Below are 70,116 nucleotides of genomic sequence, written 5' to 3' on the forward strand. Positions count from 1 at the left end.
TGCTGGAGCTGTGCGTGGGCACATGCAGAAACCAGGCCGGGTGCCAGGACTTTCAGCTCCTGACAATGCCCTGCCTCTCCTACTGTGGCTGGAGGAGGCTCCCTGGCACAAACCATCCCCCCAGCACACCCCCTCCCATCGGCTCGCACCCCCCACCCCCGGCGCATTGCCTCTTTCCAGAGCTCCCAGCGCTGAGGCAGACACCAGATGCATGAGTGGCTGTGACACTATGCAGCAGAGGGCAGCTCCAGCACTTCCATGCCCACAGCTAGCCCGTCAGCGGCAGAGCGCCCCGGCATGCTAACCTGCCGGCGTGCAGCGATTCAGGTCCCGCAGGTTGTACAGCTTGTCTGCCAGCTTGACCAGCTTGGCTCCCTGGCTGCCGTGGGGCGCACGCTCTATCTGCAGGCGCTTCCGCTCCATCTTGGGCAACATCTTGTCGTCTGTCACCTCCTCCACGATCCGCCTCACCTCCTCCCCAAACTGCTCCTCCATCTCCGAGAAGGTGGTGTCTGTGTCCTCCACTGTGTCGTGGAGCAGAGCAGCCTGCGGGAGAGGGGACAGGCTGAGCGGCACTCAGGGGTCCATGAAAACGAGGGGCAGGCTGGTTCTCTAAGCCGGAGCCCAGCAGCGTCCCCGGGGCGAGGGGCTTGTTACAGCCCCTCCTCCTGCCTCGAGTGCGGGATTTACCTGCAGCACCGCAATGTCCATTACTCCAGCCTCCTGAGACAGGATCCTGGCCACACCTAGACATGGGGTGGGGGTGTCAGCAGGCAGCCAGGCCCCAGACAGGCCATCAGAGGGGGGGACCCGGCGCTTCCCGCTGGCAAAGCCCGGTGAGGACTGCAGCCCAGTTCCAGGAAGGGCTGGAACGAGCCCAGCTCCCGTGCACCTCGTGGATAGCACCGCTCTGGGGTAGGACACGGGGCCCCAGGCATCTCCCTAGGGCAGCTGCTCTGCATGGGGGGAGCCCGTGCTGTCGCTCGCCCAGCCGGGATACAAGCCCCCCCCGGCGCACACACACACCCCCATCGGCTCACCCCCCGCCCAGCACATCCCCTCCCATCGGCCATCCCCCCCGGCACACACTCCTCGATCGGCTTGCCCCCCAGCATCCCCACAAAAGGCTCACCCCCAGCCCAACCCCCCCATCGGATAGCCCCCCTGGCACACACCAACCCCGATTGCCCCCCCAAACACCCCCGGATTGGCTCACCCCCACCGGGAAAACCCCACCATTGGCTCGCCCCCTGGCACATCCCCTCATTGGCCAGCCCCCTGGGCATACCCCACCCCCGATCGGCTCATCCCCCGGCACAACCCCCCCATCAGATAGCCCCCTGGCACACACCGACCCCGATTATCCCCCCATCGGTTCAGCCCCCCCGGCACAACCCCCCCATCCACCAGCCCCCCCGGCACACACCGCTCCTCTGATTACCCCATCAGCTTGCCCCCCCCGATCGGCTCACCCCCCTGGCACAACCCCCCCATCAGATAGCCCCCCCAGCACACACTGACCCCCTGATTACCCCCCCCATCTGTTCAGCCCCCCTGGCACAACCCCCCCATCCACCAGCCCCCCAGCACACACCGCTCCTCTGATTACCCCCCCATCAGCTTGCCCCTCCTGATCGGCTCACCCCACCGGCACACACTGCCCCCCGGAACACCCCCCGGCACACACACCCGTCAGCTCCCCCCCCGAACACCCTGTAGCTCACCCCCTGGCACACTCCCCCCGATCGGCACACCCCCCCGGCACACACCGCCCCCCCGGCACACACCCACATTGGCTAGCCTCCCCCGGCACACACACCCCAGTCAGCTTGCCCTCCCGAACACCCCCCGGTAAGCCCTGCCCCCCCGGCACACACCCCCCGATCGGCTCATCCTACCCCTGGTACACACCGCCCCCCCCCGGCACTTATCCCCGTCGGCTTGCCTCCCCAAACACCCCCCGGCACACCCCGCCCCCCGGGGCGAACCCCCCCCGGCACACCCCGCCCCCCGGGGCGAACCCCCCCCCGATCGGCTCACCCCCCCCGCACACCCCGCCCCCCGGGGCGAACCCCCCCCGATCGGCTCACCCCCCCGCCCCCCGGGGCGAACCCCCCCCGCACACCCCGCCCCCCGGGGCGAACCCCCCCCCGATCGGCTCACCCCCCCCCGCACACCCCGCCCCCCCACCGATGGGGTGGTTGATGTACGGGGTCCCCTCGGGGTCCCGCCGCCGCTGCCGCTTGTGCTTCCGGGCTGCGAAGTCGGCGGCCTGGAGCAGCCGGGCGGCCTCGGAGCCCATGGCCCGGCCGCAGAGCATGCCGGCAAGGGCGGCAGGCAGCCCCGCCCCCGGGGGCAGCGCCAGCGCTGCAGTGACTGGGCAGGGCCAGGGGGGAGCTGTGCCCTGTGCACCCCCCTGCTGAACACAGCCTCCCCCACCCCAGCCTGAAGCACCTGCTCCCAAGGGTGCAGGGCTCTCGCGCCTGAAACCACCTGCCCCCCGGCCAGCGCCCGGGGTAACGCCCGCTGCACAGCCAGCATGGCTGGCCTTGGCGGGGCACATGCTGGGCAGGAGCATGCTGCAGGACTCCGCAGCAAAGGGACACAAGCAGCACACACAGCTGTGACCAGGTGCAGGCCAGGGTCAGGCGAGGCAGCAGGGACTTGGTAACATTTTATTTTTCCCTGGGTGGAAAGGACAGCAACATGGGCCAAGCCCATGCCCTGGGCAGGCCAACAGTAACAGAGGCCAACCCACACCCTACCCACTCTTTTCACCACCCGACTGGGGAAAGGGGCTGCATCTTGTCCCCCTCCCCAGGGGCTAGTCTAGCAGGGATCCGATACAAGAAATTCCCATTGCCGTCAAAATATTCCTGTCCTCTCTGCACCACTCTGGGGCGGGTGTCCCAGCCTTCTGCGAATAGCTCCTCCAGCTCTTCCTCACTCAGGACCTCGCCATCCCACTCTTCAGTGTCTCCTTCTGCCAAAGAGCTTCTCATGAGGGTGGCTTCCATCCCAGCCACAGGCTTGGCTCCATCCTCCTGAAGAGGTTCCAGTTGGACATTCCTTCTGTTTTGCCTCTCCCCAGCTCTCCAAAATTGCCGATTTCTCTGGGGCTTTGAGCTGCTGGACTGGCCCCCAGGCATGATAAGGGCTCCAGACTGGGGTATGTCCTTGGGCCTGGCAGGCAGCAGCTGCTGAGCTGCTTCTCCTGCAGAGATGGCCACCAGCTCAGCTCTCCGGTCTGGGCCAGCCTGCTGCTCCCAGCTCCCCTGTTTACCCAACACCTTTGCATCCTGCTTCATCCTTCGCTCCAGTGGGGGAGAGAACTTTCTCCTCAGCACCCTCTGGATGATATCCGTGCTGACACAGAAACCTTGGGCCAGACGGGCCACGGGCCACTCCTCGGGGAAGGCCTGCCTTAGATACCTGCCAGGAGAGGGCACAACGGAGACAGTCACTGCCAGCCCAGAGCTTGGCAAGCCCAGCGATGCCTCAGTCCCAGCCACACCGGGCTCAGGGGGACACCTGCTGCAACAGCAGCCCACACCAGGGTCAGTGGCCAGGACCTGCCCTGCCCACTCTCCAGGGCCGGGCTGCCAGCCGCACCCCCTCCCGCCCTGCTCACCGGATCTGCTCCATGGCCTGCCAGCTCAGGCTGCGCTGGGGGGGGCCCGCAGGCTCCAGCTCCTTCCGCAGCCTCCGCAGCCTCATCGCCTTCCTCTGCTGCTGAAGCGCCCTGGGGAGGGAAGGAAAAGAAAGTGGGGGGCTGAGTGCACTCTGCCCAACCACCATCCTGCCCCACCCCCAGCCCAGCCACTCTGCCCCCCCATCCTGCCCCCGCCCCCAGCCCGGCCACTCTGCCCCCCCATCCTGCCCCCGCCCCCAGCCCGGCCTCTCTGCCCCTCCATCCTGCCCTCGCCCCCAGCCCGGCCTCTCTGCCCCCGCCCCCAGCCCGGCCACTCTGCCCCCCCATCCTGCCCCCGCCCCCAGCCCGGCCACTCTGCCCCCCCATCCTGCCCCCGCCCCCAGCCCGGCCACTCTGCCCAACCACCATCCTGCCCCCCGTCACCTGTCCACCTCCAGCGGCGCCGGCTCCGCCGCCCCCCGGGCCAGCAGGCGGCTCAGCCCAGCAGCCCACGGCAGCAGCGGCCCCGCCATGGCCGGCGCAGACACCGCGAGACACCGGGGCCGGGGCGGGGCGGGGTCTGGGGAGCTAGGGCCGCCCCTGAGGCTGAGAGCGAGGGATCGGGGGGGGGGGCAGGCGCTGCAGGGGAGATCTGGGGGTGCTGGGCCAGGGTGCTGCAGGAGAGATCTCGGGGTGCTGAGGCAGAGCGCTGCAGGGGAGATGTGGGGGCACTGGAGCAGGGTGCTGCAGGGAAGATCTGGGCGAGGTGGGGCAGGGCATTGCAGGGGAGATCTGAGATTGCTGGGGCAGGGTGCTGCAGGGGAGATCTGGGGGTGCTGGGGCAGGGCGTTGCAGGGGAAATCTGGGGGCACTGGGGCAGGTGGAGTAGGGCATTGCAGGGGAGATCTGGGGGCACTGGGGAGGGTGCTGCAGGGGAGATCTGGGGGTGCTGGGGCAGGTGAAGTAGGGCATTGCAGGGGAGATGTGACGGAGGTGTGGCAGGGCGCTGCAGGGGAGATCTGGGGGCACTGGGGCAAGGCATGCAGGGGAGATCTCAGGATGCTGGGGCAGGGCGCTGCAGGGGAGATGTGGGGGTGCTGGGGGAGGTGGGGCAGGGCATTGCAGGGGAGATGTGGGGGTGCTGGGGGTGTGTGGCAGGGCATTGCAGGGGAGATCGGGGGCACTGGGGCAGGGCGCTGCAGGGGAGATGTGGAGGTGCTGGGGGAGGTGGGGCAGGGCATTGCAGGGGAGATCTGGGGGCATTGGGGCAAGGCGTTGCATGGGAGTTCTGGGGGCACTGGGGCAGGGCCCTGCTGGGGAGATGTGGGAGTGCTGGGGGCCAGGGTGCTGCAGGGGAGATCTCAGGGTGCTGGGGCAGAGCGCTGCAGGGGAGATGTGGGGGCACTGGAGCAGGGTGCTGCAGGGGAGATCTGGGCGAGGTGGGGCAGGGCATTGCAGGGGAGATCTGAGATTGCTGGGGCAGGGTGCTGCAGGGGAGATCTGGAGGTGCTGGGGCAGAGCGCTGCAGGGGAGATCTGGGGCTGCTAGGGGAGGTGGGGCAGGGCGTTGCAGGGGAGATCTGGGGGTGCTGGGGCAGAGCACTGCAGGAGAGATCTGGGGATGCTGGGGCAGGGCGCTGCAGGGGAGATCTCGGGGTGCTGGGGGAGGTGGGGCAGGATGCTGCAGGGGAGATCTGGGGGCACTGAGGCATGGTGCGGCAGGAGAGATCTGGGGGTACTGAGGAATGGCGCTGCAGGGGAGATCTAGGGGTGCTGGGGCAGGGTGCTGCAGGGGAGAACTGGGGGCACTGGGGAGGGTGCTGCAAGTGAGCTCTAGGGGTGCTGGGGCAGGGTACTGCAGGAGAGATCTGGGGGTGCTGGGGCAGGGCGTTGCAGGGAAAGTCTGGGGGCACTGGGGCAGGTGGAATAGGGCATTGCAGGGGAGATCTGGGGGCACTGGGGAGGGTGCTGCAGGGGAGATCTGGGAGTGCTGGGGCAGGGTGTTGCAGGGGAGCTCTAGAGGTGCTGGAGCAGGATGCTGCAGGAGAGATCTGGGGGCACTGGGGCAGGGCATTGCAGGGGGATCTGGGGGCACAGACACGGTGCTGCAGGAGAGATCTGGGGGAGGTGGGGCAGGGCGTTGCAGGGGACATCTAGGGGCACTGGGGCAGGTGGGGCAGGGCATTGCAGGGGAGATCTGGGGACACTGGGTCAGGGTGCTGCAGGGGAGATCTCAGGGTGCTGGGGGAGGTTGGGCAGGGCGTTGCAGGGGAGATCTGGGGTCACTGGGGCAGGGCGCTGCAGGAGAGATGGGGTGCTGGGGGAGGTGGGGCAGGGCGTTGCAGGGGAGATCTGGGGGCACTGGGGCAGGGTGCTGCAGGGGAGATCTCAGGGTGCTGGGGGAGGTGGGGCAGGGCATTGCAGGGGAGATCTGGGGGCACTGGGGAGGGCGCTGCAGGGGAGATCTCAGGGTGCTGGGGCAGGGCACTGCAGGGGAGAAGTGGAGGTGCTGGGGGAAATGGAGCAGGACATTGCAGGGGAGATGTGGGGAAGGTGGGGCAGGATCCTGCAGGGGAGATCTGGGGTGCTGGGGCAGGGCACTGCAGGGGAGATGTGGGGGTGCTGGGGGAGGTGGGGCAGGGCGTTGCAGGGGAGATCTGGGGGCACTGGGGCAGGGCACTGCAGGAGAGATGGGGTGCTGGGGGGGTGGGACAGGGCGTTGCAGGGGAGATCTGGGGGACTGGGGCAGGGCGCTGCAGGGGAGATCTCAGGGTGCTGGGGCAGGGTGCTGCAGGGGAGATGTGGGGAGGTGGGGCAGGGCATTGCAGAGGAGATCTGGGGGTGCTGGGGCAGGGTGCTGCAGGGAAGATGTGGGAGTGCTGGGGGAGGTGGGGCAGGGCATTGCAGGGGAGATCTGGGGGCACTGGGGCAGGGCATTGTAGGGGAGATCTCAGAGTGCTGGGGCAGGGCGCTGCAGGGGAGATCTGGGGGCATTGGGGCAGGGCGTTGCAGGGGAGATATCAGGGTGCTGGGGCAGGGCACTGCAGGGGAGATCTGGGGGCACTGGGGCAAAGCGTTGCAGGGGAGATCTCAGGGTGCTGGGGCAGGGCACTGCAGGGGAGATGTGGAGGTGCTGAGGGAGGTGGGGCAGGGCATTGCAGGGGAGATGTGACGGAGGTGGGGCAGGGCGCTGCAGGGGAGATGGGAGGCTGGGGGAGGTGGGGCAGGGTGTTGCAGGGGAGATCTCAGGGTGCTGTGGCAGGGCGCTGCAGGGGAGATCTGGGGGCACTGGGGCAGGGTGCTGCAGGGGAGATGTGGAGATGCTGGGGGAGGTGGGGCAGGGCATTGCAGGGGAGATGTGGGGGAGATGGGACAGGGCGCTGCAGGGGAGATGTAGGGGTGCTGGGGGAGGTGTGGCAGGGCGTTGCAGGGGAGATCTGGGGGCACTGGGGCAAGGCGTTGCAGGGGAGATCTCAGGATGCTGGGGCAGGGCGCTGCAGGGGAGATGTGGAGGTGCTGGGGGAGGTGGGGCAGGGCATTGCAGGGGAGATGGGGAGGTGGGGCAGGGCGTTGCAGGGGAGATGTGGGGGTGCTGGGGGAGGTGTGGCTGGGCGTTGCAGGGGAGATTGGGGGCACTGGGGCAGGGCGCTGCAAGGGAGATGTGGAGGTGCTGGGGGAGGTGGGGCAGGGCATTGCAGGGGAGATGTGGGGGAGGTGGGGCAGGGCGCTGCAGGGGAGATGTAGGGGTTCTGGGGGAGGTGGGGCAGGGCATTGCAGGAGAGATGTGGGGGAGGTGGGGCAGGGTGCTGCAGGGGAGATGTGGGGGTGCTGGGGGAGGTGTGGCAGGGCGTTGCAGGGGAGATCTGGGGGCACTGGGGCAAGGCGTTGCAGGGGAGATGTGGGAGTGCTGGGGGAGGTGGGGCAGGGCATTGCAGGGGAGATGTGGGTGAGGTGGGGCAGGGCGCTGCAGGGGAGATGTGGGAGTGCTGGGGGAGGTGGGGCAGGGCATTGCAGGGGAGATGTGGGGGAGGTGGGGCAGGGCGCTGCAGGGGAGATGTAGGGGTGCTGGGGGAGGTGGGGCAGGGCGTTGCAGGGGAGATCTGGGGGCATTGGGGCAAGGCGTTGCAGGGGAGATGTGGGGGAGGTGGGTCAGGGCGCTGCAGGGGAGATGTAGGGTTGCTGGGGGAGGTGGGGCAGGGCATTGCAGGGGAGATGTGGGGGAGGTGGGGCAGGGTGCTGCAGGGGAGATGTGGGGGTGCTGGGGGAGGTGTGGCATGGCGTTGCAGGGGAGATGTGGGGGAGGTGGGGCAGGGCATTGCAGGGGAGATGTGGGGGAGGTGGGGCAGGGTGCTGCAGGGGAGATGTAGGGATGCTGGGGGAGGTGGGGCAGGGCATTGCAGGAGAGATGTGGGGGAGGTGGGGCAGGGCGCTGCAGGGGAGATGTGGGAGTGCTGGGGGAGGTGGGGCAGGGCATTGCAGGGGAGATGTGGGGGAGGTGGGGCAGGGCGCTGTAGGGGAGATGTAGGGGTGCTGGGGGAGGTGGGGCAGGGTGTTGCAGGGGAGATCTGGGGGCATTGGGGCAAGGCGTTGCAGGGGAGATGTGGGGGAGGTGGGGCAGGGCGCTGCAGGGGAGATGTAGGGTTGCTGGGGGAGGTGGGGCAGGGCATTGTAAGGGAGATGTGGGGGAGGTGGGGCAGGGTGCTGCAGGGGAGATGTGGGGGTGCTGGGGGAGGTGTGGCAGGGCGTTGCAGGGGAGATCTGGGGGCACTGGGGCAAGGCGTTGCAGGGGAGATGTGGGAGTGCTGGGGGAGGTGGGGCAGGGCATTGCAGGGGAGATGTGGGTGAGGTGGGGCAGGGCGCTGCAGGGGAGATGTGGGAGTGCTGGGGGAGGTGGGGCAGGGCATTGCAGGGGAGATGTGGGGGAGGTGGGGCAGGGCGCTGCAGGGGAGATGTAGGGTTGCTGGGGGAGGTGGGGCAGGGCATTGCAGGGGAGATGTGGGGGAGGTGGGGCAGGGTGCTGCAGGGGAGATGTGGGGGTGCTGGGGGAGGTGTGGCATGGCGTTGCAGGGGAGATGTGGGGGAGGTGGGGCAGGGCATTGCAGGGGAGATGTGGGGGAGGTGGGGCAGGGTGCTGCAGGGGAGATGTAGGGATGCTGGGGGAGGTGGGGCAGGGCATTGCAGGAGAGATGTGGGTGAGGTGGGGCAGGGCGCTGCAGGGGAGATGTGGGAGTGCTGGGGGAGGTGGGGCAGGGCATTGCAGGGGAGATGTGGGGGAGGTGGGGCAGGGCGCTGTAGGGGAGATGTAGGGGTGCTGGGGGAGGTGGGGCAGGGTGTTGCAGGGGAGATCTGGGGGCATTGGGGCAAGGCGTTGCAGGGGAGATGTGGGGGAGGTGGGGCAGGGCGCTGCAGGGGAGATGTAGGGATGCTGGGGGAGGTGGGGCAGGGCATTGCAGGGGAGATGTGGGGGAGGTGGGGCAGGGTGCTGCAGGGGAGATGTGGGGGTGCTGGGGGAGGTGTGGCAGGGCGTTGCAGGGGAGATCTGGGGGCACTGGGGCAAGGCGTTGCAGGGGAGATGTGGGAGTGCTGGGGGAGGTGGGGCAGGGCATTGCAGGGGAGATGTGGGTGAGGTGGGGCAGGGCGCTGCAGGGGAGATGTGGGAGTGCTGGGGGAGGTGGGGCAGGGCGTTGCAGGGGAGATGTGGGGGAGGTGGGGCAGGGCGCTGCAGGGGAGATGTAGGAGTGCTGGGGGAGGTGGGGCAGGGCATTGCAGGGGAGATGTGGGTGAGGTGGGGCAGGGCGTTGCAGGGGAGATGTGGGAGTGCTGGGGGAGGTGGGGCAGGGCATTGCAGGGGAGATGTGGGGGAGGTGGGGCAGGGCGCTGCAGGGGAGTTGTAGGAGTGCTGGGGGAGGTGGGGCAGGGCGTTGCAGGGGAGATCTGGGGGCATTGGGGCAAGGCGTTGCAGGGGAGATGTGGGGGAGGTGGGGCAGGGCGCTGCAGGGGAGATGTAGGGATGCTGGGGGAGGTGGGGCAGGGCATTGCAGGGGAGATGTGGGGGAGGTGGGGCAGGGTGCTGCAGGGGAGATGTGGGGGTGCTGGGGGAGGTGTGGCACGGCGTTGCAGGGGAGATCAGGGGGCACTGGGGCAGGGGGCTGCAGGGGAGATGTGGAGGTGCTGGGGGAGGTGGGCAGGGCATTGTGGGGGAGGTGGGGCAGGGGAGATCTGGGGGTGCTGGGGCAGGTGTGGCAGGGTGCTACAGGGGAGATCTGGGGGTGCTGAGGCAGAGCCCTGCAGCGGAGATGTGGGGGTGCTGGGGCAGAGCGCTGCAGGAGAGATGGAGGGCGCTATGAGAGGGGGCAAGGTGTTGCGAGCGAGGGGAAACACCATGAAGGTGGCCTATAGGGAAGGGGACCGAAGCATCAGTGTGCACAGCTAGGCTCGGTGTGCAGGCGCAGGCAAAGAGCATACGAAATATTAGGTGCCATTGTACAAATGAACAAGGTAGCCTCACTTGGATCTTGTGCCAGCAGGGGTCACCCCACCCCTGTCAGCAGGGAGCTGGCAGGACGAGAGAGGCTCCCAAAAGTGTCACAGGAACAGTTAGGGGCCTGGAGAAACTCTCCTGTGAAGACAGATTCTTGCCCCAGAGAGGAAGCCCATAAAAGGGGACGTGATAAAGGTCTATAAAGTAGGTACTGGTTTAGGGCAGGGAGATCGACAGCATCTGGTCACAAAATGGGGACACGATGACATTGCAGGGTGGGCAGTTCAAAGCCAATCAAAGGAAACACTTTTCACACAACCGCTGATCAGAATATCCTATTATCATTAACAACTATTTTGGCAGGGAAATTAAACCTTGTGCTTCATAGTTTAAAACAACCTTTCATGACCAGGGATTGGACTAAAACTTAGATGGGACAGATTACCCTACATCTGCCTCCTGAGGGGTTCTTCACCTTCTCAAGCATCTGGTACTAGTCACTCTTGGAAACAGGATCCTGGACTAGCTGGATTGTGGGTCTGAGCCAGTCTGATATTTGTCAGTTCCTGTGAACTCACTGAGTGCCTGTTGCTACGTGCTCACTCGGCCCCTCGCCCCAGGAGGGAATGAAAGGATTTAGTAGAACAAGCAACTGCTTTGTTTTGATCCTCATATGCTGCTTCCTGCAGCTAGGCACTGTGAGAGCCCTGAACAACATATAGGCCAGCAGGTTCCTTTGCTAAGGTCTGTGGGCTCTAGGCCCATGAGGGAGGAATCAGACAGCACCTCCCAGAGCCAGGGCTTGCTAGGGAAAACCAGTCTCCATCTGCTGCAATGCTGCAGGGGTCACAGGCAGAAGGACAGACTGACAGGGAATTGTAAAACCATATAAACCTTTACTAAGACAGATACAAAAGAACAAACTCTTGCAGCCCTGAAGGAAACAAGCCCTGCCCTCCTGTTGCAGTTGATCAGTAGGTGTGGGGGAGAGGCTGCAGTTACAGGCTGGGGATCCCAGCTACAGGACAAAGTTGGCTGGAGAGGATGCTGCCAAATACTATTAACAAAATCCTTTGCGCAGCATTGTTGGAAAACAGCTCTGTCCAGTGGAGATGTGACTCTAGAGCGCTCACTAAATAGTGTCTGAAGTGTTCAGCCCTCACTGAGAAGGCTCCTTATCTGCAGCAGACACTGGTGTCCTCATCGCTAGCCGCCAGGTCACCACAGCAGGCCTGGGGTCACTGTCTCCCTTGTCTCCCCCTCTGCCTGGCCCCTTGGAGGTTTTTCTCCCTTCCACGCACAAGAAAGCAAGTCTTTTGGCACAGCCATCACCTGTGGCTGCAGGATTCCCAAGGCCATTGTCCCTTTCTTCCCCAGAGACTGTTTGGCCAAGGTTCAGGTCCATTTCCTGTGGGAGAAGCAAGCAATCACTGATGAGAGAAGGTCTGGGTTTGCTTAGGGGACACAAACAAAGCAGATTGGAGAAGCCAGAGAGCTGGGGAGCAAAGGATCAATATGCTTCTCCCCCATCCACAGCTCAGGTGAACCGGGCTGGGGAGAGAGGAAACTACAGAGCAAAAACAGGTTCCAGCACCTAAGCCTATGGGCCTCTGCAAGCTTATTGGTGCAACCCAGTGGACATTGCAGGCAGAGGGGATGCTGGGATACTGTTCATACCTGAGTGCAGACAAATTGTGGTGGAGAATGCTCCTGTGTGGCTTGTAGTGGGAGCAAAGGGCAGGGTACCCACCAGTTACCCAAACCTGGTGCACTCTCACAAAATCTATTTGCTCAGCCCTAGTTTCTGAACATTTGCCAGACCCTTTGGCAAATACTTCCCACTTCACAGGAAACCCCAAGAGATGGAAACCTTCTTCTTTCAAATGGCAAATAAGGGTTAAACGGAGACATTCTGGGTGAGGACAGAATTCTATCCCAGCTCCTGAGGGCAGGGCCCATGGGCAACGGTGAGTGGCGATTCACCTCTCGTTTCATATCGATTTAATGGTATCCTCACTCCCGCAGGTTGCATGGTGACCCCAGGTTAGCTTCCTTTGTACACTCAGATATGAACAAGCAAAATTGGGTTTAGACATGTGGCTTGACCTCCCACTCATCAAGCCAATCAATTCCCCTGGGCAGTCCCTTCCAATGCAAGCTGCCCCGAGATGGCAGCTCTGGCAGCTGTAGGACAGCAGCATCACGGGAGCGTGGATTACCATTATTTACCAGCCCCTAGAGGCCAGCCCCCTGTGGTGCTGGGCACCGCGCACACACACAGTGACAGCCCCCACCCCAAAGAGTTTACAATCTAGGAAGGCCAAGTTATAGCCCATTTGGGAGGAGCTCGGTAAAGGAGTCTGTGGAGTTGCTCCTGCATGGCAGCAGGGATGTTCCAAGGTGACAGAGGGGTAAGGAGCTTTTCTCTGCTGAATCAGGAATAGGAAGAGCTCTCAGCAGATTTACAGCATTGCTCACTGCAGGTAATGCAACCCATGGAGAACAAAGTAAGGGCCTGGAAAGGTGGCTCCAGTGGGCGAAAATACCAGCTGATCATTTAGATTTCATTCCCGATGGTCTCCAGCCATTTGACAGTGTTTATACAGGGCTGGCCTAAACTGCCGTGGCTCTGAAATGCAGCCATCCCTGGGGTGGGACAAAGCTGCTGTTAACAGAACACGCTGCTCCACAAGAGGAGTTTGTCAGTAAGGGTGGGGAGGTGAAGAATAATGTACGCTAGCTGGAATAGGCCAGGAAAGCAGGGCAAACCTCCTCCTCTGGGGACACCAGCTCCTGAGTGAGCCCCAGTGATCAGGAGCTCACCGGAAGCCAGCTGCAGGCAGGGCCCTTACCTGTGGTGGTTGAAGTGGAGAATGGACATGGCATTGGCACGGTGTGAGGTGTCTGAGCGCTGGACGATGGGAGCAGAGGCAGAGTTGATGGCTAGCTCATGGGCTGCAGCACGGCTGAGGGAGTCTGTCACTGAGGGGAACGTGTGATTTGGAGCCTTGCCAGCATGAGCCAGGTAGCTCAGAGAGTCGGCGTAACCACTGGCCACGTGGAGGGGCTGCCTGGGGGCATGGGCATCTGAAACGAGAGCACAGGAGGGACACAATGCAGGGCTGGAGCACCCCAGGAGGAACCCCAAAGGTGCCCCTTGGTGACTGGCTGGAAGCTGAGGCAGTGCTCCAAAGACTGAGGGGATAAATACTCTGCCCCTCAACTCCTCTCTTCTGCCAGAAGCCCTGACCGCAGCAGGGCGCAGGAAGGGCCGTGTGGCTCTGGGAAGGGGACAGTGACAGAACTAGAGTTACTGCAGGTGACAGTGTGTGTGTGCAACCCCCTCCAATGGCGCAGGACCCCCGGTAGTGGCACTCCTTCGGGAGGCTGGTTGGGAATACGCAGGATTATTGACTGACACCCTGGAGCCATGTCACTCACTGGGACCCCCTAAGATACTCTTGGGCCGTAGATCTCGAAAGGGACATTATGGCACCCCCAGTCCACTCCCATTTCTAAAACATCTGCTCTCCTCAGACATTACTGTGGCCACTGCCTGCTGTGCCCCACCTCCCAAGCACTATTGAACTTACACCCTGCTCACTTTGCCTGAGCTCCAGCACGCCCAATGCAGCAGCCGGTCCCATGTGCAGGTGCAGGGGAAGAGAACACATCTCCCCAGTGACAGAGCTCTTCGCTGGCTTCCAGCCCTTAGAGTCCAGCACAGACTCACCCTCTACGGGTCTCTGAGGGTCTTCACTGATTCTCAGCTTGATTTCCCTGCCTACTCCCTGAATATGAGACTAGAGACTAATGGCGTCCCAGGGCTCTGAGAGTCTCCGGGCTGGAAATTAGACTAATTGAATAAGATGGAACACTTCTACCATGTCACCAGCTGTGCCAGAGGAGAATGCCCTGGGAATCCAGTCAGGCGAGGGAAGGTCGCCTGCTAACCAAACTATACTATTGTGGGGAACAGAAGAGCCACAGAGGCCTGGAAGGCAACTCAGAGTTGAGTTATGTCTCCCAACTGACATCAGCAGTATGCCAGGCCCCAACTCTGTACTCACGGCTTTCGACCTTGTTTCTGGCGCTGGAGAATCTCCGGCCTTCCACCTTCAGTATTTTTGGCAGAGCACAGGGCTTGCTGACCATCGGTGTCCCCAGAGCGTGGTTTCCTAACCAGCTCATGTTCTTCTGCGGCTGCAGGCCATGATGTGGCTTATATTGTGCAGGGTAGGGGATGCTCTGGCCCATGCCTGACAGGGTACCCAGGAGGGTGGGAATGAAGCCCTGGTTGCCCAGCATCCGGGCCCTGGCCGCAGGCTGCTGCGTGATCTGCTGTCCTAACTCCCGGACTGTGCCTCCCAGGAGCGAGAGGGGGACGAGGGTCATTAAACTCTGTGTCTCCCGTTCCCCAAACACGTCCTGAAGGAATCGCGGCTGGAAAAAAAGAAGAGCAGCGACTTATGTTTTAATTCCTGTGGGGCATGGTTAGGGAGCAGAGAAGGGCTGTCCTCCTCATAGACTTTAAGGTCAGAACAGAAGGGATCATCCTGCCGCCTTCACATCACAGGCCACAGAACCTCCCCCACCCACTCCTGTAACAGACCCTGAACCTCTGGCAGAGTCACTGAATTCCTCAAGTCATGAGTTCAAGTCACAGAGAATCCACCACTTCTACTAGTTTAAACCTGCAAGTGATCCATGCCCCATGCTGCAGAGGAAGGTGAAAAAGCTCCAAAGACTCTGCCAATCTGACCAGGAGGGAATTCCTTCCCAACCCCCCTATTTAACCTGTTACTGTTACACCCCTGAGAATCCTCCCTGCGTTTTCACCCTGTCATAAACAGATGGTTAAGGGTTAATGCCTCTTTTACTTGTAAAGGGTTAAGAAGCTCAGTAAACCTGGCTGACACCTGACCAGAGGACCAATAGGGGACAAGATACTTTCAAATCTTAGTGGGGGGAAGTCTTTTGTTTGTGCTCTTTGTTTTGGGGGTTGTTCGCTCTTGGGACTAAGAGGGACCAGACATCAATCCAGGCTCCCCAAATCTTTCTGAACCAGTCTCTCATTTTTCAAACTTGTAAGTAAAAGCCAGGCAAGCCGGGTTAGTCTTATTTTTGTTTTCTCAACTTGTCAATGTTCCTTTTTTTGCTGAGAGGATTTTACCTTTGCTTGCTGTAACTTTGAACCTAAAGCTAGAGGGGGTTCCTCTGGGCTATATAAATCTGATTACCCTTTAAAGTATTTTCCATCCTGATTTTACAGAGATGATTTTTTTTACTGTTCTTTCTTTAATTAAAAGCTTTCTTTTTAAGAACCTGATTGATTTTTACTTGTTTTAAGATCCAAAGTGATTGGATCTGAACTCACCAGGGACTGGTGGGGGGAAAGGAGGGGGATGGTTAATTTCTCCTTGTTTAAGATCCAAGGGGTTTGGATCTGTGTTCACCAGGGAATTGGTGAAGCCTCTCAAGGCTGCCCAGGGAGGGGAAGGTTTTGGGGGGGACAAGAAGTGATCCAGACACTGAAATTTCTGGATGGTGGCAGAGTTACCAGATCTAAGCTAGTAATTAAGCTTAGAAGTGTCCATGCAGGTCCCCACATTTGTACCCTAAAGTTCAGAGTGGGGAAGGAACCTTAACACACTCCATTTACCTCTCACACTTGCAGTAAGAGATTCTGAGGCCAGAAGGGACCAATGTGATTCTCTAGTCTGACCTCCTGTACAACACAGACCAGAGAATTGTACCCAGCAATTGTTGCCTGCAGCCCATCACTTCTGGCTCAGCTAGAGTGGCTGTGTTACACAGTCACACCCATCCTGGATTTCAAGACATCAAAAGATGGAGAATCCACCATGTCCCTTGGTAATTTGCTCCAATGGTTAATCAGCCTGACTATCAAAAAAAAATCTTATTTCTAACCTGAATTTGCCTCACTTCAGCTTCCAGCCACTACAACTTGTTAGGCATTAGTCTGCAATATTACAAGGCTCTTTACTCAGAAATCTTTGTTCCACGTAGGTACTTCAAGATAGTGATCACCTTTCAATTGGTTGCGCTAAATGGATTGCGCTTCTTTGGTCTCTCACCATAAAGCAGGTTTTCCAGATCTCAAACCATTATTGCTACTCTTTTCTGAACCCTTTCTAATGTATCACCCTCCTTTTTGACATGTGTCCAGCAAAGGACTGGACAGGATGCGCCTGTCAATGCCAGAGAGGTGATGCTGAGCCCCGAGAAATTTCTCATTCATCACTGGCACAAGAACAGATGTTAGGTCTCCAGCATGGCAGGTAACAGCCAAGCCTTACAGCCCTTTACAGCCATCATGGCTAACAGAGACAGTGACTAGTGGACTACTGGCTTCACTCCCTCCTGGATTTTGGACCAAGCATCTCTGCAGCTGCATAGCATGTTGCATGTTTTGGAAGCCACCAGCCGACCCAAGAAAACCCAACAAGCCTCTGTCATAAACAGATAGCTAAGGGTTAACGTCTCTTTCACCTGGAAAGAAGTATCTGAAGCACCTGACCAGAGGACCAATCAGGAAACAGGATTTTTTCAACGCTGGGTGGAGGAAGTTTGTGTGTGAGTCCTTTGTTCTTGCTTCTTCTACCTGTATGCTCTCTCGGCTATGAGGAGTGATTTCTATTTCCTGCTTTCTAATCTTCTGTTTCAAAGTTGTGAGTACAAAGATCAGATAGTGATTTATATATTTTCTTTTGTATTTACATGTCTATAGTTGCTGGAGTGCTTTGAATTGTATTCTTTTTTAATAAGGCTGTTTATTCAATAGTCTTTTAAGCAAATGACCCTGTATGTTTCACCTTAATACAGAGAGACCATTTTTATGTATTTTTCTTTCTTTTTATATAAAGCTTTCTTTTTAAGACCTGTTGGAGTTTTTCTTTAGTGGGGAATTCCAGGGAATTGAGTCTGTACTCACCAGGGAATTGGTGGGAGGAAGAAGTCAGGGGGAAATCTGTGTGTGTGAGATTTACTAGCCTGACTTTGCATTCCCTCTGGGTGAGGGGGGAAGAGAGATTAACTCTCGGTACTTCTGTTTTCCAAGGCTGGGAACGGGGAGGGTGGAGTCCCTCTGTTTAGATTCACGGAGTTTGCTTCTGTGTATCTCTCCAGGAACACCTGGAGGGGGGAAGGAAAAAGGTTTATTTCCCTTTGTTGTGAGACTCAAGGGATTTGGGTCTTGGGGTCCCCAGGGAAGGTTTTTGGGGGGACCAGAGTGCCCCAAAACACTCTAATTTTTTGGGTGGCAGCTTTACCAGGTCCAAGCTGGTAACTAAGCTTGGAGGTTTTCATGCTAACCCCCATATTTTGGATGCTAAGGTCCAAATCTGGGACTAGGTTATTGACAGCCTCTCATCTCACTCGGATGTTTCCCAGTTCCGGATTCCATTGGAGCAGCCATTTGAAGTGTCCGTTGTTCTGTTGCAGCACTGTCTGCTGACACACGGGAGTCCAGGGAGTGCACTGGATATGGCAGCAGAATCTGTACTGCAGCAACGCTCTGGGCTTGATACTGGGACACCCATCCAGAGTGGGCCAGTAGCTTTGCAGGCAGAAGCCCACACAACAAAAACACTAACCCAGGAATCTATCTATGCCACAAAGCCTGTTGCCAATTCTGTCCACATATCTATTCAAAGGACACCATCATAGGACCTAATCACATCAGCCACACCATCTGGGGCTCGTTCACCTGCACATCTACCAATGTGATATATGCCATCATGTGCCAGCAATGCTCCTCTGCCATGTACATTGGCCAAACCGGACAGTCTCTACGCAAAAGAATTAGTGGACACAAATCAGACGTCAAGAATTATAACATTTAAAAACCAGTTGAAGAACACTTCAACCTCCCTGGTCACCCAATTACAGACCTAAAAGTCACAATTCTTCAACAAAATAAACTTCAAAAACAGACTCCAGCGAGAAACTGCAGAACTAGAATTAATTTGCAAACTGGACACCATCAGATTAGGCTTGAATAAAGACTGGGAGTGGACGGGTCATTACATAAATTAAAAACTATTTCCCCGTGCTATTTTTCCCCTACTGTTACTCACACCTTCTTGTCAACTGTTGGAAATAGGCCATCTTGATTATCACTACAAAAAGTTTTTTTCTCCTACTGATAACAGCCCACCTTAATAGATTTGTCTCATTAGAGTTGGTATGGCATCCCTCATCTTTTCATGTTCTCTGTGTATATATATCTTCCTACTGTATTTTCCACTCCATGCATCTGATGAAGTGGGTTTTAGCCCATGAAAGCTTATGCCCAAATAAATGTGTTAGTCTCTAAGGTGCCATAAGTACTCCTCATTCTTTCAGCCTCCTGAGTGACCTGCTTTATGCTGAGAACAGGGCATTACTAATTATCCTTAGCACAGTGCACGTTTCTAAAGCACTCAAGCTATGTGACATGCACTGTGTGTGCAGTTAGTAAACGTGCTGCAGACTGCTGTCACTTTCCCTGGGAGGGACCAGCCCCACAGAATGCCAAGAGATCAGGGATGGGCATTTGCCAGGGTGCAATTTTTAGACAAATCTTTGTTGCTCCTTTCAGCCCCACTTTGTCAAAGGGCTCCCTTTACATAGGTCTCCCAGCTCCTAGACAGCTACTCCAGAGTTCACTTTCTTCAGCCAGTAAAACTATTACTGAAATGGAGAAATAGCCCCCGTATCTAAAGGTGATCTGATCTTTATGGGATGTCTAATGGCCCAGCATTGTAGGTCCCCATTCTCTTGCTGCTGCTCATTGGTATATGAAGATTGGCACTAGGACAGGGAGTGCAGCAGAACATCACACTCATGGCCATATGTTTTCCCTGACAAAGGCTTGGTGTCTGACAGAGACTCTGGCTTCCCCAAACTTGTTGTTTTCCCTACAGATGACAGTAATTTTTTTCACTGCAGGAGGAAGGGGCATTCAAGGCATTTCCAGTGCCTACAGGAGCTCACGTGGGCAGTAATACCAGCCATCCTGTGGCATGTGACTGGAACCCTCTCCCCACATCCTGCACTTGATCACTGGAAATATACCACAAGTGCAGTTCAAGTCTGACAAGTGACTATATGGGCTAGTCTACACGACACAGGCTCTGCCCATGCAGCCATGCCCGCAGAGCATATGTCAACAGGAGGAATTTTTTGGCCCCTGTAGAAAGGCCACCTCCCCAAATGACGCTAGCTAAGCCAGCAGAGAGCTCGTCTGTGGGCACAGCTGTGTCTACACCGGGGTTCTGCCAGCAGAGCCTGTGGGTTGTGTGTGTCTTCACATCCCTCACCAACACAGCTGTGCTGACAAAACTGTAGTGTAGAGCTGGCCGAGAACAACAGCCCCTTCTTCTCCAGCAGAGCAGCTCCTCTTTTTCACAAGGCTTTTACTCCTGTTTGCTACCTCAGGTGAGGAACACACCTGTGTTCCCTAGTGAAGACAAGGGCACTGAGACCAGATATTCCAGTATGCACAGCTCAGCCTCGAGCCAGGACAGCAGGCTGTACTGCACATTGGGACTTGTGGGGTCCAGAGGCAGCACTTCCACATTCAGAGAGCAGGCTCCTCTGTTCTGTTCCATGGGATGCTGATAAGATGAGACCCCTCATGTCAGGAGCCTGGACCCTCCTCTGAGCTCTTGAGGTGTCCCTAAGGAATCACTTTTTGACCCTTTTGAACACAGGAAAAATTACCATAAAAACAGGCCAACCCAAGGACCCAGCCCCAGCCCTCATTTCTCACTTACCCCAGCGAGAGGAACTTCTCCAGGCCAGCGGTGCCCCGTGTCCTCAGCTCCTCCTGCTCCTGTGTGTGCAGGATCACCAAGAACACTAACTACTGCACTAGCCCTGGGAGATGCCTCTAAGCAGCCCACCTTTACCTGGCTCTCGGAGATATTGATGTGGGGCCTGTGGACATCCACAGGCCTGGGCTCAGTTGTGTGAAGCAGCCGAGAGAGCTGATCCACGATGCCCAGACCCCGTATGAGGTTTTCGCGCTGCAGAAGAGCCTTGATCCTCTCTACTTCCTCATCTTCCACTATCTCCTGGGGCCGCATGGAGTCAAACACCATCTGCTGCACCTTAGGACAGAAATACACCTCGAATTACAGCATGGTCTGGGGGGCTGGGCCACAGATTAACAGAGGGAGGAGAGCGACTGCGGCCACAAACTATGCTGGGGTCAGGAACAGGGCCTGGGCCACAAGTTCCAGTGTGGAGCAGGAAGAAGACTCTGGCCACAGACTCCAGGCAGGGGTAAGGGGGTGGGGGGGCCATAGACTTCCATGGGCTGGCTGTTCCCAGCACAGGTCAGCAGCAGTACAAACTCCATGAAGACGAGCTCTGTCCTTGGCTGGGGTGGGAGACGTCAGTGCCCCCAGCTCTCCTTCTGGTGCCAGGTGGCTCCATCTGACCCGCCCCATGGAGCTGCATGCTGGTTGGAGCAGTGGTACCTTCCTGTCGCAGGTCCTGGCTCTGTTGTAGGTGAGGCGAGTGGGAGGAGCCTTGGCCTTGCTGCGGATGCGGGATTTCTCCCCAGCGGACTTTCCCTGCAGGTTCTCCTTTCGCTCCTTTTTCTTCTTCCCAGTAGTAACCTCTCGTTGCTCTTGCTTCAAGCGAATTTCCTCCAGCTGCTGCCTGGCACGAACCAACAATCTTGGTCACTGATGCTCAGTGTGAGATCTTGTGCCAAGCTGTGCTGACCCCAATGGAGGGGACATACAGCACAGCCAAAGGTTGCTATCAGGAGCAGGATCCGGGATGACAAATGTGCTGGGAAATGGCCCCGGGCTTTCAAAAGCTGTTACCATCCCCATAAGGAAATGCCCTTTGCACCAGGTTGTGCCACCTAGATAGGGTGGAGACGGGGCCTACTCAGATGCAGCAGGACGCATGCTATAAACCACTTCCAGAATCCATAAACAATGGACTCTGGCATGTCTCCCTCTCAGATCCAGAGGCAGGGCAGAGAGGTTATGTGGAGGACACAGTGCCTTCCCCATCCCCTGGCAATGGAGCCAGGGCTCCTCTCCTAGGCACTCCCCCACCCATAGCCCATGCTTTAGGCAGCAGCAGGTGTTCCCAGCAGAGAGACCAGCGGTGAACACTCTCTGCCCCATGGCATCCAATGAGGAGGGCTTTTCCACAGGAGCAATGTACCTGGCACACTTCTCTCTTGCCTTGGAAGCCACCGTCTCCTGGAAGAGGGAGCCACTGTGCTTGAAGAATGGCTCATACTTGTCTGTCTCGTGCGTGGGGTAAATGCGCCGGTACCCTCCCAGGTGCGTGTTCTCATACTTCTCCGCTTGGGCCAGCCAGGCCGCCTGGCTGCTCTCTAACTTCTCACGTCTGCCATCAGAAAATAAAGATGAAAGCAGGAGGAGCCATGGAGACACATCCCTGGAGACTGTTGTACAGGCAGCAGGCTGAGACAAGTTCCAGACGCTGCCCTGTCCAAGAGTCTAGCTGGCTTTTCTCCCCTTCCCTTCCCCTCCCGATCTGGGAACCCCGGCGTGCATTCACTGCACCAAGCCAATGCATCTCCCACTCGGGGTCGGTATCTCCTCCAGCTGGGCAGTACAGGCAAAGCAGGGAGGCTCAGAGCTCCTCTCACTGTCCCCACCCTTCTCAGCCAAGAGTACCAGTTCACAAGAGCTCAGGTGTCTCAGCTGGGCCTGCCACCTTTCATCCAGCTCTGAGCACTCCAGCCTGGGAGAGGGGGCAGCCCAGCCCCATGCAATGGGGTTGGAGCAGTTTTTATAGTGGAGGGGCTGAAAGCCCTTGAACATAACTGTAACCCCTGGATATGATGGAAAACACTTCAATCCAGGGGTGCAGCAGCTCCCCCAGCACCCTAGTTTGAGCACCTCTGGACCCAGGGGCAGCAGAGCACACCACAGGTCCAAGCTTTAGTTACCTAATGTAATTAATTGAAACTGGTGTGTGGGAGGGAGCTCCTGCCCACCCTGCCTCAATAGGCGGCCAATCCAAACTGGCCTCAACAGTTGTGCATTGGCTTTAGACGTGAGTAGACACGTCTGCACGAGTGGGCAAGGAGGCAATGCTGCTTTGTGGAGAAGTAGGATTGTCAACCCTCCAGGATTGGCTGGGAGTCTCCCGGAATCGGCATCAATCTCGCAGAGACTATTGAAAGCAATCTGGGAGATTTTAATAGGATATTTTAAGAAAATGACATTACATCATGTTGGGGTGGGGAGGAATATCTCCCTAAATAGCTTCAGTCAGAGTTGGCAACCCTATGGAGAAGTTGGAGTCTCAAAGCATTTGTGGGAAAAAGGCCACGTGTCACCAGGTAGGGTGCTCCAGGATGGCCAGGGAGGGCCTTGTGACCAAAGCAGATGCAACTGAATGGGAGAGGTAGGACTCAGCCCCGTCCCAGGCTGCTTACAGAGTCCCAGGAATCAGACACGTCCCAGAGGCTGGGAGCCTCAATCATGGATCTCCCGTAGAATGATGAAAGTCTGGGCCCACTCCCCTTGTTACAGGTGACAATGTTCTCGACAGTGCCACAACCTCAGAGGGATTTCAAATGGCCACAAAGCAGCCTTTGGCCTCTCATGCTTGTTCCTCTGTTCTCTTCTCCCCAAAGGCCTGCAGCACTCCTCCTTGGGGGAAGCAGTACCTGGCTTCACGAGGTGGCTGGTGGGCCTGGAAGAGTCGCTCCTTCACCCGTCGCTTGTCCTCTTCCAGCACCTTCCTCTTGTCACAGGCTCGCAGGTTTATCAGCTTGATGGTGTCACAGAGCAAAGCGTCCTTCACCTCTCGGTCCAAGCGCGAGTCCGTGGTGAAACTGGGCGAGTGATTCACCTGCCAAGACAAGTGGCACATGTGCAGCTCTACAAATCTGCTGCAGGCAGCCAGATTGCAGCCTCAGACCCTTCTTTCCTCTCAGGCAGCCCCTTGTCCTACAGTTGCACTCTTTCCTACCATGGGAACAGCAGTAAGCATTGTGCTGCTGCGTGGGGTTGCTGCTGGCTGTTGCTGCTTTCCTGGCACAAACTGCCATCTAAAGATCAGCCACTGGCCTCTCACTGACCACCAAGGACACTGAGGAGGGCACATGCAGGTCTGACTGGTGCTGCGAGAGCCACGCAGCCCTGTGACTCAGGGAAGTCCCCGTTATTACCCCAGGAACTTGGGCAACATTTCCTTGTGCACTGGAGATTACTTGGCTATTTGCCTCCAGAGCTCCTCATTGAACGGAGAGCTGCAGAGATTGCAGGTGGCAGCATCAATCAAACTAAAACTGTCTGCAACTTGCCCCAGGTGTTAGTTCTACTTCTCTCCTTGGGCGACAAAAGCCCCCAACCATCTGCTGTGCAGAGGGGGAGAGTTCCAGGCCACCGGAGGGGTTTTCACTCACCTCCAGCAGCCAGGGTTTCAGCTTTCTGTCTAGCAGGATGTCAAAGCCCAGAATCTCAAAGCAGGCACAGCCAGTGATGTGGTTGGGGAAGCAGGTGCGGTAGTTGTGCTTCAGAACAGGGTGGGCTGAGATAAGGGTCTTTATAATGATGTCCTCAATGTCTTCCCAGAGTTCTGTTGTGTTGCAGCTGTTGTCCATCATCCAGGCATTCAAGGTAGACAGTTTCCTGTTTGGGGAACAAGGTGGTGATCAGACCTGTCCAAGTCAAAGTGCTTCTGCAGCAGTAGCAAGCAATGTCACCACACTGGCTCCATGGGTCAGAAAGGCATGGGGAACTCAGGGGACTGAGCCCTGGTGCTGTTTCTTACAAAGCCAGACAGCCCCAGAGGCACTCCAGATACAGGAGCCCCTGAGGGGGCAGTTCTGTGCTCAGAATTAACAAGCAAAGAGACAGTTGGCCTAGGAGCCCAAGACACTGACGCAGGTGACCTCCACCTGTGACCTTAAAAGAGAACGTTGACACGGGGTGAGCCTCTACAGCACGCAGCCCCAGTGAAGGAAGCATGCCAGCCCCATCAATAGGGCCTCCCAGCAGGAGGTGAATGAGGGGATCTGGTGGCATAGGCAGGATGGTACCTCTTACTGCCCATCATGTCGTCTCGGATGAAGTTTTCATTATGTTTGTTGATAGCATAGTTGGTTAGGTGCATGCAGATATCATCCTGAGAGAGGGACAGCAAGAGACCTTCACACTCAATCTCCAAGTGCCAGTGAGAGACAAAAGGCCCCAGATGCCCAGCAATGCTTAGCCTTCTATCCAGCAACTGCTGTTCACCTCTACCCCAGCACCACCACCTCCTCCCCTCCCCAAGGCCATTCCTTCACCCCAGGCCTAAATTCTTCGCCCCTTCACTCTGAGATGCCTGATTTCAGGTCAGCATCAAAACCACACAAACCTATGAACAGGTGGTATGGGCCCGCTGTGGCTGAAATCTGCTCGGTGCAGCAGCAGCCAGCTGGTCCTGGACGCATCTCTCAGATTGTCCACCCCAGCACAAATTAGAGCTGCATGGAGACTGGTGTCATCTAAGCCGCTGGCAATGGCTTCTGAGGAACCATCTGCCAAAATCAGTACTTGGTCCTGCTAGTGAAGGCCGGGGGCTGGAATCAATGACCCTTCAGGGTCCCTTCCAGTTCTAGGAGACAGGTATATCTCCATTTATTATTTCTCCCTTTCCCTTCCCATCTCCCCATTCTCCATTTGGCCTCCTGCCATCTCTGGATGCTGCCAGGGGAATAATCACCCTGCTCCCTGTTCTGCCCCTGAAGCCTGGGCAAAGCAGGGAGCAGAGCAGACCGGAGGGAATGGGGGCTGTGCACCGGGGGGATCCTGGAGCTCCTGAAATAACCATCCTGACATGGAGCAAAAGGAATGGGGGAAAGGCAGAACAGAGCAGGAAGCAGAGGAGAGAGAAGAAGAGAACGAGGCCCTGACTTCCCAGTGTCTGCGTGCCCTTAGGACAAGTGTGTGTTAATCCTATTGACGCTACGCCAGTTGCTTGGAAACGTCCCTTCCTTACCAGGTTGCTGCTGCTGGGCTCGATGTACCTCATGGTGGCAAACCGGGCCAGCCCTTCCTCATAGACAAAAATCTTCAGGGGGTCACAGGATGTGACCAGGACGTAGATTCGCAGGTCAAATTTGAAGCCATCAATAAGGAAGGGCTGTGAGAGAAAAGGGAGGAGTGCCCGTGAGATACAATAGCATTGCTAACTGCATGGCTCAGGCTCTGCATTCCCAGCTGGGAAGAAGTGCTGAGGGCAGACTGAGGATGGCCCTGCTGGGAGGTGGCAACCTCAATGCTGCTGGCTGAGCTTTCACAGTGGCAGGCTGGCAGGAGTGGGGCACAGGACACCGGAAGGACATGGGAGGCCAGCTCACACCTTTTTTCCAGGACAGTGGGAGCCCTGTTACCTTGGATATGTACTGCTGGCAGATCAGGTGCTCCCCGTGTTTAATCTCCTTTGGGTTGCGGGTTATGAAGATGCCCCTCCCCTGGCAGCCACTGTCTGGCTTGCAGATGTACGTCCTGTTTTTCCTCATGCGCCCGTAGGCCTGGAAATCTCCATAGCTATGTAATGAAGAAGCAGTGACTGTTAGAGCTGCAGGACTCATGGCTGTTTGGAGCACTGCATGCTGGGCCATGCAGGGCTCAGCACTGGTGGGGCAGCCAGAAGAGCAGTCCTGCACCACACTGGGCTACTCCTGAAGAACATTATTTATCACTGTCTCATCACAGCCTGGGGGAGAAAGCCTTTACGGCTCTCAGCACCGCCTCCGCCACAGAGAAAGGGTAACAGAACAGCAGCTGCTGCCTAGTCAGGACCCAGCAAGGTTTTAGCTCTACTACTGTGGAGGGAGCAGGGGGAAAGTAACCAACCCTGGCCACAAAGGAGAATGAAACAATAAACTACAACTGCAGCTTTCCTGCGGGCTCTCCTGAAAACACATTTGCCAAACTGGACAGAGATGGATGTGACAGGAGGCCGGAGGCCCAGGCCAGGGTGTTCTGACCTGGGGCATAGCCAGGACAGGGATGGACGAGAGAGGAGGCCGGAGGCCCAGGCCAGGGTGCTTTGACCTGGGGCATAGCCAGGACAGGGATGGACATGAGAGGAGGCCGGAGGCCCAGGCCAGGGTGCTCTGACCTGGGGCATAGCCAGGACAGGGATGGACGAGAGAGGAGGCTGGAGGCCCAGGCCAGGGTGCTTTGACCTGGGGCATAGCCAGGACAGGGATGGACATGAGAGGAGGCCGGAGGCCCAGGCCAGGGTGCTCTGACCTGGGGCATAGCCAGGACAGGGATGGACATGAGAGGAGGCCAGAGATGGCCTAATCTCCAACAGTGCTGCACACTGATTGGTTCCAATGCCAGCTGCTGGGCACTTCAATTTTGAAAGTCAGGCCACTTATTTAGATGCCTAAATATGAAGCTAGGAGTGTGCTTCAGGCCCCAGTTTGAACGCCCTGTCCACAGGTTATTGATCCCTCTGCCTGTGAACTGATGCCTCACCACATACTGCTGTGATCCCTTCTAGCCCTCTTCTGGATTGTGTGCTGAAAGCCTCCCGCCCCTGCAAAGGACAAAGCCAAGGGTGCTTGTGTGCTGGGAGGCAGCCAGCTGAGACCATGGCACCACGGCAGACACATGGCTAGCAATGAGCCTTGCGCTCCACCCAGGAGCGGCCAGGTCCTGCACACCACCCTGAAGGATCCCTCCAGCTGACCAAGGAGGGGTGCTCATGGACTGTCAGGGGAAATCCCACAGAATCACAGAAGTCAGAAACAAAAACGACCTTTTAGGATCATCCCTCTGCACACTGAGGGCCAGGGCAGGATTCCTTTGCAGTCTATTTCCTGAGGCTTAGTCCAATTCAGATTTAAATCCCTCTAGGGATGGGGCTCCTACCCCTTCCGTGAGGAGAACGATTCCACAACCTAATACAGTGTGATTACAATCCGAGATCTGGGACTCTTTAAATATAGAGCCCCATCGTCTTACATTCCAAGGAAGGCTACTGAGGCCCAGAGTCAGCAGCGGATCCTCCAGAAAGCACCTTCCCCACGGAAGCTAAGTCCAGTGGTTCCCACTACTCTGACCTCCCTTCCCTGCAGACAGCATCCATCTGTCCTGCTGCTGCTGGCTGGCAGTGCTGGTCACTCACTCAGCAGGCAGGCACCAGGTGCGGGGGAAGATGCTGTACTCTTTGGGGAAGAGTTTGAGCATGCGGTTGAGGTTGCGGGCCAGCAGGTCCTTCCGGCAGATCTCTGTCATCCCCGGGAAATGGTTGATTTTCTGAAACAATGTGTAGCAGAAAGGAGAAGTCGGCAAAAGGAGCAGAAGTGATAACCCTCCAGAGCCAATGTGAGTCAGTTCAGGGAAGAACAGGACAGGAAGACAGCTGCTCTGCTAGGTGTGCTTGCTCTGAGCCCCATCAGTGGGAGGTGAGTTCACTCTTCTCTCAAACCTGTGGCTTCCCCTCTCCAAGAACAGCATGATTCACGGAGAGGAGCAGCTGATGAACAAGAACCATGTGCTGAACAAGGACTCAGCAACAGAGAGGATGGCAGCTCTCCAGCTGTCCTTCAACCTGTGGCTGATGGCTCCACCTCAGGGGTACTAATGGGGTAAAGGCTCAGAGTGCTGCAGGGATCCTGCTCTCCCTGGTACAGACATTGACAGGCTGTGGGGATTGTCCCATAGGTAACAGAAGAGTAGCACCGATGCTGACCTTGGATACTCTACTTCACGGCACCGCATGACATCCAACCAACTCCTCCCTTCCTCGTCCTTGCCTGAGCAACTCCCACTCGCGGCCTGTCCATGGAGGGGTCTTTACCTGAAACCTCTTCATTTCCATGACGCGCTCCAGAGAGACCGAGCAGTCAGTCCAGTACACCGTCCACTCCTCATCCTCCCCCACTTCTTTTAGACCACAGTGTCGGGCAGCACGCCTCACTGTAGCAAAGCAAGCACATGGCAAGAGGCATCTCCAAGTGGGATCGGGAGATGGGCCCCAAGCGTTCACACATCTCTCAGCTGAAGTAGATGGGAAGAGACAGGCAAAGGAAAGAACACCCCAGGACTTCCACCTACACCTCCAAAGGGGAGAAAGACCCGGTGGGATCCTGGGGAAAGCAGCAGGAACATACACCTCCCTTAGCTGAACTGTCCACTGGATCTCACTCCTGGACTAATGAAATACGTCAACCCTGGAAGCGCATTTGTCTGGCGGTCCCAGGAAAGGGGCAGGGGCCTGACCCCAGCTCTTTGGAGATACCCAGTTCACCTCAGCTTCTTAGAAGGTGCCCATCATCATAGTATCTGGCAGCTCCCGGGGGGAGGTATCCAGTGTCCATCATTCCATCTAGAAACTCTGTGGTCTCTCCACAGCAGATGAGACTGTAACTTTCAGTATAGCAATTGTGCTCCATAATATGGAACTTGTGTATAATTGGCATTAACCAATACCTGCCAATAGCCACCTGGACAGAGATGCTGTCATATGTATTCTAATATCGCTCCCTCCCACAGAGAGGAGTAAGGTGAGAATCCTAAACCACCTGCCCAAAGTTCATTCCTGGAGGCATTGGCAGGAGGGGAGGGGTCTCCTGCACAGATCCAGCCCAGGCAAGTAATATATGCAAATCACTGCCATCCCAGGCTGCTCAGTGTCCTACTGTAAGTGAAAGGAGTGCATAGTTTTCAGTGCACGAGTGTCAACACTGCAAACACCTGCCTCACAACTGGCAGTACCTGAGCCCCTGTTGCCAATCTTGATAGAGAATGTGCTATGGAGACTAAACTCCCTTCTCATCCCTAGAGGGGTGAGGCTCTCCAGACCAGGGGTGAGTGAGACGCACTGGCAGGGGCAGTGTGGGTGGGAAGCTCCCAGTGCTGTGACCAGAGCTGCACCCACTAAGTGCAGAGAGAGCTTCAGCCCAAAGTCTGGGCAAGCTGGCCCAGGGCAAAAGTCACCTCCAAAACAGCAATCAATCCATTAAAGCCATTGCACAGCCCAAACCCAGTGCTAACAGCCTTCTCCAGCCAGGTGTGGGGGCTCCACAGCACTTGCCACAGTGAGATATGGTCTGAACAGGAGTCCTGGCTTGCCTTCAACTCACCGCTCTCATACTTGCAGTTGGTCAGGTTGATAGACAGCAGCCTGGAATGGAGAGAGAGGAGAAAGCAGTGGCTCAGCGCAGACATGCCCTGGTTACCAGAGTGGGCAGGCTGCAGGGAGCTATTCCTAGCCAGCTTTACTGAAGGGCCCTGTCATAAACAGATAAGAAAAGTTAATAGAACAGAAGTGCTTCATATCTCTTTGCCTGGAAAGGGTTAACAAGAACAGTGAGCCTGGCTGTCACCTGACCGGAGGGCCAATCAGAGGACAGGATACTTTCAAATCTTGAGGGAGGGAAGTTTTTGCGTGTGCTGTTAGTGTTTGGTTGTTGTTCACTCTGGGGGCTCAGAGGGACCAGACATGCAACCAGGTTTCTCTTCAATCTCTCCAATACAGGCTCTTATAAGGTCAGACTAGTGAGTACTAGGTAGATAAGGCGAGTTAGGCTTATGGTTGTTTTCTTTATTTGCAAATGTGTATTTGGCTGGAAGAAGTTCAAATTTGTATTTTGCTGAAAGGATTTTAATTTGTACTTGTATACTTAGGCTGGGAGGGTGTTCCCAGCGTCTATAGCTGAAAGACCCAGTACATATTCCATCTTCAATTTACAAGATCATTTTTACTGTTTTTCTTTCTTTAATTAAAAGCTTTTCTTGTTTAAGAACCTAATTGTTTTTTTTAATTCTGGTGAGATCCCAGGGGACTGGGTCTGGATTCACCAGGGAATTGGTGGGGAGAAAGGAGGGAAGAGGGAGAGAGAGGCTGATTTCTCTCTGTGCCAGGATTACTTTCTCTCAGGAAGAATCTGGGAGGGGAAGAGAGAAGGAGGGGGGAAGGCGCATTTTCCTCTCTGTTTCAGGATTCAAGGGGTTTGAATCACAGTGATCTTCCAGGGTAACCCAGGGAGGGGAAGCCTGGGAGGGGCAACAGTGAGGGAAAGGGTTTACTTTCCTTGTGTTGAGATCCAGAGGATCTGGGTCTTGGAGGTCCCCAGGCAAGGTTTTTTGGGGGACCAGAGTGTACCGGGCACTGGATTTCCTGGTTGGTGGCAACGCTACAGGTTCTAAGCTGGTAACTGAGCTTAGAGGAATTCATGCTGGTACTCCATCTTTTGGACGCTAAGGTTCAGAGTGGGGAATTGTACCATGACAGGCCCCATCCCTTGTCCTCCTAGGCTGGGCAGCCCCTGTGCTGCCATTAGATGGCAGCTCCCAGGCCAGCTAGGATGATAGAACTAAAGAAACATTTTGCAGATTTTGTTTTGTGAATTCTAGATCCCAGAGACATGATGTCATCACAGCCCAAACTTCCCTACTATGTGCATTTGGTTTCCCATACACAGCGACTTGTGCAACCATGGTGACTGAACAATGTCTATCTGCACAGGAGCACTCAACAAACCTGCTCTGGTCCCAGCACAGGGCGGACAGGCCTGGAGCAAGGAATGGAAGGTGGATTCCCATTTGGAATTTCTCATTAGGGGAATCTGAGTGACTCGAGATTCCTTCTCTGATTTTGAACATCCTCCAAATACCCTAATAAGTTCCAGGCCCCAAAATTCAGAGCTGCCCATTATTCATTCTACTTTTGTCTGACCTTTTTTGAAGGGTGTTTGATGGTAAGTGGCTGAGACCTGGCACACATGTTCTCCCTGGCCACTACTCACCAAATGCTTGTTTTTCATATGAATAAACAAGCTAACTGAACATTTCTGACAAGGGATAATATCTGTTTCTCCCTTTGCATTTGAGGACAGAAGTTCTAGAATAAATTAGGTAAAAATTGTTCCCTGATGCCCCAGTGGTAATGCCCAAACTTTGCCCACTTCAGACTCAGATTTTCAGAACTGCTTGTGCAAAAACACATCGGCATAATTCATGCGTACCAATTGTCAGTCAAGCAGGTAACTGGTTAGTTGTTCATACACTTCTGTGTGCACCATTTTTGCAATCTGGCCTTTGATGTGCATAAAATAGAGCAGATTGCAACTGCCCTCATCTTCAGCATAGAGGTGGCAGCCAGAGCCTTGACAGGTCACAACATGCATGCAATGGTCCATCCAGAGCTGACTGGATGCAGATCCATCACACAGGCTTCCCAAAGAAGGAAACAACAATTCCCATCAACCCCCTCCCACTGCACTTCCCTTTCCCCTAGGCAGGTCCTGAACCAGGATGTTGCCAGGTTCTGTTTTGGGAATGGGAGCTGCACAGCAGCAGGAGAGAAGCCCCAGACTCTGTGGACAGAGACGTGTGTGGAACAGTCAGACTGCCAGATGATACACCTGTGTGCAGGTCTGTATGGTACTCATGGAGGAACAGCAGCTGGGCAGGAACCCAGGGCACTGGAGCCCCAGTAAGAGCCACTAACTGAGCTTGACTTGGAACCCTGCAAACACCTATTTGACTGGAACAGAGACTGGACTCTAGGGGGCACCCCACAGGCATTAAGTTGGAGTCATGAATCAGCATTCATGATGCACTCCCCGTCAGTACCCAGCCCAAGCCAGGGAAGCTAATGATCCAATCAGTGGCCCAAACTGATGATGAGTGCTGGTCATGGGCCACCTGAGACATGTTGTGCATATGCTAAGAAGAAGATAGAAATGTGGGGTTGGAGCCAACCTCAAACAGTCATCTAGTCCAACCCCTTGTGCTGAGGCAGGACCAAGTAAACTTAGACCAGCCCTGACAGGTGTTTGTCCAACCTGCTCTTCAAAGCCTCCAGTGATGGAGATTCTACAACCTCCCTTGGAAGCCTGATCTGGAGCTTAACTACCCTTATAGTTAGAAAGTTTTTCCTAATATCTACCATAAATCTCCCTGGCTGCAGATTAAGCCCATTATTTCTTGTCCTATCTCCAGTGAACATGGAGAACAATTGATCATCATCCTCTTTATAACAGCTCTTAACATAATTGAAGCCTGTGATCAGATCCCCCCCCACACACACACACACACTCTCTCTCTCTCCTTTTCTCAGGACTAAACATACATTGTTTAACCTTTCCCCATAGGTCAGTTTTTCTAAACCTTTTATCACTTTTGTTGCTCTCCTGTGGAGTCATTCCAACTTGTCCACTTCTTTCTTAATGTTTGGGGCCCAGAACTGGACACAGTGCTCCAGCTGAGGCCTCAACAGTGCTGAGCAGAGAAAGTGAACTAACATAAACTAACTGCTGCACACAATTACCTCGTGTGTCTTACTGTCATACTGATGAGTCTTGACGCCTGACTGGACAGCCCCAGGGCCCAAACAAGACCCGCTACCAGACACTTTGCATTCTAATGGCCCAAGTCTCTATAGATAGCGTATCTGCAAACTTTCCTGCCAGCCCTAGAAACATACCCTTTCACATTAGCCATGTCGGACCACCAGGGCTAGTGCCTACAAGGCCCAGATGCTGAAGTATCTACAGTGTTTGCCTCTGAGCTGTGGTACATCTGGCACCCGACTGGAAGCCTAGGGGTGTGGGGCACTGGGCAGCCACAGTAATGACACCTGAAAAGGTAACATTCTCAGCATGTCACATTCCAGCCTGAGATAAGGGGCCTTTGAGTGCCCCTGAAACAGTCAATCAAAACGCAATGGGCAGCTGGCCACACAGCCTCTGATGGCTCCTCTTTGGGTTCAGTGGGACAGTGAGGTCTGGTAGGCCTAGACGACAGCCTGAGGAACACAAGAAAGTAGAAGGCAGAGGAGGTCGATCAGGAAACTCACCTGTGTTTTCTCTTTTTCTTTCTTGGAGTGGTCTCTGCTTCATAGTCTTCTGCCATTTGTTCTTCCAGATCGATCAGTGAGACCGTCGCCAGATCACTTTTCCCACCTGAACTGTGTTTACTCTTGTGCCCTAGGCATGTGTCCTCTGTCTCAAAAGCTCCCTCCTGAAGTGTGCCATCCTGCCGCATATCTTTACTTCCTCCACCCAGTCTCTTAATGTGTTCATTTGCAAACTCTTCTTCCTCCTCCTCCTCTTCCTCAGTATCATTCTCTGATTCGCTGCTGTCATTGGAGTTCATCTTCATTCTGTTAGCTGCTCTTACAAGTTGCATATGAAGGAACTAGTCAGTATGTCATGTGCAAGACAACCTGAACTACAGCTTGTACCAGCGCCAGCTAACATCAGAGTGTCCCAACCCCAGCCAAGGCCCAGGCATAGGCAAGTCCTTTCTCTTTTACCTGTCTGCCCTTTTCTCCTGGCCTACCCTGGCAATGACCCAGGGAGTCAGCCTTGTCTCTCTCTGCCCTGGTTCCCCAGCAAGCCTTCCACCCACAGCAGCTGTTCTTTTTCCCTTTCCTTTTGCTCTATGCCAGGTATCAGAGGTCACACTGAAGATCAGATTAGACTCTTTCAGGAGCTCTACCTGGGGCTATTTCTAGGGAAGACTCACCTGTGTGATTAATCTAACAAGCAGCCCCAGGAGACCTTTCTAGCTCCACAACAGAGCTCCTGTACCTCCAAAATACCTAAGAGGCTTGACGCTTGACTGTGTTGTCCCTCTCTTTAGAAACTACTGCATGTAGGCAGCGTATAGGGCAAAGGGTGACCCTTTATACCAGGGTTTCTCAAACAGGGGTCGCCACTTCTGTAGGGAAAGCCCCTGGTGGGCCAGGCCAGTGAGTTTACCTGCCCCATCTGCAGGTCCGGCCGATCACGGCTCCCACTGGCCATGGATCACTGCTCCAGGCCAATGGGAGCTGCAGGAAGCAGCATGGGCTGAGGGATGTACAGGCTGCTGCTTCCAGCAGCTCCCATTGGCCCGGAGTAGCGAACTGCGGCCAGTGGGAGCTGCAATTGGCCGGAGCCACGGACGGGGCAGGTAAACATGCCGGCCGGGCCCACCAGGGGCTTTCTCTACACAAGCGGTGACCCATTTGAGAAACCCTGCTTAATACCGTGTCACTAATTATTTTTATACACCGTTAAATTGCCACACACAAACTGACAGGCTTAGAGTCATGTCGTCTAACGTTTGGCCCCCATTGCCCTCCCAGTTAACAGTTTTTGGCACAATAGCTTTCCAGTGCAAACATCTGCGCCAGTCACCGTCCATTCTTCTACAGCTTCCATGGCTCCACACTCGCACTCACTCCCTTGGATGAGGGATGTGTCTACCCACAGCCACCTGATCTTTACTTTCCCCTTTTTCAGGAAGTTTCCTAAGATCCCAAGAATACCGCTGAATGCTTAGCCAGATGCACTGTCGGATGGGAATGTGTTATGGTCAGTGAGCTGCTGCTTGGACAAGCCACACATGCAAGTCCCAGCCCCACCCTCCATTCAAGTCCAAGGTAATTGGAATGATTTATGTGGAAATAAACGACCTTTATAATGACCAGCAATGCCTATGAGGCCAGTCTGGCATGGTGTGATATGGGGCTCTGAGTTCAGGTTATGCTTACACATAAGCATCTTTAACATATCTGGGAGTGTAGTGGTGCACACAAGCCAGCTTACTGCACTGTTCACTGGCAGAAGGTCAGTGGGGATTTAGGACAAGGCTGACTGCTTGCAGCTCCTTATACTTAGAATGCCACCATGTGCTGGCTGACAGGCAGCAATGTCAGTCACGGGCAAGGAAAATCTGCCATTACATTAGCCTGGGCATGCACAAAGGAAATAGTGTAACAGAGGGTTATGAGGCCTATGCTGTCACTTGAACACGGTTCGTAGGTACGACAGCAATGGGCACCCTGGAAATATAACAGAAAGACAGACTGGCTTCCCTCTGCAGCACCCTGGGACTATGCAGGTACTTTCTCTGTGATGGGCCAGCAGCCAGTCCTAATGCACCCCAGGCCTCGCTTGTCATACGGAAGGTAACTGCACAGCCCAGTGTGCTTCCTAGAACTATATGACGGAGCCACTGGAGGGCGCCCCAGCCTCCCAGGTGAGGCAGAAGGGTGTGCCAGGTGTATGGGTAAGGCCTAACATCAGTGACCAGCAGCACCACAGGAGACTGACTGCTAGGACAGCCCAGGAGTGTGGCTCCAGCTGGGCAGTGGGCCACGGAAGCAGGGCCAGGTCCCCTCATCAAGGCCCATCACCACTCCTACTCCTCCCTGAGATGATCCACCGCACCCAGAAGGGAGATCTAACTCCTGCAATGCCCTGCCCCCCATCCCCTGCTCCCCCAGGATGGGCTCCTCCCCCCAGGGGGCCCTGCCCCTTCCCCTGCTCCCCCAAGGATAGAGTCATCCCACCCCAGGGAGGGGCCCTGCCCCACCCCCTGCTCCACCAGGATGGGATCCTGCCCCCCCCCGGGCAGCCCTGCCCCACCCTCTGCTCCCCCAGGATGCGATCCTGCCCCCCAGGGGGCCCTGCCCCACCCTCTGCTCTCCGAGGATGCGATCCTGCCCCCCCAGGGGGGCCCTGCCCCACCCTCTGCTCCCCCAGGATGGGACCCTGCCCCCCAGGGGGGCCCTGCCCCACCCTCTGCTCCACCAGGATGGGATCCTGCCCCCCCAGGGGGCCCTGCCCCACCCTCTGCTCCCCCAGGATGGGATCCTGCCCCCCCAGGGGGGCCCTGCCCCACCAGGATGGGAACCTGCCCCCCCAGGGGGGCCCTGCCCCACCCTCTGCTCCCCCAGGATGGGACCCTGCCCCCCCAGGGGGGCCCTGCCCCACCCTCTGCTCTCCCAGGATGGGATCCTGCTCCCCAGGGGGCCCTGCCCCACCCTCTGCTCCCCCAGGATGCGATCCTGCCCCCAATAACATTCTTCAGCATTCTTCTACATGAGGGTACAGAAATGGACCCAGTTTCCAGCAGCGGTTACACCAGTGCCAAATACAGAGGTAAAATAACCTAACCAAGATTCCCCTGTTTATACATCCCATGATTGTGTTAGCTCTTTTGCCTGCAGCATTGCGCTGGGAGTTCATGATCAGCTGGTTATCCGCGACAATCCCTAACTCTTTTTTAGAGTAATAGCTTCCCAGGATAGAATCCCCCATTGTTTGAGTATGGCCGACATTCTTTATTCTGCATCCCCACAGAATGCCAGATGGGTGTAAATCACACTGATCTACTGGACTTCTTTCCTGCTTACATCCAATGGCTACCTGCCCACTGCTCTGAATTTCATTGTGGGAGTCAGTGCAGTGGAGAAAATAGCAGGGAGAAATGTTTTGTATGGGTAGAGGGAGGAGATCTGCGTTGGGGCGGGTCAGTGCTTCTCTGTAGCGATTTGCTTGTATCTTTCCCAACCTCATCCCCTTTGTCTGTCTTTTAGATTGTGATTTCTCCAAGGCTGGGACTGTCTCTTACCTGCATTTGTACATCACCTAGCGCAATCAGACCCTGATCATAGCTGAGGCTTTTCGGTGCTACTAGCATGTATATTAGTAGTAACCATTTACATTTATGTCAAAACTGTAACACTGAACTATCCTCGGCCCCAGCCAATGAGCCTCTCTTCTACACTCTACCCAACCACCCAAGAAACTCTGTTCTTTCTCCCTGAAAGACTCACCTCTTAACTCATTGGGCTGTACTTGCTTATAGCCAGTAAGATGGATGTTCAAGTCTAAATGGGAGCAGCATTTGGCGGTGGTGGTTGTCTGGGCCACAGGACATCTGTATTCAAAGTTCCTTCTTATAAATGAGAGGCAGTGAGGGTGGATTGTGTGGGAGAAGAGGATTGGCAGCCATGGGAAGGTAATTGGGCTCTTCTCTTGGGGAAGAGCAGGATCTAACAGTAAAGAGAAAGTGTCAGTCCTTTAATGAAATGATTGAATAGTAATTTGCATTGTTTTTTGAGCTTGGTTCAAATGGATGGCTTGTTCCTCAGCAGCTCACACTCCCCAAACTGAAATGGAGATAGAAATGCTGAGACCCACAAAACTGGAAAGAAACAACAAAACTCATTCAGGATCCTAAATCAGTAACAGAACACCACTTCTCCATCCTCCTGTCAGTGCATTGTATGTTCAACTAAAGCAGCTTAACAGCTCTCTGGTGGGAGAGGTACATCTCTAATGTTTCCTTGAGATTTCTTGCAAAAAACTGGGGAGGTAGCAGTGATGGTCCTGTGGGAGAACCCAAAAGCTGCCCTCTGGGGCAGAGTAGGTGCCAGCACTTTCCCAAAGAAAAAAAAAATAGATAGAGTGAGTTAAATCCCTTGAAAACACAACTGTACACTTGGAAATACAACAGGAGAGGAGCTACCAACTCTAGAATTGAATGGTGGAGTAAGTGGAGAATTACCCTAAAGGCGCAGGTAGAGAGAACAAGACTGCTACACACATGGGAACAGAACATGCAAACTGCCAGTGTCAGTTGAGGAAGCAGCAACTTCTATAGCAAATCCCCTAGATCTCTCACCTGAGACGGAATAAGATGAATAGCAAACCCAAAGAGGTAGCTGTAGTCTGCACTAATCATTCCAGGACCCGGTACAGTGAGCAGCTGGCACCAAATTGACTGATCTCACTGAACACTTACATGCAGTGCTTGAAGCTTACTAGTCAGAGGGAGACAGACTCAGTGAGGGTGAGGTCCTCATAATTTATGTCTAGGGGCAGCATGCTGGGGAGACCTGACCAACACCTAGAACTCAAACAGAGTGAGACCTTGTCATAAACAGATAGTTAAGGGTTAATGTCTCTTTTACCTGTAAAGGGTTAACAAGCTCAGTGAACCTGGCTGACACCTGACCAAAGGACCAATTGGGGGAGAAGATACTTTCACATCTTGGTGGAAGGAAGTCTTTGTTTTGTGCTGTTTGTTTTGTTCTTTGTTCTCTCTTGGGACTAAGAGGGACCAGACGTGCAACCAGATCTGTCTCCATTCTTTCAAACAGTCTCTCATGTTCAGAATACTAAGTACTGGCTAGAAAAGGCGACTTAGTTTTATGTTTGTTTTCTTAATTTGCAAATGTGTATTTTGCTGGAAGGATATTTTACCTCTGTTTGCTGTAACTTGTAACTTAGGCTAGGGGGCATGGAGTACCTCTAGTCTATGTATAAGCTAAGACCCTGTAAACATTTTCCATCTTGATTTTACAGAGATAATTTTTACTTTTTTCTTTCTTTAATTAAAAGCTTTTTTTTTCAGAACCTGATTGATTTTTTTCTTGTGTAAAACTCAAGGGGATTGGGTCTGAACTCACCAGGGAGTGGTGGGGGGAGAGAAGAGGGGGGAAGGTTAATTCCTCTCTGTTTTAGGATCCAAGGAGTTTGGATCAGTGTATCTCTCAGGGAAAGTCTGGGAGTGGGGAAAGGAGAGGGAATGGTTTATTTCCCTTTGTTTTAATACCCAAGGGGTTTGGGTCTTGGGTCCTCCAGGGAAGATTTTGGGGAAACAGGGAGTGTCCCAGACACTGGAATTTCTGATTGGTGGCAGCGCTATCAGATCTAAGCTAGGAATTAAGTTTAGAGGGGTACATACAGGTCCCCACTTTCTGGATGCTAAAGTTCAAAGTGGGAATAATACCTTGACAGACCTGATCTGTTCTGTACATTTGAAAAAAAAGTTTCAAGAACTTTGTTTAACTTGCATGCCAGCCTGCAGCTCTTGGAAGAAAGAGAACCAAGGTCCTGTGGGAAAGAGGCTGCTTTTGGTATTTCTAGGCTGGCTAAGTACCTGATTATGGATAGAATAAATTTACATGATCATCTAGCAGGCTGCTGAACATCTACATTTTGCTACATAAAGCTGGTAAATCAATTCTCAAGCGAAATGCCTGGCCCATTCTTTCATATTTGGAACAGCTGCATATCTTGGAGGATTCTGGAGATGACTCTCAATGAGCTTAACCCTCGTGTCTTAGACTTCATAGAAACTTCATAGAATCATAGAAGATTAGGGTTGGAAGAAACCTCAGGAGGTCATCTAGTCCAACCCCCTGCTCAAAGCAGGACCAACCCCAACTAAATCATCCCAGCCAGGGCTTTGTCGAGCTGGGTCTTAAAAACCTCTAAGGATGGAGATTCCACCACCTCCCTAGGTAATTCCACCACCTTCTGTGGTGGTGGTGGATTTACCTTCAAATTTTTTCATAGCGAGGGATTCTCTGGTGATAGTCTTTTCCTTTCCCAGCGTAATCTTTCTGATTGGTTCAACCATCTTTTAGCAGTGTTGTGCTCCAGCAAAGAGACAGTGGACTGTTGTGGAGGTTTTATATGTTGTGACAAGCTTCTCTATTGTTATGCTATAAGGTGCTGCCTTTTTTCTCTCCCTTCCTCCTCAAGCTTATCATTTCACTTGTGTACCTTGCAGCCCTGTGGAGAGAAATGGAATTTGATCATTAGCACATTTCTTTTCAGCCAGGATCGCACAGTTTTGTCACTGATTGCACCTAAGTGCTGATCTTACTTCCATGAGTTGAATTACAGTGGCGTTACTTGAGATTGCACCTGTGTGACTCAGTATTTGTGAAGAGGGCAAAAACACAGCCTGACTGAGCAATAGATCTTTTTTTTTAATTGATGATTTCTAGTCCTTACAGTATGAACCAGGAAAGTGAAGCACTGCTGGTTTGCGTGCAGTCCCTTGAGCCCAAGATTGAAAATGCAGAGAGATTACAGTTCAATTTAAATTGGGCATTCTATTTTTAAGGACTTACTTTGAGGCATTTATAACTTTTGCAAGTGTCCCTGAAGCTAACATTTTTTCATGCTGGATCTGAGATCAAACATGAATTATTCTTGAAAGTCTGAATAAAATCCATGCAGCTGTTTTTGAGATCTGGGTGGAAGACTGCAAATGAGAGGAAAGGGGTAAAGATGGGGAAGGACCGAAGAATCAGGAAGAAGTGGGCAGGACTGGTGCCTAGGACTGTTGCCAGCTGTTCCGTTTGGCAAGGATTGTCTTAGGCTTTAGAAATGCGTCCAAGGATCTTCCCATCCCAGCCAGTATGCAGGGCTCCCAAGCCAGGGCAGATCAGTGAAGACAGGAGGCCAGAAATTGCTGAGCAGCTGAGAGCTGCTTCATGCCCATAGCTGGTCATTGCCCTGTTGTGACTGGCCAACACACATCTGTTGGCATCACCACCTAGGAAATGTGTGTCTCAACTGTGTGGCACTTGCCTGCGAGAGACACCTGCTTCCAGCTGAGTTCTCCTGTCCCCAGAGGAGGTTTCCAGCACTGCTTTGCTTTTGGCAGCCTGCCGTTGTCACTGAACTCGGGGTCCTGATCTCACTCTTTCAGCTGGCATCGAATCAGGAGATGATCAGAGGACACTGTCCATCCACCAGCATTTCTGACATTCAGATCGGTCTTCCACTGAGGTCGTAGGGGACCTATTAGCTCTCTTTCCACTCCTGACTCCCCAGCAAGATACTCCAGCCCCCAAGCTCATAGCCTGAATCAGAACGATTTTCTGGCTGGCCAGGTCTCAAATGGCTACTCCCAGAGCCAACATAACTGCAATGCTCTCCCCTCCCAACTCTCCAGCCAGGGGAGTCTGGTAAGAAAGTAGCCAGCTCTAGAGAGCAAGCCATATCCCAGCTAGTGGAGAGGGGAAGCTGGCTTTTCTGATTTTGCAGCTTGATTTTTCCGGGTGTTTTGCTGCAAAGGAACTGCGCTGCCTTTGTAATATGGCTTTGTGCGACTCCCCCACTCTCTTCTTGTCTTTGCTGAGGGCAAAAGACTGGCCAGAACTCCACTTCTACTGAAATCTTCATTCGAACCTTCCTGTCCTCACTCTGTGACTGTTGACTCCTTTTTCTTTGACATTTCTCTCTCCTGCAAAACCATTCCAGGAGGACCTCTAGCTTGCACCCCACCTGACCACAGAGGGCAGATGTCCTTTGTTAATAGTAGAACTGGGTGGGAAATCATTTCCCTGTTCCTTGAATATTTTCAAAGTTCAATATTTTGCTCTGACTTTAATCAGGATGAAAAGTCAAAATCTCAAACTTTTGTGACCTGAAAAACTCAAAACATGGTGTGCGTCCATCAAAATATTTTGTTTATTGAAAAGTTTTTATGTTGACCCTTTTTCTTTAACTTTTTTAGTCGAATCAATTTAAGTTCAGAAACGAAAAGTCATTCCAAAATGGAAAAGGAGAATTTTTCATTTAGCAAACGTCAATTTAAAAAAAAATCCAATTTTTTTTTTAGTTGGGAGAATTTTTGAAACTGATCTTGATTCACAAACAGTTTGGGTTCCATTTTGTTGAAAAATTCCTGACCGTCCGTAGTTGATGGTGACCTTATTGTTTAGCCATTTCCTTGTAACATTTTCATCTACCCACCAGCATCTAAATTTGATCCAGGTGCTTTTCTTGCTCTAATCTGGTGATGATGTGGTCTGTGTTTGATGCACTGGGCATGCTGAGTTCTGGCTGACCAGAATGTGGGGGAGATTGTAGAGGAAGATGGGGAATTGAAGATCTGTAGGAGAGCAGGGGAAGGGAAGTGGCTGGAATCAGAGGCCCAGGGAAGGGAGGAGATCATGTGGAGCAAAGATGGAATGGAACAGGGGACCAGAAGCAGGTAAGAGGGAGAGGAGGAGTGGAATAAGACAGAAAATGGGAAAGAGAGGAAAATATACAGAAGGGAAAGAAAGAAAAATAGTTGGGGTAAAGGAAAATATGAGCTGGAAGGAGAAAGTGAGAGAATGCCGACATTTACAGCTGAATAACAACTTGTTTATTCTGCCACTGGTTCTCTCTGTACCAACCATACACCATCTCTGGGCGTTTTCTCTGCATCTCAGTGCTACGTTCCCTCAGCAGGGCTAAGCATCATTTTCTAGCCCAGCAGTTCCTTATGCTCATGCTTCTCTCTCATTAGTTTGCTCCTTGAAACACATCCAGCAGCCACTTTCTCTCTCGAGGAAAAGGAAGCAGCAGCAGTTGCTGTAGGTTGGCAGGCAAGGAATCTCTACAGACCAGGCACCTACAGTGCTCCCCTAGGATAGCAGTTCATCTTGTCATCTCATCAGACAAACAAGGGGTATTTTCAGCTGCACTGAGCTAGAGGCGCTGAGTTCCTGTTTACAGTACTAGATTGTGTTTCAGGGATCTGTTGTCCCCTGTTCAGATCTGTTGTCCCCTGTGTTGATCTGTTGTCCCTGGTGTGGATCTCTCCCTTATAGGCTAGAGGAGGCTGAGTTTCCATTTGTGGAATTAATTGCCTTTTCTAGCAGAGGCGTTAGGAGGTGGAGCTTGGCTTTCCCATTCTATGAGAGATCCATACGGCTTGCACTGGATCTGCAGAGGCTTTGTGCCTCCACACTGTTTTCTAGCTTCCTGAGTGTCATTCCTGGAGGATCTGCACTGCTAGGAAATCCCCTGCTGCGTATACCCCACATCCCACTCCTGTTCTCTGTAAGACGGACAGCCTCCAGCAGAGGAGAGAAAAAAATCTCTTTGCAGGCTCCACATTAACTTACCTACCTAAGTCATGAACGTTTGGCTGGCCTCTCCCTGCGCCTTCTCCAGCGATAGATTCAGACCTCTGCAGGCCCCAGCAGGTAGTCATCAGGAGTGGGGAATGATGGCATAGAGGCAGCCTGCTCCCTTCCGCTCCTTCCTCACTTGCTTCTCGTTCCCTCCAGCCAGGGCTGCAGAGGAAAGATGAGGCCCTACATGTAAAATCTATGGGTTACATTTCCCAAAGTATTTAGTTTTTGGGGGCACAATGGTAGACCCCCTTCAAGGAGCCAATGTTTCAGGAAGTGCTGAGCCCCAAGCCAGACACCCAGAACTACAAGCCCCTTTGGATGATTTAGGCCCAGCTGTGTTAATATTGTAAGGGCAAAAAGACCACAGAGTTGGCAGCATTTAAAAACAGCAGCGTGCTGCATGGAGCAGCTAGCAAATACCCGTACACCCACCCACAGAAGGACATGTGAATGGCTTGCCTTAAAACCACATCATTAAGTAGCTGCAACTGAGAGCGGCTGGCCCCATTCCAAAGTCCTGCTGGTCCGCAACATCATTACAGCAGCTGAGCCTCCCCCTGGCCCCATTGTCTGCTTTTCACAATAATAACCTCGTTTATTTTGGCTGGATGTTGGCCCCTTCTCCCCCGTCCTCACTCCTTTCTTTTTTTGTGTAGCAAATTAGCTGCAGCATTAGAGGGACACTCAAAGAGTAGCCGGCCCCTTGCATGAGTAGAATCCAGCCAGGGAAGCTTATACAACGTAATTGGTTTGCCAGTCTCTCTTAAGTAAACTTTAAACAAAGCGGCTGAGTGAGCCCATGAAAGGGCTCAGGGGTGAGACGGAGCCTCAGCCACCTCTTTGCCAATTGCTCTTTCTATCGCCTGGCCCTCCCCTGGAAGGAAGAATGTAAGGCACCAGTGTGTACAACCCTGACATTTCTGTTAACGAGGGCTGCTTTGTAGATCACCAACCAAAGGCACCCATTTCAATGGCAGCGCTGTTACCCCAGAGCCTTCCCTGCTTTCCTGTTTGTTTGCATCCGTCGCAATCTGATCTGGATGCTGTGGGATAAAAGGCTCTTTGCTAGAAAATGTGGCAATTTTTAATCAACCAATTTTAATACAATCAACTTGGAGCTCTTTCTTTCTTCTGACACTCCTGTGGTTTTTGTCACCTCTGGTCCCACCAAACTGCTCTCTTGCCAATACAGAGTTTTTTTTCAGGTTCTCTCCCAACCTCTCAGGATATCAATGAGCATGCCTGATAATGGGAACTGGCATCTCGGAGCTGGTATCTGAGTGGCAGGGGCACGGAATGGGTTGTCCTGCAAAGAAATGCTGAAATCTTCCCCAGCCAGGGGAAGCTCTGGGCAGGTGTAGCTAGCAAAAGGATTTCTGCCTGCTGAGAAACCCTCTGACTGCTCAAACTGAGGTAATCTCCAGAGGGGGCACGGTCTGGAAGGCTGCCAAGACTACTTTATACTCGGGGTGAGAAGGTAGGTGCTTTAGACTCAACTTTCAACTGCAGCTCCATCGCAAGGCTTCTCGATTGAACTGCTTGAAGATGCTCTGTTGAGCTACGACCCAGTCTCACAATCTTGATTCAGAATCCAAGGCAGGAGGAGCACAGCCTCTCCTCAAACCCAGATTGGTGTCTGAATTTCAGTTTATCACCATCAAATATTTGCATGTCTGAGACTTCAATACTGTGCCAGAAGAAAAGAGAATCCTTGACCCTTTCCATGTCCTGTACAATCGAGAGACAAATTTATTTGCTGGTAAGACCAGAAGAAAATGAGTGTGAGAGATGTAGTCTTATGGGCTGAACGAACTCCTAAGGCAGGATTAGACCCTTGATAGTTTCAACCAGTTTTCCTCTTCCTCCACTTTTGCTTTTCAATGGCAGAATCTCCACAGGACAATCCCTCTTAAAGAGACAAACGCTTTACACTCCTCTTCCGCTAGGTATGCGTGATCAGCTCTGCTGTAAGTTTGGGCTCCTGCTTAACTCTCCGTGCCTCCAGGATTTGCACAGTGATGGGCCCTTGGTTATGTCTGTAAGTTTGCTGTCTTCGTAGTTTCACATAGTTTCACGCAACCAGAGAGTCACCTGCTCTGACCCCATGCAAAACACAGGCCACCACATTTTACTGAAACACCTGTGTTAAGACCAATGACTTCAGTTAGGCCAAAGTCTTTCAGTCCTCACTGAGGTTGCCAAGGGCAGATTTGACCCCATGTCTATGAAAATCCAGTTAGACCATTAAGAGTCCTACAAATTTATTTTTTACCTATCAACATAGTACTGGGGCTTGAATGAGAATAGAAATATTTCCCAGACATAGGGAACTAATTCCCATGATCCTTTGCAGCACAACGGCCCCAGTGTCCTACAGAAGGAAGGGAAAGAGACCTGTTTGGATCCCATCAGAGTTCTTGCTGTTATTGGTCTAGTATGGAGGTGTCTCCTCTCCAGACTGCTTCCCTGTGGGAGGGTCTGGTCTCATCCATAACGTTCCCAGTATAGAATTTAACCCCCAAGGAACAGACATTCCTCCTTCCCCCTCCGCCTCCTCCTGCAATTCATTGCTCAGCTAGAATGCTCTAACCAACCTTTCTTACAGCCAGTTGTTTCCTATGCTGATCACACGGTATCTATCTTACCAACAAAGTCGTCGTATGGCACCTCAGAGTTATGTGGCCCTCAAGGCTCCTTTGCACACCAGCAAATGAAAAGAAGAATGCAGCACTTGTTTTCTGCTATCCCAGATCCTCCCTTTTCATAGCATCTGTCTTGTTCTCTGCCCGCCTAGTGCCAGTGTTGAGGTTTGGACAATGTCTCATTCCAAATGAATACTGACAGATTAATCTGATTGTGCATGGCATGCTGTTCACCGCATAATCCTTTCCCATTCTTTCACTTGACACCACACGCCCTCTGCACAGTGGGCTCAGTAAATGTTGCTTGTTTACGGAGGGTTTTCAGACTCTTCTCCCTCCTTGCAAGATTTACCTACGGAGACTCTAACCCAGTAATTCCTCTATTTATTTTTTTAAGTAGCTGTTTTCTTTGTTTTCCCCAAACTGTTTGGTAAATTACATGGTTATTCCTGGCCAAAGGAGCAATAAAAATAAATTACTGGTAACTGTCCATTGGTTGTAGAACTCATATATAATGAGGTCCACTTTAATTCCCATATGGGCACCTTAATCGGTGGGCATTGTCATAACTTCAGTACTTAGTCCAGTGTTTGACAAAATACCTTCTACAATTTGCTTGTATGAATACACTTTAGAACATAAGAACATAAGAACGGCCGTACCAGGTCAGACCAAAGGTCCATCCAGCCCAGTATCTGTCTACCGACAGTGGCCAATGCCAGGTGCCCCAGAGGGAGTGAACCTAACAGGTAATGATCAAGTGATCTCTCTCCTGCCATCCATCTCCACCCTCTGACTAACAGAGGCTAGGGACACCATTCCTTACCCCATCCTGGGCTAATAGCCATTAATGGACTTAACCTCCATGAATTTATCCAGTTCTTTTTTAAACGCTGTTATAGTCCCAGCCTTCACAACCTCCTCAGGCAAGGAGTTCCACAAGTTGACTGTGCGTTGTGTGAAGAACTTCCTTTTATTTGTTTTAAACCTGCTGCCTATTAATTTCATTTGGTGACCCCTAGTTCTTGTATTATGGGAATAAGTAAATAATTTTTCCTTATCTACTTTCTCCACCTCACTCATGATTTTATATACCCCTATCATATCCCCCACACTTTGACGGTATTCTGGAAAATTGTCTGGCCCATGATTTGTTATGTGGAATACATTCCTTTTTATTGTGAACCCTGTTATTTGTGTAGTAAGGACCTACTACAGTAAACCACATGCTTAAGACCCATTGGACGTTGAAGGCTTTGCGGAATCAGGGTCTCCATTCTTATTCAAGTCAACTCTCACTGCGGTCAATGGGATTGTGCCTGAGAGAAGCCAGATTCATCCCTCTTTCAGTAAAACCTCCAGGCTGGGATCAGGAAAAGTCCTCGAGATTCCTTTTGCGGTGTGTCCCTCTTGTTCCATCGAAGCAGCAGGGTATGCTCTCCATAGGCTAGACAGTGAGTCCACAAAGGTCTTGTGTCTCTGCGGTAGATCTGGGCTCTCGGGGGCTTTGGTCCCAGTCCCTGGCAGACCAGGGTTTCCCCTGGGACTCTGCCCCTTAAAGAGGAAATTATCAAGTATCCCCTTCACATGCATATCACCAAGCAAGGAAGCCAGGTTTTTGTTGACAGACTTGGGATTGTCCTATTTACCTACAGGTGCGGAAGGGCCGTGTTCCAAGTTCATCATGGCCACTTATTGCTAAAAAAAGGGGTGTGTTTTTAAAGTAGATTTCTTTGGCGAGCGAGAACCCTTCAAATAAGTACTAAAGTATGAACCCGCCCGAAAGAACTCATGCCACATATCCCTCCCTTCTAGCTGTAATACCAGTGACTTTGTTTCACCTTTCAGATGGACAAAGGTTCCTCTTTATTTCAAGTGACTTTTACTAAATACCAGGAAAAGTATCCTGGTTCATCAGGCACTGATATGTTAACATGCAGTAGTTCTGATGTTCCCAAACTGAATATTTAAGAGTAAATTATTATAATTCTGTACAAGATGTGTTTCAAAACCAGACTATGCTGATAGGTCCAATAGAAAGGCCTAGAGAGGGCTGACTATGCTGTTATCGGTTCTAGAAAATACTCAGTTTCCATTTAAGTAGCTAGGGTTTTCAAAAAAGCTTTGCACACTGTGTATTGAGTTCTTTTGAAACTCTAGTGTTAGGTGTTGCAATGGGAGTTACTGATTGCTCACCATCTAGCCATGTGGATTGACAGAAAGCAAAGCAATGTAAATCACTGATTTTAATCATGATTTAAATCAGCAGGGGGGAAACCTTGATTTAAATAATTGATTTTAATCTTATGTTTTATTTGTATTTTTTTAGTTATTTTCCTAAAGAAAGGTTGATTCTCATTGGTTGGTAATCATTAAAACATGTTGATTTGCAACTATATATAGCCTTCACACTTGATTTAGTGCTGCTTTTTGTGAACTCGGAGGATATACTATATCTATAATGTGAGAGGGCTACCAGGCCTTCACAGCCCCTATTGGAGGCCCCACTGGTCTGCTGCACCCTGCCCCAGGAATCAGTTCTCAGAGACGGAAAAGAGCAGGGAATAATTAGACCTCCCGGTTGCCTAGAAAGACATCTTAGGAGCAGCCATTTTGGAAACCAGTGAGATCTGGTCCTCCAGTAGCTAGAAGGGTTGGGGACCAGCAACAGCCAATCAAGGCCCAGCAGGCTAAAATGAAAGGAGGTGCCTGCTATTGTCAAGTCAGTTCCTGGCTGGAGCTAGTGCAGTGAGGAAGGATACTCTTTGGGCCACAACTAAAGGAACCAGGCTGGGCCAAGTTTCATTGCTGGCCAGAATCCGTGGCAGGAGTTCACAGGGAACCCTGCTGACCCACTCCTGGAGAGGGAATTTAGGCCAAAAGGGCAAGAAACACTTTTATTTATACTTGGTCCTGAAGGGTAAGGAAATTCTTCTGTCTCAGTTTGTTGAACCCTGGAAGGGATTTTGTAGTGTGAAATGGCTGGAGAGCTAAGCCCCAGAAAACCTGCAGAAGCAGACTGACAGTCTGCAGGGGAGTCGCGGAGTTGAAGAAATTAGTACATAAGAACAGCCATAGTAGGTCAGACCAATATTAGCCCAGTATCCTATTTTCCGACAGTGGCCAATTTCAGGTGCCCCAGAGGGAGAGAACAGAAAAGGTAATTATCCAGTGATCCACTCCCTGTCTCCCATGCCCAGCTTCTGGCAAACTGAGGTTAGGAACATGATCCCTGCCCATCCTGGTTAATAGCCATTGATGGATCTATCCTCCATGAATTTATCTAGGTCTTTTATGAACCCTGTTATAGTGTTGGCCTTCACAACATCCTCTGGCAAAAGTATTCCACAGGTTGACCCACACCTGCTGCAGGGAGGATTTCAAAAAGGTGGGTACAACCAACCATGTATCTGCATTTATTTAAGCAACTATGTAGTTTAAATTACATTTTTTATTATATTAGAAAATGATGCAATTGTTATTTACTAGATTAACTTTTTTACTTCTGATTTGTGTCAAGATCTATTTGGATGGAAATTCAACTCAATTAAAAATGCACAAAAATAGCATTTTAATTTTTTTCTTTAAACAAAACTAGCTTAAATTTACTAGATACATAATGAAACAAATTTTCCAAATGTTTTAAGAACATAAGAACAGCCATACTAGGTCAGACAAAAGGTCCATCAAGCCCAGTATCCTGTCTTCTGACAGTGGCCAGTGGCAGGTGCCCCAAAGGGAATGAACAGACAGGTTATCATCAAGTGATCCATCCCCTGTCTCCCATTCCCAGCTTCTGGCAAACAGAGACTAGGGACACCATTCCTGCCCATCCTGGCTAATAGCCATTGATGGACCTATCCTCCATGACTATATCTAGCTCCCTTTTGAACCCTGTTATAGTATGGCCTTTATCACACCCTCTGGCAAGGAGTTCCAGAGGCTGACAGTGCATTGCATGAAAAAATACTTTCTTGTGTTTGTTTTAAACCTGCTACCCATTAATTTCATTTGGTGGCCCCTTGTTCTTGTATTATGAGGAGTAAAGAACACTTCCTTATTTACTTTCTCTACACCACTCATGATTTTATAGACCTCTATCATATCCCCGCTTAGTCGCCTCTTTTCCAAGCTGAAAAGTCCCAACCTTATTAATCTCTTCTAATATGGAAGACATTCTATACCCCTAATTATTTTTGTTGCCCTTTTCTGAACCTTTTCCAATTCCAATATATCTTTTCTGAGATGGGGCGACTGCATCTGCACGCAGTATTCAAGGTGTGGGCATACCATGGATTTATATAGAGGCAATATGATATTTTCTGTCTTATTATCTATCCCTTGATGATTCCCAGCTTTCTGTTCACTTTTTTGACTGCCACTGCACATTGAGTGGATGATTTCAGAGAACTATCCACAGTGACTCCAAGATCTCTTTCTTGAGTGCTAACAGCTAATTTAGATCCCATCATTGTATATATATAGTTAGGATTATGTTTTCCAATGTGCATTTCTTTGCATTTATCAACATTAAATTTCATCGGCCATTTTGTTGCTCAGTCACCCAGTTTTGTGAGATCCTTTTGTAGCTCTTCGCAGTCCACCTGGGACTTAAATATCTTGAGTAGTTTTGTATCTTCTGCAAATTTTGCCACCTCATTGTTTACCCCTTTTTCCAGATTGTTTATCAATATGTTAAATAGATCCCTGGGGCACACCACTATTTACCTCTCTCCATTCTGAAGACTGACCATTTATTCCTATCCTTTGTTTCCTATCTTCTAACCAGTTACCAATCCATGAGAGAACCTTCCCTCTTATCCCATGACTACTTATTTTGCTTAAGAGCCTTTGGTGAGGGACCTTGTCAAAGACTTTCGGAAAATCTAAATACACTATATTCACTGGATCTCTTTTATCCACATGCTTGTTGACCCCCTCAAAGAATTCTAGTAGATTAGTGAGGTGTGATTTCCCTTTATAAAAACCATATTGACTATTTCATGACAAATTATGTTCATCTATGTGTCTGACAATTTTGTTATTTATGATAGTTTCAACCAATTTTCTCGATACTTGAAGTGAGGCTTACTGGCCTGTAGTTGTCAAGGTTACCTCTGGAGCCCTTTTTAAAAATTGGCATCACATTAGCTATCCTCCAGTCATTTGATATAGAAACTGATTTAAATGATAGGTTACAGATAACAGTTAGTAGTCCTGCAATTTCACATTTGAGTTCCTTCAGAACTCTTGGGTGAATACTGTCAGGTCCTGGAGACTTATTATTGTTTGGTTATATCAATTTGTTCCAAACCCTCCTCTAATGACACCTCAATTTGGGACAGTTCCTCAGATCTGTCACCCAAAAAGAATGGCTCAGGTTTGGGAATCTTCCTCACATCCTCAACAGTGAAGACTGATGCAAATAATTCATTTTACATTGGAAACTAACTAATTTATTAAACAAAGAAGTATCATCTGTAGTTAGTGAATTGAACTGATTGTTTCTGGTCACAATGTCCTTTTGAGATTTTTAGAACTAAATTTTTATTCCTTGATTGGAAGAGGAAAAAAAGCTTTCCTGCTTGTTCAACTCCCAGTTGGCTTCTTAGCTTTGAAGGAACAAGTTATTGAACTGACCTACTTGAATAAAAGTAATAAAGAAAATATTCTCTCTGCGCTTGCAGAAGAGGCTACTGCTGCAGAAATCTGAATTAGCATTCAGCTAACTTTGGTTCCAGGTGCTTAGCCAGTGACTTCTACTAGTTCTGTGCTTTGACTTTCTTTAAAACTTGGTAGTAAGCATGTATTGCTTAATATTGGGTCTTTTTTTATTTAATTGAGTGTAATAATTATAAACTTACTTTTAAATAGGCTTACTTAAAAAAGTATTTAATTCAAATAAACATCTGATTTAAATTTAAAATCTTTTTTTTTATATCCACCATGCACCTAACTCTTATGTAGGTGACTAAAGCAGAACAGAGTTCATCTAAAAATCTGGCCACCGGTGTGGCTGCGAACAGTTGACAATCTGTCCATTAGCACATGTGCGATCTTTATCGCTTCCTAAAGTGGTTGAGGTTTGGGGCTGAGAGTTTTAAAAGAATGGTTCATTAGAACTGGGAACTATCGCCGTAGCCTTAAATGTGTCTGAGCAGTACAGATGAATCCTCTATTATGCAGTCTTTATTTAACAGAAAAGTATTTTGGGAGAAGACTAGAAAATATTATGTTTCCCATTATAAACATCGGACCTTAAATGGGTACTAGCTAGATGGTGTCTCATGAGATAGCAGCAAGATAACCTCTCAGTTTATGCCGCATGTACGTTTGAACTGAATGAAGCATGTTTAGAATTTGGCAGTCTTGATCCCTGCTTCTGCCAGGGTTTTTCCCATGAAAGCATTTATTTCATAGGAAAGGTAATGAAGGTAAACAATTTGTACTCTGTGCATGCAGTCTTAAAATGAAGACATGAGGCTACTGGGTTTTTTTTTTAAGTGTTTAATCGCTAAACCTGGATGGCATCTCTGGGATTAATATTAAATGTAATTTAGTTATGTTTAACCCCTTAACTCTGGTAGAAACATGAACAGCTATTACTATATACGTAATGATCTGGGAAGATTTTTGTTCTTTTCTCTTTGCCTAAAAAAACAAAATCAAACTCCTGTTCAGCAAAGTGAGGCTTTCTAATATCCACAGTTAAAATGGAGCAGACATGGAACGATTCTTAAGCACATTTAAGAAACACACAATCTACAAGTATCAGAGGGGTAACCGTGTTAGTCTGGATCTGTAAAAGCAGCAAAGAATCCTGTGGCACCTTATAGACTAACAGATGTTTTGGAGCATGAGCTTTCGTGGGTGAATACTCACTTCGTCGGATGCAACCAACGAAGTGGGTATTCACCCACGAAATCTCATGCTCCAAAACGTCTGTTAGTCTATAAGGTACCACAGGATTCTTTGCTGCTTTTACAATCTAACATAACTCCCTTCTCTCGCCAACTGACTCTTCCTCAATACATCTTGAATATAGGCTTCCAATGCAGTTGCTGCTGCTGACAATAAGCAGCCTTATTGACTTCTACAATAAGAGCTACTTTCATGAGTAAGGGTTTCGAGATCGGGATTTAAATTAATAATCCACTTGCATCTTTTGTATATAAAATGCTCACATTTAAAGGCTAATAATGGGTACTCATGAGTTAGCTTTATATGCTCTTCCAACTTCTAAACTGTTATGAGCTGGCTTAACCTTATGTATTGATTTAAAAAACTCCTCCAAACTGATGTGTGAACACACCCTTTACTTAAGGACCTGTCCAGAAACTAGCACCATCTGGGTGGGTGGCTTCCACTGGGTATTGTGACCAGGTGTTGGGGTGGTGCAGGAGAAGAAGGGGAGAGAGGACACACAAAACTAAACACAGAACCAGGAGAGAGGCAGAGGCAGGAAAGCCAAACAGTCGCCATTTAGCAAGGTGTGACCCTAGGAAAAAGCTAGAGAGAGAGCTTTAGGGTCTGTTGGCTAAAGAGGATTGGGGTGGTAAGCTAAGAAACTGCTCCTTTTGTTCTTGGATGGTCCTGCAATTGGAGAAACAAGGAATGTACATAACCCTGCAAACAAACAAGACTGTTTCAGAGAAATACCTGCCTGTCACCAGTTTCTCCTCCTCATAGGGATATCCTCAGGGCCTCAGATTTTGACTAGCATCTCTGCTCAAAAGAGAGCAAAACTATTTATTTACTTCTGCTTACCAAGCATTACTAAAATGACCTTTTGGGTTTTAATTAAGAAATTAAAAATTAACCCAACTCCAGCATTGCATTCATCTTAAACTTAAATCTAGATGGTGAACCAAAATATTCCATCTTCATCACATACTGTAAAACAGAGGCACAGTTTATTGACTGAAGCTGAAAACTCCCTCTGAACGCATTTTACCCTGTGAGAGAGAGTTTCAAGTGTAAATGGAGCAAACAAAGAAACCACCACACAGCATGTGATGGAAAACTTCTCAGACTCTGGAGAGGGAGTGGCATTCATGCATTTCATAGATTCTAGGACTGGAAGGTCATCGAGTCCAGTCCCCTGCCTTCATAGCAGGACCAAATACTGCCTAGACCATCCCTGATAGACATTTATCTAACCTACTCTTAAATATCTCCAGAGATGGAGATTCCACAACCTCCCTAGGCAATTTATTCCAGTGTTTAACCACCTTGACAGTTAGGAACCTTTTTCTAATGTCCCATCTAAACCTCCCTTACTGCAGTTTAAGCCCATTGCTTCTTGTTCTATCCTTAGAGGCTAAGATGAACAAGTTCTTTCCCTCCTCCTTATGACACCCTTTTAGATACCTGAAAACTACTATCATGTCCTGTCTCACTCTTCTCTTTTCCAAACTAAACAAACCCAATTATTTCAGCCTTCCTTTGTAGGTCATGTTCTCAAGACCTTCAATCATTCTTGTTAGAATCATAGAATATCAGGGTTGGAAGGTACCTCAGGATGTCATCTAGTCCAATCCCCTGCTCATCATCCCAGCCAGGGCTTTGTGAACTAAATCATCCCAGCCAGGGCTTTGTCAAGCCTGACCTTAAAAACCTCTAAGGAAGAAGATTCCACCACCTCTCTGAGTAACCATTTCAGTGCTTCACCCCACTCCTAGTGAAAGTTTTTCCTAATATCTAACCTAAACCTCCCCCACTGCAACTTGGGACCATTATTCCTTGTTCTGTCATCAGGTACCACTGAGAACAGTCTAGATCCATCCTCTTTGGAACCCCCTTTCAGGTAGTTGAAAGCAGCTATCAAATCCCCCCTCATTCTTCTGCAGACTAAACAATCCCAGTTCCCTCAGCCTCTCCTCATAAGTCATCTGCTCCAGCTCCCTAATCATTTTCCTTGCCCTCTTCTGGACTCTTTCCAATTTTTCCGCATCCTTCTTGTAGTGTGAGGCCCAAAAAACTGGACACAGTACTCCAGATGAGGCCTCACCAATGTCAAATAGAGGGGAATGATCACATCCCAAGATCTGCTGGCAATGCCCCTACTTATACAGGCCAAAATACCATTAGCCTTCTTGGCAACAAGGGCGCACTGTTGACTCATATCCAGCTTCTCATCCACTGTAACCCCTAGGTCCTTTTCTGCAGAACTGCTGCCTAGCCATTCAGTCCCTAGTCTGTAACAGTGAATGGGATTCTTCCATCCTAAGTGCAGGACTCTGCACTTGTCCTTGTTGAAACTCATCAGGTTTCTTTTGGCCCAATCCTTTAATTTGTTTAGGTCCCTCTGTCTCCTATCCCTACCCTCCAGCATATCTATCACTCCTCCCAGTTTAGTGTCATCTGCAAACTTGCTGAGAGTGCAGTCCACGCTGTCCTCCAGATCATTAATGAAGATATTGAACAAAACCGGCCCCAGGACCGACCCTTGGGGCACTCCGCTTGAAACCGGCTGCCAACTTGACATGGAGCCATTGATCACTACCCGTTGAGCCCGACGATCTAGCCAGCTTTCTATCCACCTTATAGTCCATTCATCGAGCCCATATTTCTTTAACTTGCTGGCAAGAATACTGTGGGAGACCGTATCAAAAGCTTTGCTAAAGTCTAGGAATAACACATCCACTGCTTTTTCCTTCATCCACAGACCCAGTTATATCCTCATAGAAGGCAATTAGGTTAGTCAGGCATGACTTGCCCTTGGTGAATCCATCATCCAGGAGTGATGATTCCATTATCTATGTGTGAATCAGACAGGAAGGTATATGTTCTAAGGACTAATCCATGACTCCCTCTACTTTCTGTTTCTTGTGCTTGCCATGTCATGGATTGTGTTGTGTGGCAGCCTTCTTCATTAGGGAGAAATCTTTGTTCATCCTTGGCTGGTTCCCAAGGGCAATCAGGTCCCTGAGAATGATACCAAGAATGCTCATAGGGTCTCGTATCACACAGAGTTTGTTCTTATCAGCTATCTGAACCCCAGTCATTGGGGAAATAGATTTTGAGAATACCAAGGCAAGAAAGCATCAGGCATTCCCTGACTGGAGATCTACAAGGGATGGTGCAGTCAGAATACCAACCTGGCTAGGAAACGAGATCCACTCACACTATGAGGAAGGGAGGTTAGGAACTCAATCCTGAAAGGTGCCGAACAATCTGACGCTGATACAACAAAGCACCTAAGCACATGCCGCACTTCAAGCAGATAAATGGTTTGCCGTTGATTGGACAACTTCTGTTGACTTCAGTGGGAATTTGAGTAAGGACTGAGCGAAAACATCAGGATTTGGTTCAGTGGGAACCTTGCTTAGGTAAAAATGGAGTAAGGCCTTCAGGATTTGTCTGTGTGTGTAATAGGTATTAGTACCTATAGGGTAAAATCCTGTCTCTGCTGCAGTCAATGGCAAACCTCTGAACCCTAGAAAGTAAATGGACTATGTGATCATTTGTCTTGCATACAGAAGTAAAAATAGGATATTGCCCAAACAGTTGGTATCTTGATACAGTGATTTTTATTCTCTGGTATTTAAAATTTGATTTCCCTGGATTAAAATACCTTGGATTGAATATCTTGTTTGGTGATGCATTCTCTCCCGGCTACAATTACATAGATTCAGTTCTTGGAGTCATTATTATACTACAAGTGACAGCGGGTTTGTTTTGTTTTTTTCAAGCTGTGAAAACGTGGTATATGGGACACCTTTGCATGTGCTGAATATGTAGTTCTGTTTCTGCAGATGCAGCCACATACTTGCAAAAGCTGCCAATAGTTGATGATACAGAAAATACTTCATTTTGCTACATAACTGAGAATTGTGGTGAATACAAATGTTGGAACTCCACAGATATTTTAACATTAATTGATTATTTTCACTGGCCCAGAGAAAACTTTTAGATTGTGAAGTACCACTGCTGTCTCTGTCCTCTTCTGATGACCCTTAAGTAATGCAAAGTGAGTTTTCTAATAGGATGCCCATGCTGAACATATACAGGTTTTTCTAGAAGCTACCTGCTTCAGTGACTTAGGCAGCCAGGCCTAGTGGTTAACATTAGGGTAAAGGGCTGGATCCGCATACCAGCCGGGGTTCAGCACCAGGAGGTCAGGAGCTGAGGTCAGAAACCTCGAGTCAGGGAACCAGGTTGTCATTGTCATGAGACAGGAGCAGGTCACACCTTGGTGAACAGGCCAAAACAGGATGGCGTCCAGTTCTATAGACTTCCTGTTCCCCCTCTGGCTTAGGGGGAGTGGGCCAATCAAGAGCTCTGATGGTTCACCAATTGAGGCCGAGAGATCGCATGGTCTATCTGAGCTGAACGTCAAGGAGTTCTGACTCGAGCTGCTACCAGGAAGCCATCAAGTGGAGGGCTGGAGCAGGCTGACCCTCAGGAATTCTCTGGCCCTGGGTTTGAGACCCAGGGGTCACGATACTCAGAGCCGAAGTACTTTGAGTTAAATTTTAGAGCACAATTGAATTAGACTAGACTAATCTTTAGAAAGGATTACATTTTTTGCAAACAGTATACTTGTTTGCTTGTGTATTACCTGAATTCAGAACATTAGTATATTGAAATCATAGCCTGAATCTGAACCTTACTGCAGATCTATAGATAATTACCTTTATGATCTGCTCTATGGCATGGATTTCAGCGCCTATTAGTCCAATTCTGGCTGTCCATATACAGAATATTGGGCAAAATTCACCCTTCAATTCATTTCCAGACTGACTTCAGTGTGACTATGAAAGTGGTTAAAAATAGCAAAGAATCCTGTGGCACCTTATAGACTAACAGACGTTTTGGAGCATGAGCTTTCATGGGTGAATACCCACTTTGTCAGATGCATGTAGTGGAAATTTCCAGGGGCAGGTATATATATGCAGGTAAGCTAGAGATAACGAGGTTAGTTCAATCAAGGAGGATGAGGCCCTGTTTTAGCAGTTGAGGTGTGAAAACCAAGGGAGGATAAACTGGTTTTGTAGCTGGCAAGCCATTCACAGTCTGTGTTTAATCCTGAGCTGATGGTGTCAAATTTGCAGATGAACTGAAGCTCAGCAGTTTCTCTTTGAAGTCTGGTCCTGAAGTTTTTTTGCTGCAGGATGGCCACCTTAAGGTCTGCTATAGTGTGCCCAGGGAGGTTGAAGTGTTCCCCTATAGGTTTTTGTATATTGCCATTCCTAATATCTGATTTGTGTCCATTTATCCTTTTCCACAGAGACTGTCCAGTGTGGCTGATGTACATAGACATAAAAATAGACATTCCAGAGCAGTGGGGGCATGGAGGAAATAAACTTCTTCATAAGGCAGATGAATAAAGGCTTGTCTACATGGTGAAACTTGCTGATATAATTATACTGCTCTAGTTATAGCAGTGTGACTCCCATGTGTATGCTCTTACTCCAGAATAAGTGTGTTCACCTGGGGAATTATACCAGTATAATTATGATGGTAAACTTCCTCATGTAGACAAGCCTTTAATTTAGAGAAATGATAAACCAAATATGATCCATTGGGTTTCTGGAGGTAGATTTGATTGGTCTAATATGCAGAAGTCATGACTAACTTTATGTATAACAACGAAAGAGCTTTTCTCTTTAAAATTACAAACTTTTTGAGGGTGTGTGTGTGTGGGGGGGGGCCTACTTACTGATACTGTTTATGGAGAGTTAGGGTATAATTTTCCAAAGCACATAGGTCACTTATGAGCTTATATCCTATTTTCAAAGTGACTGAGAAGCCTAAATCTCACGGACTTTAGGTTCCTAAGGGCCAGACTCTTTCAGATGGGTATCTAATGGGATTTTCAGAAGTGACTACGCACCTTAAATGCCCAAGTCCCTTTTAAAAATTAGACATTGGCTCTTAGTTGGGCACATTTGAAAATGTTACTCTTTGTAGCTACAAGCCAGACACTGAGGAGCAAAACACCCTCTCAGCACTCACTGCAATCCAGTCACTGGGAGATCGGTTCTCATGTTAGAGCTTGTTGGAAAAAGTGTGAGGGGGAGATCACAGTGATTTGTTGAAATCTTCTTGAACTTGATACTTGGATGAATTTTTGTCAAACTTTTGCCCAGCTGTATAGCTAGGTGAAGATCTTAAAGGCAATACATTAACTTTTGGGAATATTTTGATCAGCTCTACTTGTCTGTTTTGATAGGCTGCTGGAAAAGCAAGCCTTGTACCTGGCATGTGATCTGTCCTATAAGTTCTAGGAGCCTATAAGAGTGATCCCAGTTCATCCAGAGGTTCACAGTGCTTGACAAGCGTTCTGTTCCTCTTAGGATTTCAGATGTCGTTCTCGTAGTGCTTGAGAAATCTCTCCATTGCCACAAACCTGCTGTGAGTTGTGTTGTGCTGGCCCTGTGTGCTCCCTTTGAAATCAGTAGGAGCTGCACGCATGCTAACAGTAAAGAATGTGCTCTTGGCACAGATGGTGAGCACATGTACCAGATACACAAACCACCACTCCATCTTCTGCAGCGTTAGATGGTCATGTTATTTGTTTCACATTCAAGGGATTGTGGCTAGGTACCTGAAATATGGTTTGCCTTCCCACGTTAACCCTATTGCAGTCCCCCAGTCTAATTAGTTGAGTTCACACTAGCATTCTTGCTGCAGTGGACCTGTTAAGTGAATCTTCAGTTAACACATAATTTTTGAGTGTATTTCCTCGCCAACCTCTTTAGTTTTAATGTTTTGTTTATAAAATCAGCTCCTGCTGCTCGAGGCTTGGGAAGCTTTTACATTCTTGTCTTCAGTGATAACTGAAGGAACAAAAGAACCTGTTTCCTGTAGCAGATTGTTCCAGGCATGTAGAGGTTAATACCAGTGCAGCACTGTGACAAGAAAAGTTGCTTGGGAAGCCATCTGCTGCCCATCCTTTCCCTGGAGCAAAAAATAAGGGCTGTGCACCTTGCCCTGAAGGCAAAAATTCTCAGGGTCTGGAAGGCCCACAGGGGGACAGAGGTTTTCCCAGCTGTGAGTCTTCCATAGAAATTGCCCCACCTCCCAGCCCCTGCAGTCAAGTCTCATTTAAATTCATCCTGCCAGTGTATAGACTTACACTGCATTATTAATCATGTGTATATCCCAGTTTGTCAGACAGTCAGCTGGACTCTGCTCTAGTGTGTGTACCAGAGGATGCTAATTGACCTGCTGCTATGAAAAGGACTCCTCAAAATATCACCAGCCTTAACTATCAACATGAGGAGGTGTGGGGTTCTAACTGACATGCCGAGAACTCTTGCTTCTAAACGTACTTTAGAGTTTCTTCTAGCCACAGCATCTTCTGCTAGGCTGTAGCTGGTGCAGGTTCTGTGCAGTGGATGCACAGTTATCATCTTCCATTTATAATCACAATCAGTCTGTTGGATACTAATGTCTTTCCATATGCATTTGTCACAGAGTGTCGGGGAGTCCGGCCCTGCACCCCTCTTCCTGGGACCCACAGTGACTCTCAGCCAGCCAGTAAAACAGAAGGTTTATTGGACAACAGGAACACAGGTTACAGCAGAGCTTGCAGGCACAGTCAGGACCCCTCCACCGAGTCCTTCTGGGCTTTCAGGGTGCTTGGATCCTAGCTAGGATACCCTGAATTCCGCCCACACAGCCCCAAGCCCAAACTCAAACTGCTTCCCTCCTGCCACTCCCTTCCTTTGTCCCCCTTCCCGGGCAAAAGTGTTGACCTTTCCCCTCCCTTACCTAGCTCAGGTTACAGGCCCTGGCATCGTCCATCCCCTAAAGTCCTCCCCTGCTCTCCCGCTCCCCACACAGACAGTCCCTACTGCATCACAGCATTGTAGTGCCTTTGGATCCAGAGCTGCTTTATTTCTGATTCACAGAGGAGCAGCGGTATTTTTCGTCTCATTTTAAGGCTGCATTGTAGAACACAGAGTGGTTTCTTATGACCTGTCCCGATAGGACTTTCCAAGATCTAGGTGGACCCACACAGGTAATCCTTCTTGCAAAGCACATGCTTCTGTGTGTGGTGATCTGATTTGCTTGCTCACATGTAGGCTGTGCAAGTGGAGTTGCTCTGTCTGTGGTATTGCTAACAGATGTAAGAGAGGGCAATAGCTCAGATATCAAAGGAGGAAAAGCCCTTAGCTAAAGGCCTAAAGCACGGAAAGATGCATGTTTTTGACATGCAGCTCCGATTGGGGTGGTATACAGTGTGTACCCTCACCAGGCTGCTCAATGAGGGGGTTAAAATCCTTTATTGGGAGGGGGTAAGAAAACTTGCCTCCCCTTCCCTACAGATTCTTGTAACTTTCAACCATTGATTAATGGGTCTCCAGATGTGGCTCCTTTGGGCCAGCTGATCAGGAACCTGATGGGAGTGGCTAAGAAGCAGAGTTTGGGGATGGTTCTGCATCCTGTAGTGCACATGTGCCCTGAACCCAAGCAACTTAGATGTGCCTTACTGGACAAGGGAGCTGCTTATTTTCTCTGAGCCTCTGCATGGAGACACCTGGGAACTGCACAGCTCCCGTCTCAGCGGAGTGCTACTGTTCAGTTTCTTGGAAACCTTTGGTGCTGGATAGGCAAGGAGTCAGCTAAATAAATGATCACCAAGGTTTTGTAACCTGCTATATAAGTGAAGGTTCATGTTTCAGCATCACAGTAGGGTTATTCAGCCACTCCCAGTACTGCTAGCATTCCTGCTAAAGATTAGATCTTACAGGCTATAACCCATGGGTAACATTTATCATTGGTTTCAATCTGTGGGGTTACTCCAGGGATGGATTTTGCTTTGGGGTGCAGGCTGAGGTTGTCAAAGGAGCCTAACGGGGAGCTAAGGCATCTTTTAAAGCTCAGCTAAAAGGCATAACATGTCACATCCCAAAAACAATCCTACTGTTTGTATGGTGTCTGCTACAACGGAGTCCTGGCCCATGAGTGGGTCTTCTAGGCACTACCAGTAAATGCACAGTGCCTAGCGCAGTGTGGTCCTGCTCTGTGAGTGGGGCTCCCAGGTGCTATTGGAGTAGAAATAATAATCATAAATAACCATATTCTGCTATACCTTTCAGAAATAAATGGCAAATATTTCTAGATGTTTGTGACGTTTCCTCATTCTACTTCTGAATGGGTTAGATTCACCATCTGTACTTTTTAATACTCATTGCCAAATTTTGCATAAATATACCCATTTAAAATGTGTCATTAAAGAGACTTACAATAGAGAATAATATACAGTCTAAATATTATTATTTAAAAATGCAATTCTACATTTAAATATGATCATTCATTATTCATAAAATACACATTAGCAGAACCTGGGATATATACAGACCTCATTCAGACGAGGGATTAATAATTCATTTATTGAATGAAATTTGCGTCAGTGCGAGCTTTAGATTAACACACCAATAGATGTGAAGGCTATTGGGGAAACAATGAGTAAAAAAAAACTACATTATTAATTATGGCTGAACAAGGACAATGTAATTTGTATTGTTTTCAGGAGATAGTTGCAGACTGCTGGAAAATGGATGTGGCATGTGATAGAGGTGCAAAATAAAATTATATGCATTTTAGAAAGCTGGTTAGGAGTTAATTTTGCTGTTTTGTTTCAGCAGATCTTTACATATTTCAGTTGTGCATGTTCTTGGCATTTTGCATCACTGCTTGCATACATACAAAACAATAAGCTTGTTGCACTTCAAGTGTTCTATTATTGAGAATATCAGGTCTACTCCATTTTTTCTTACAAAAATAATCAAAGTTCAGTGCTTTAGTTGTCCGAGAAGTGGAATAACTGTCTGCGAATAGTACAATATTCAATGTAATGTAGATAATACAACGTGTGCCCAAGAATCATAGAATATCAGGGTTGGAAGGGACCTCAAGAGGTCATCTAGTCCAACCACCTGCTCAAAGTAGGACCAATCCCCAACTAAATCATCCCAGCCAGGGGTTTGTCAAGCCGGGCCTTAAAAACCTCTAAGGAAGGAGAGTCCACCACTTCCCTAGGTAACCCATTCCAATGCTTCACCACCCTCTTCATGAAATAGTGTCTCCTGATATCCAGCCTAAACCTCCCCCCACTGCAACTAAAGGTGCAAAGAAATATGTAATTATGTACTGAACTGATGTTCAGTGCCTTTTAATATGCTCTTGCAACTTGCCTTACCCTTCTAAAGTATGTATATTAAATCATGCAGGCATTTTCATTAGAAATGAACACAGGCAAAATACTAAACTCAGTGGGTTCTACCAGATGATGCATGCAGAATCAGATAATTTAACTCCACGTAGGGTTCTCTGGCTTCATAGAGACGGCTTTGTTTTTCTCATCGATTCTACCATCTACAACTGGAAGTAAAGCAGCAGGTGTATGCCAAGTTACATAAATTGAATAGCCCTGCCATAGATTCTGTGTGTATCTGCGAAGAAGTGATTAAATCTTATGGACCATATTCTCAGCTAGTGTAAATCAGCATGTCTGACATAAGTAGAACTCTTCTGACTTGCCCCAGATGAGGATCTGGCCCAGTATGTTCTAGCTAGCAAACAGACTTTTAATGAAAAAAGATGGGACAACTGCAAAAGTCTTATTGAAAGATTTTTGTTCCGACTATTACAAAAAAGAAAGTTGGTCTTTACTTCTTCCAGTAGCCTCATTCTCTGAGATCTAAACTAGATGGCCACATGTAATATCTGGGAAGTTCTGGCTGTACTAAGTATGGCCCTTTATTGAAATTACTTTTCCATGCTGCGGCTGTATCTTCAGTATATACGATACAGCACAACTCAAGAAGGGAATGCTGTGTTGTTGGAACTGCCTGAAGCCAGCTTCTTGGTTCCCAATTTAGTATCTTGTCTTTTGGCCATGTTTAGACCTTTCCACATGGACATGGTTTTACTTCAATATAAAATATAGTGGCTTTGCCTGGATATGCCATCTCCACTGTAGGCTGTGGAAACAATACCAGGATGAAGCTCATAAGAACAACCATAGTGGATCAGACCAATGATCCATGTAGCCCAGTATCTGTCTTCCAACATTGGCCAATGACAGGTGCTTCAGAGGGAATGAACAGAATGGGTCACTTATTGAGTGATCCATCCCCAGTCATCCAGTCTAAGCATCTGGCAGTCAGAGGCTTAGGGACAGCCAGTGCATAGGGTTGCATCCCTGCCCATCCTAGCTGATAACCGTTGATGGACCTATCCTCCACGAACTTTTCCAGTTCCTTTTTGAACCCTGTTATACTTATTGCTAGGGGATGTTGTGAAGACCAAGCGCTCCACAGGTTGACTGTGCATTGTGTGAAGAAGTACTTTCTTATGGTGGTTTTAAACCTGCTGCCTATTAATTCCATCAGGTAACCCCGGGCTCTTGTTATTTAGCCCTTCACATAACACTTCCTTATTCACTGTCTCCGCACCATTCATGGTTTTGTAGACCTCCATCATATCGCCCCTACTTATCTCTCTTCTAAGATGAACAATCCCAATCTTTTTGATCTCTCTTCATATGGAAGCTGTTGTTGCCCTTTTTAATAATTCTAATTCAATTGTCTTTTTTTGAGATAAGGCAACCAGAACTTCCCGCAATATTCAAGGTGCAGGCATACCTTGGATTTATATGGGTGGCATTAGGATATTTACTGTCTTATATATCCCTTTTCTAATGGTTCCCAACATTCTCTCAGGTATTTTTTGACCACCGCTGCATATGGAACATATGTTTTCAGAGAATTATCCATAGTGACCGAGATCTTTCTTGCCTGGTAACAGCCAATATAAATCCCATCATTTTGTATGTATAGTTGGGATTATGTTTTACAATGTGCATTACTTCACATTTATCACCCTTGAATTTCTCTCTCCACAGTGAGCTTTGGACTTACCTATCTTGAGTAATTTAGTATTCTCTGCAAACTTTGCCATGGCACTGTTTATCCTTCCTTCCCCTGATCATTTATGAATGTTTGACTGCAGTTGCCACAGTACAGATCCCCTAGGGATCTAGCTATTTATCTCTCTCAATTCTGAAAACTGACCACTTATTCCTACCCTTTGTTTCTTGTCTCTAAACCAGTTACCAATCCATGAGAGGACCTTCCCTCTATCCCATGACCTGCTTACTTTGCTTAAGAGCCTTTGGTGAGGGACCTTGTCAAAGGCTTTCTGAAAGTCTGAGCACACTAGATCCACTGGATCATCCTTGTCCATATGTTTGACCGCCTCAAATTCTGATAGATTGGTGAGGCATGACTTCCTTTTACAAAAGCTGTGCCTCTTCACCAATAAATCATATTATCTATGTATCTGATACTTCTGTTTTTCACTATAGTTTCAACCAGTTTTCCTGGTATAAATAGTAGGCATCCTTCAGTCTCGAGAGACAATGAGTATGTGCCCTTGAGAGGTAAAGAATTTACTCAGTTGGTTTTATGGCAGCAGTGAATGTGGCTGAAGCGACCCACTCGAGAGAGACAATCTCTACTGCATCTGCCACATTTAAAGGTGATGTTTTGACCCTTTGGGCTCTGCCTTTTGCAAGCTCGTTTCTCCTCTGCTAAGCTGGACTGCTTCCTTTGGGAACTCCAGAGACCTTTGTTAAGCTCTTGATTCCAGAGGCTGCGATCTTGAGTGTGATCTTCCCATTTGTACATATCCATGTCCATTTCTTTGAGGTCTCACTTGCACACATCCTTGAAACAAAATTTTGGGCATCCTTTGGGTCTTTTTCCAGATGCTAATTCGCCATAGAGGATGTCCTTTGGATGTGCCCATCATTCATTCGTCACACATGCCCAAACCAGCGGTGGCATCTCTGTTTGAGGAGTGTTTGCATGCTGGGTATGTTGGCCCGTTTGAACACCTTAGTGATGGTGACTGTCCCTCCAGGAGATTCCAAAGATTTGACAAAGGCAACACATATGAAAACTGTTGAGCCTCTTTTCCTGATGAGAGTATAAGGTCCATGTCTCACTCCCATACAAAAGTGTGCTGGTAACACACACACGATACACACAGATCTCTGTGTGGTCTGTCAGTTTGTTGTTTTGCCATACCCTCTTGTTCAGCCTAGACATTGTTGTGGCGGCTTTTCCAATGCGGATGTTGAGTTGTTGGGTATAAAAGATAAGATTACTCTTCTGTAACTGCAATCCAAGCACTGCTGGCCCTTCTTGGGGTGTGGATGGCCCAAATCATTTCTAGGAGAGGAAACATACCCATCCCAGCACCAGTGGATCTGTCCAGTGGAGCTGGTCAACATTTACGAGCCAGAAAACCTTCCTGAGGAAAAATGGTATTCCATTGCAATGATGTTTCCCACAAAAGATTTCCCTTTCTGTTCAAAACTTAAAGGAAATCTTAATGAATGTTTTGTTTCATTTCAAATGGAAGCTTCCATTTAGGTTTTTGAAAACTGATTTTTTTTCACGTTTTATCCTCTCCCCCCACCTACCCCCCAGGGTTGGGGGTCACTTTTGTCAACTTTCTTTTTCGTTTGAAAACTTCTCCAGTTTAGGACAGGTCACCAAGTGGTAGTTAGTGTTCCATTTTTTCTCCTTGTACCGGGGGATAACTTGTACCTAACGTCTCAGACGGGATTGAACGAGGACAGCTAACTCCTCATGCTGGCATGAACAGCAGGGCTTCGTTGCTATTTTTAACACACTAGCTCAATCAGAGCCAGCACATGTAGTTGGACCCTTTGTGTCAGAGCAGTGGCCAGCATAATGGGACCCTGATCTCATTTGCGGCATGTAGATGTTATCATAATACAAATAGTAGAGCCCCTTCTCCTCTTTGCTAAACTGGCCACACTCTGAGGAGACTAAAGAAACTGGTGGAAAGTCCAGCTGGTGGGCATGCATTTGGCTGGAGTTAGGCAGCCCAAACCTTGAGGTGGGTGGGTTGCTTTGTCCTCGCTGACAGTGCTCTGAAATAAATACCCTCCAGGATTTAAAAGCTTTCAAAATAGACGTTAACGTTTTGCCATCTTACGCTCATTCCTGGCCTCTTGGAGAAAGACTGATCCCCTGTATCTGTTAGCACTGCAGTACCCGGCTTCTGAGGTGAGGGGCATGATTAACGGTGGTCCCCTTTGAACCACCCTGCAGGGCTGTTTAAGGCAGATAATCTGAATGACAGGATTCCTTGCTGGCAGTTTGTGCTCAGAACTTTAGTATCCTTTATCTCCCCTGCTCTGGATTGGTTTGACCCATCTGTTATCTTGAAGGAAAAAAAAAGACATCTGGACCAATTCTGATTGTTCTCATGCTGGTCTAAATCAAGAGTGCATGGAGATAGTCCAGTAAAACCAGAGTTCAGAATACGCCCTTAGTTTTCATTCTTACTATCTTAGAAATGTTGCTGAATGGTAGGCCCATGAGATGACCTGGTGACAGTGGGGGAGGAGCTGCATGTGTGTGTCTGGGAAGTAAAGGGGTTGGGGGTGGGGAGATATCCTCTCAAAAATGTTAATACCAGATTTTTGGTACCGAGAATTCTCAGGTCTAAAGCGCTGAAGGTTCAGGAGTTCAACAGCAAATCTGATAGCGAGTGAGGTGTCAGTTTGCTGTCATGTGAAATAGCTTTTCAAGCTTGGAGCCTGCATGGCACAGTTCTAAAATCAAACATGTATAAACTAAAAACCCTCAACTTGAGCACTCACACTTGTTAGATCGTCACATTGAGCTCCCTCTACCAAAGCTAGCGAGTAGAGACTTTAAAAGCTGGACCAGAACCATACCTCCTGTGGTTTGTTTGATGCTTGAAGACCTCTCATTTATAACAATTTTCTGACTTCTAGAAGTAGAAGTTAGCAGACTGGGCTTTCAGAATAGCTGGTGATCAGATTTAAATCCCTGACAAGGTTGATAAAGAATGAACTGTATGCAGATATTACAGCAGCGCCTCATCAACATGTCTGTACACCTAACACATGTAAAACACCTCTGGGAAGTTCCACCTATTTGAAATGGAGTCAGAATCACTAGCTATCTGATCAGAGAACTTCCACCAACAAACCATGCAGTTGAAACCCTATTAAGAGACGGTAACTGCTTTATGAAGGAGGAAACATTCTTAGAATGTCAGTTTCAGATAATGCAGAGGAGCTGCCCCGCTTCCACCTCTAGTTCAGGTCACTATTACAGAAAACCTTGCACCTCATCCCAATATCCACCGTGCATCCCTCATTGCCCATCTCAGAGCTGACCCCATTCTGACTGAATACCAAGAGAAGCAGTCTTTTAGGCAGAAAGCTCTTTTTTCCCCACTATCTCATCCCCACACTTAGAGTATGGACCCTTACTTCCTCTGGCAACTGGGGGCAAGAACCTTCTCCCCATCTCAAACTACCTTTGCTCAATGAGAGGTGAAACAGCTGCTGACTGCAGAGGTGTTTGAAATAACCGAAAGATGACTCGGCCTGGGAGCTGTCTACTGGGGCCCTGACGTTGCTCACTAGAGCAACTCCGCTAGGTCACGCAGCTCTTCAATTCTTAGCTGTGGAGCTTAGCACATGGGCATTGCTAGAGTGGATCAGATCAAAGGTCCATCTCGCCCAGTGTTCTGTCTTTGACTCTGCCAGCACCAGCTGCTTCGGAGGAAAGTGTAATCACACTAGAGGTAAGTGACAGAACTGGGACTAGAACCCACGTCTCTTGGCTCTCTAGCCATTCAGCTACATTAGGTCACTACAGGCGCCTTCCTTGTGGCCCTGTGCAAAGGACTGGCCTTTCCTTGGGTAAGGAAAGACCTTGGGACCATAGGAGCCGTGGATACCTTCAGCTCTGTTGGGCAGGGAGTATTGAGCATGCCTGTAAGGAGCTCCCCTTCTTCCCAACAGAAATCCCATTCCTGGCTCTCACTTGTACCAGTGAATAAGTATGTTTCCGGTAACCTCCACTGCTCACCACACGGTGACCTCTGTCATGGCATAGCTGGAACAGACAGCACAGCCCTATGATGGCTGCAATCATTCCTCTCCCACAGGGTCTAGATTCATGCTGCCTCCTCTCCCTGACATGATGCTGCCCGGAGAGGTGGTGTAGCGACTGATTCCATGGCCAGTCAGCTTCTCCAGGTGCGGCAAGCACTGCGCTAGTAGCATAGCACCGTGCTTGCCGCAGATCTGAAGAGCAGCTGCCTCCAACTCAGTCCAGGTAAGACTGAGATGACGTTGGCTCAAAGGAGGAACTGGCACCTGTCCTCCTCATCCATTGAAGGCATCTGCCCCATATGCAAAGACTCTTCACTTAGCCTGAATGGCCAAACAGCAGCAGAGATAAGCCTCCTCCCCCCTGCAGTTTGCTAAAACACACTGCCCTCTGCTCCTGGCTAGTGATCTGGCCTCAGGTCTGTGCCTTTAACTCCAGCTTGAAGTGCTGTGACTAGCTGTACCTGAGCCTTAATGTGGATGCAATGCTGAGACTCCAGCTGGTGCAGAATGCTGCAGCCCTCTCCTCAGCAAGACAAGCCACTGCAGTCACATCACCCTGGGGCTCTAGTCCATCGACTGGCTTCCACTGCCACTGCAGGACCTTGCTCTGGATCTTCAAGGCCAATGGGTTGGGGGGAGGACGCTGGACCCAGCAGCATTAGCACCCACACTTCTCCCCATGACCCACCAAGACACCTGCCAGCCTCTGGGACAGAACAGCTTCTAGGCCCAGAATGAAAAGATCAAGCATTCTTGATGACAGGAATCCAGCTGTGGCAGATGTTTGCTGAGCAGGTCAGACTTAACCAGGGTCTGGCTTCCACAAAGCACACTGTAAAAACCCTCCTTAACTAAACTTTCCTCTTTTCCCTTGGGGTCTAGCTGCAATCACCAGAGAGCCTCAGTCAGCAGGAGGGCACTACCTTGTTCTCAGCTCCATAGCCCTGGAGTATGATCAGTCAACTTCACACTGGCATTGTTGGAGCCCTTATGCCCTGTGGGCCTTCTGGAGGTTTAGCAACGTTGTCAGAGCCAGCCCTAGCGCTCATTTAAATGGCACAGATGTAGTTTTTACCTCTCTGTCGAGCTACATCCCGTTAAGACCCACCTTACCCAGGGTGCAATTGTAAGACACACACCTCCTGATGTGCTCAGCACCCACCAGCAGCTCCCTGTGGCCCTGCCCCTCCCCCTGCTTCAGCTGTCCTCTGCCGTTGCATCCTGCTTCTCCTCCCTCCAAGCACTTGCGCTGCAAAACAGCTGATTCATGGGGCAGGGAGGGAGGGGGAACGCGACGCACTGGGGGAAGAGGCGAGGCCGGGATTTGGGGAAGGGGTCCAATAGGGGCAGGGAGTGGGCTGAGTTAGGGAAGGGACTTTGGGGATGGGGTTGGAATGGGAGCAGGGCCAGGGTGGGGTCAGGGCAGGGGCAGGAAAAGGGGCAAGGAGGTGCAGGCACCCACCTGCACCAGAGAAAGTTGGCACCTATGTCTCCTCTACAATCTTAGCTAAGAGCCAGTTGGCTTTTAGCTCATGCAGTAAAGGCTCATGCATTTAGCTTCAGACGCCCCAGGTTTGATCCTACCCGCTGACAACCAGGGTCTGTCAGTGTTACACAATCGCATGTTTTTCCTATTTATAGCAGATCTCAGTCTTGCTCCCAAAGTCCTCTCCTCATCTACAGCAGCATAATGAACACAGTGAGGGCAGTAGCAAACTGCTAGTTGTGAGCGGAGGTGTAAAAAGAGAAATGCATGCTATGTCCTGCGAATCCATCCTACAAACCAATCAGACATTCTCCCTCGTCCACTGGAGGGTGGTGCTTTTTGCTGGAAGGAAATGTCACGTGTACAGTACAAGGTGTGTGGTGGTGTTGGTGGCTTTGCAAAATGGCAGGAAGTCACCCGTAGAAGCTACTTTTTGACAGGGGGAAAGATAAGTGGCACCCCTGCAAAGTGTTCTCCGTTCTGCTTTTCCTGG

At 50.4% G+C, this 70,116-nt stretch overlaps 3 protein-coding genes across 4 annotated transcripts in view; all 3 read right to left on the reverse strand.

Annotated features, from left to right (window-relative positions):
- Nucleotides 1–2,333, reverse strand: part of LOC127030316 (guanosine-3',5'-bis(diphosphate) 3'-pyrophosphohydrolase MESH1-like) — a 3,016-nt gene extending 683 nt beyond the window's left edge. The window contains exons 1-3 of the mRNA XM_050916587.1: nt 2,191–2,333; nt 691–746; nt 306–546 (exon numbers count right to left, since the gene is read on the reverse strand). Coding sequence (XP_050772544.1) covers nt 306–546; nt 691–746; nt 2,191–2,320 — 427 coding nt within the window. The 5' untranslated portion in view covers nt 2,321–2,333. The remainder of the gene's footprint in view (nt 1–305; nt 547–690; nt 747–2,190) is intronic.
- A 322-nt stretch (nt 2,334–2,655) lies between these two features.
- LOC127030310 (neugrin-like) lies at nt 2,656–4,184 on the reverse strand. Its single transcript, XM_050916578.1, has 3 exons — nt 4,076–4,184; nt 3,632–3,742; nt 2,656–3,432 (listed from the first exon to the last, which is right to left on the reverse strand). The coding sequence occupies exons 1-3, from the start codon at nt 4,162–4,164 to the stop codon at nt 2,775–2,777; spliced, it is 858 nt and encodes a 285-aa protein (XP_050772535.1). The 5' UTR covers nt 4,165–4,184; the 3' UTR covers nt 2,656–2,774.
- A 5,899-nt stretch (nt 4,185–10,083) lies between these two features.
- LOC127030280 (tubulin polyglutamylase TTLL13-like) lies at nt 10,084–33,328 on the reverse strand. Of its 2 annotated transcripts, XM_050916485.1 has the most exons (15): nt 32,933–33,328; nt 29,214–29,254; nt 27,929–28,047; nt 27,254–27,384; nt 25,503–25,659; nt 25,109–25,252; nt 24,165–24,250; nt 23,529–23,754; nt 22,788–22,972; nt 21,305–21,493; nt 20,599–20,782; nt 20,026–20,226; nt 14,182–14,554; nt 12,964–13,198; nt 10,084–11,519 (listed from the first exon to the last, which is right to left on the reverse strand). In XM_050916485.1, the coding sequence occupies exons 1-15, from the start codon at nt 33,262–33,264 to the stop codon at nt 11,507–11,509; spliced, it is 2,616 nt and encodes an 871-aa protein (XP_050772442.1). In that variant the 5' UTR covers nt 33,265–33,328; the 3' UTR covers nt 10,084–11,506. The 2 variants fall into 2 exon arrangements, with proteins under 2 accessions (XP_050772442.1, XP_050772443.1); XM_050916486.1 differs by lacking the exons at nt 10,084–11,519; nt 14,182–14,554 and having other exon boundaries at nt 13,109–13,198.
- Between the last annotated feature and the right edge of the window lie 36,788 nt (nt 33,329–70,116).

This window comes from Gopherus flavomarginatus, chromosome 10 (genome assembly GCF_025201925.1).
Source record: "Gopherus flavomarginatus isolate rGopFla2 chromosome 10, rGopFla2.mat.asm, whole genome shotgun sequence".
NCBI classification, from domain to species: Eukaryota; Metazoa; Chordata; order Testudines; family Testudinidae; genus Gopherus; species Gopherus flavomarginatus.

Coding starts and splice junctions, on each gene's coding strand:
- LOC127030310 (XM_050916578.1), bottom strand. CDS start 4,164: ATGGCGGGGCCGCTGCTGCCGTGGGCTGCTGGGCTGAGCCGCCTGCTG. Junction 3,743..4,075: donor GCGCCGCTGGAGGTGGACAG/GTGACGGGGGGC, acceptor TTCCCTCCCCAG/GGCGCTTCAGCAGCAGAGGA. Junction 3,433..3,631: donor CAGGCCATGGAGCAGATCCG/GTGAGCAGGGCG, acceptor CTCTCCTGGCAG/GTATCTAAGGCAGGCCTTCC.
- LOC127030280 (XM_050916485.1), bottom strand. CDS start 33,264: ATGCAACTTGTAAGAGCAGCTAACAGAATGAAGATGAACTCCAATGAC. Junction 25,253..25,502: donor GCCAGCAGTACATATCCAAG/GTAACAGGGCTC, acceptor TTTCTCTCACAG/CCCTTCCTTATTGATGGCTT. Junction 23,755..24,164: donor GACATGATGGGCAGTAAGAG/GTACCATCCTGC, acceptor TTCCCCAAACAG/GAAACTGTCTACCTTGAATG.